Source organism: Monodon monoceros, unplaced genomic scaffold, assembly GCF_005190385.1.
Source record: "Monodon monoceros isolate NGI ecotype Baffin Bay Population unplaced genomic scaffold, NGI_Narwhal_1 Super_Scaffold_18, whole genome shotgun sequence".
Taxonomy (NCBI): domain Eukaryota; kingdom Metazoa; phylum Chordata; class Mammalia; order Artiodactyla; family Monodontidae; genus Monodon; species Monodon monoceros.
Window position 1 is genome coordinate 170566926 of NW_021703774.1, and position 72089 is coordinate 170639014.

Consider the following 72089-nt stretch of genomic DNA (forward strand, 5'->3'; position numbering starts at 1 on the left):
CTGCAGCTCAGGACAGGGATGCTCCAGGAGTTTTCAGTGGAGCCCAGGAAGGAAGGTGCTAATATCTGGAGTTGGCACCCAGCTCTCCACTGTCCCATTTCCATGACCCAATTCCTATCCGCTGATGTGCTAAAGTTACTGGCAATGGTGAAAGATACATTGAGCTGAAGCCTTTTGCTCAGACCTAGTCTCCTCTTGCTCTCTCCCAAATTCAGTCTGCCAAGGTCATCTGCCCCAGGTGCTGTTCCTTAAACACACAGGACGCTCCTCCTTAGGTCCTTTGCCCTGATTGTTCCCTTTGCCTGAAGCTCTCTTCCTCTAGATATCCATATGGCTAACTCCTTCCCTCCTCTGGCACATCACTGGAGAGTTAACTTCTCAATGACATCTACTATTAAAAACTTATCCAATGACACTCATTAAAGGCACAGTAAGGAAGACTTTATTCAAGGGGGGTAGGATATTGCAATAGGTATAGGGACCAGTGCAATGGGGTCTTGCAGTGGGGGAGAGAGATTGGGCTCAATTCCAAATATAACAAGGGAGGACTTCCCTGGTGGCACAGTGGTTAAGAATCTGCCTGCCAATGCAGGGGACACGGGTTCAAGCCCTGGTCCAGGAAGATCCCACGTGCTGCGGATAAACTAAGCCTGTGCACTGCAACTACTGAGCCTGTGCTCTAGAACCCATGAGCCACAACTGCTGAAGCCAGCATGCCACAATTACTGAAGCCCGCATGCCTAGAGCCTGTGCTCTGCAACAAGAGAAGCCACCGCAATGAGAAGCCCACGCACCACAACAAAGAGTAGTCCCCGCCCGCCGCAACTAGAGAAAGCCCGCGTGCAGCAATGAAGACCCAATGCAGGCAAAAAAGAATTAAAAAAAAAAAAATGTATATATACATATAAAGGGAAAGCAGGAATTTATAGCCAAGAAACAGGTGTGGAGGTCAATGACTGGAAAATTACTGAGAGGAAACATCAGGGATAAGAGAGTATTCTAGCTAAACTGATCTACCAGGATTCTTGCTGAAGGCAGGCCAGAGCGGTCAGACATCTCGTGGGGGATGGTGAAGGATGAGGAACACGATGAGATATCAAGGATGGGGGTTTCTAGTTAAACTGACTTAGCAGGATTCTTACTAAAATCAGACAATGCAGAGATGAACATGGAAGTCCAAAAGTCGAAGCCTGGTTGGAAAAGAGCTCAGGAGAGCTGGACTTGAGTTTGGTCAAGGAGAGAAACTTTGTCACTGCGCTCACCCTCCTACTTAAAATCACAGCTGCACCTCCCCCATCCTGACTGGGTATTCCATATTCCCCTCCCCTGCTGTTTTCCCCATATCCCTTAGTACCTTCTATATACTATGTAACATCTATTTATCATGCTCAGAGTGTACTGCCTGTCTCCCATCAACAGAGGTAAGTTCCATGAGGGTAGACATTTTTGTCACTGAGTGTCTTAAGTGCCTTAAACAGAGCCTGGCATATAGTAGATGCCCAAAAAGTACCGTTAAATGAGTGAATAAATGGAGGGGTGGGTGGGTGGATGGACAGATGGATGTATGAATGGACTGATGGATGGATGGATGAATGGATATGCAAAAAGACAGGCAGAATTGTTCTACTTTCTTCCCCAAGGTCATACCAAGGTGGGACCTCCCTTGCAGGCTTCTCCCTAGAGGTCACATGGAATAGATACCAGATTCTCAAGCCCCTCATGAAGCTGGTCCCACAGATAGTCAGTTTCTTGCCCCAGAACTCAAAGCCCTCTGGGTCTACACACATGCCATGGCACACACACACACACACACACACACACACACACACACACAGTGAATCCTCAAGCTTTCAGTCGAACACGAGTCCATTAGCAAGCAGTCTAAACAAACTCACTGGTGCAGAAACACTATTTCATTTGGCCTAAGTCTGCAGAACATGGACACAAATGAAAAAAACAACTCAGGCAGTATGGCCGGGAGACCTAAGAGACTCAATTGAACCCCATTACTGCACAATGTGGGTGGCTTGTTTCTGGCAAGGCTGCCACCATGCTAAATTCACCATGACAAGCTGTTGGCTGCGCTGTGCTGTGGTTCTTAGAAACAGCTGGAGGAGTGGAATGGACATGTCTAAATCAAAGATTCTGTCTCCCTACAAGCTGCAGAAGCCACACGTCACAGGACTTGGGGTTCTAAATTTGGTCCCTATTCCTCCACTGACCAACAAGGGGAGTGAAGACAGAACAAATGGCAAAGGAAGAAGAGCTTCAGACCAGAGGCATGCTGCTTTATATGAAAGCGTCAGAAACAGTGTTTCTACCCCAGTGGGGATGGCTTTAGCTGGACTTAGAGAATAAGGAGATGCAAGCACATTGAATGAGGGTAGAGGGATGTGGTGGCCTATCGTGCAAACTGAGTATCTAACAATCAGCAGCTGGAAAAATAAATGACAGTGCATGTTGTCAAGGGATTACCATGTACTCATTAAAACTAGTATCGTGGAACTACATGAATTGGCATGGAGAGAGGTTTATGATGGGTTCAGTGGGAAAAGCAGATTATAAAATGATCCGGGGGGACCTTCAAGATGGCAGAGGAATAAGACGTGGAGCTCACCTTTCTCCCCACAAATACATCAAAAATACATCTACATGTGGAACAACTCCTACAGAACACCTATTGAATGCTGGCAGAAGACCTCAGACTTCCCAAAAGGCAAGAAACTCCCCACATACCTGGGTAGGGCAAAAGAAAAAAGGAAAAACAGAGACAAAAGAATAGGGACAGGACCTGCACCTCTGGAAGGGAGCTGTGAAGGAGGGAAAGTTTCCACACACTAGGAAGCCCCTTCACTGGTGGAGATGGGGGGTGGGCGGGGGGAAGCTTCAGAGCCATGGAGGAGAGGGCAGCAACAAGGGTGCAAGGGCAAAGTGGAGACATTGCTGCACAGAGGATCAGTGCCCACCAGCACTCACCAGCCGGAGAGGCTTGTCTGCTCACCTGCGGGGGCAGGTGGGGGCTGAGAGCTGAGGCTCGGGCTTCAGAGGTCAGACCCCAGGGAGAGGACTGGGGTTGGCTGCGTGAACACAGCCTGAAGGGAGCTAGTGCACCACAGCTAGCCGGGAGGGAGTCCAGGAAAAAGTCTGGAACTGCCTAAGAGGCAAGGGACCATTGTTTCAGGGTGCGCGAGGAGAGGGGATTCAGAGCACCACCTAAACGAGCTCCAGAGATGGGCGCGAGCCGCGGTTACCAGTGTGGACACCAGAGATGGGCATGAGATGCCAATACTGCTGCTGCAGCCACCAAGAAGCCTGTGTGCAAGCACAGGTCACTATCCACACCTCCCTTCCCAGGAGCCTGTGCAGCCGCCACGGCCAGGGTCCCATGATCCAGGGGACAACTTCCCCGGGAGAACACAAGGCGTGCCTCAGGATGGTACAATGTCATGCTGGCATCTGCTGCCACAGGCTTCCCCCGCATTCTGTACCCCTCCCTCCCCCTGTCCTGAGTGAGCGAGACCCCCCAGTCAGCTGCTACTTTAACCCCCTCCTGTCAGGGAGGAACAGATGCCCTCAGGTGACCTACATGCAGAGGTGGGGCCAAATCCAAAGCTGAACCCCAGGAGCTGTGCGAACAAAGAAGAGAAAGGGAAATCTCTCCCCGCAGCCTCAGGAGCAGCAGATTAAATCCCCACAATGAACTTTATGTACCCTGCATCTGTGGAATACCTGAATCAACAATGAATCATCCCAAAACAGGTGGTGGACTTTGGGAACTACTGTAGACTTGGGGTTTCTTTCTGCATCTAGTTTGTTTCTAGCTTTATGTTTATTTTAGTTTAGTATTTAGAGCTTATTATCATTGGTAGATTTGTTTATAGATTTGGTTGCTCTCTTCTTTTTTTATATATATATTTTTTTCCTTTTTCTCCTTTTGTGAGTGTGTATGTGTATGCTTCTCTGTGTGATTTTGTCTGTATAGCTTTGCTTTTACCATTTGTCCTAGGGTTCTGTCTGTCTGTTTTTTTGCTTTTTTTTTTTTTCTGTGTGTAGTTTTTAGCACTTGTTATCATTGGTGGATTTGTTTTTTTGTTTGGTTGCTCTCTTCTTTCTTTGTTTTTATGACTTTTTAATTTTTTTATTTTTAATAACATTATTTTAATTTTAATAACTTTTTTATTTTATTCTTTCTTTGTTTCTTTTTTTCCCTCCCTTTTCTTCTGAGCCAAGTGGCTGACAGGGTCTTGGTGCTCCGACTGGGTGTCAGGCCTGAGCCTCTGAGGTAGGAGAGCCAAGTTCAGGACAGTGGTCCACCAGAGACCTCCTAGCCCCATGTAATATTAAACGGCGAAAGCTCTCCCAGAGATCTCCATCACAATGCTAAGATCCGGCTCCACTCAACAACCAGCAAGCTACAGTGCTGGACACCCTATGCAAAACAACTAGCAAGAGAGGAACACAACCCCACCCATTAGCAGAGAGGCTGCCTAAAGTCACACTAAGTTCACAGACACTCCAAAACACACCACTGGACATGGTCCTGCCCACCAGAAAGACAAGATTCAGCCTCATCCACCAGAACACAGGCACCAGTCTCCCCGCACCAGGACCTACACAATGCAGTGAACCAAACTTACCCACTGGGGGCAGACACCAAAAACAATAGGAACTACAAACCTGCAGCCTGTGAAAAGGGGACCCCAAACACAGTAAGTTAAGCAAAATGAGAAGACACAGAAACACACAGCAGATGAAGGAGCAAGGTAAAAACCCACCAGACCAAACAAATGAAGAGGAAATAGGCAGCCTACCTGAAAAAGAATTCAGAGTAATGATAGTAAAGATGATCCAAGATCTTGGAAATAGAATGGAGAAAATACAAGAAACATTTAACAAGGAACTAGAAGAACTAAAGAGCAAACAAACAATAATGAAAAACACAATAAATGAAATTAAAAATTCTCTAGAAGGAATCAATAGCAGAATAACTGAGGCAAAAAAACGGGTAAGTGACATGGAAGATAAAATAGTGGATGTAACTACTGTAGAGCAGAATAAAGAAAAAACAATGAAAAGAACAGAGGACAGTCTCAGAGACCTCTGGGACAACATTAAACACACCAACATTCACATTATAGGGGTACCAGAAGAAGAGAAAAAGAAAGGGACTGAGAAAATATTTGAAGAGATTATGTTGAAAACTTCTCTAATATGGGAAAGGAAATAGTCAATAAGTCCAGGAACCAGAGAGTCCCATACAGGATAAATCCAAGGAGAAACACACCAAGATACATATTTATCAAAGTATCAGAAATTAAATACAAAGAAAAAAATATTAAAAGCAGCAAGGGAAAAGCAAGAAATAACAGATAAGGGAATTCCCACAAGGTTAACAGCTGATCTTTCAGCAGAAACTTTGCAAGCCAGAAGGGACTGGCAAGACATATATAAAGTGATGAAAGAGAAAAACCTACAGCCAAGATTACTCTACCCAGCAAAGATCTCGATCAGATTTGATGGAGGAATTAAAACCTTTACAGACAAGCAAAAGCTAAGAGAATTCAGCCCCTCCAAAACAGCTTTACAACAAATGCTAAAGGAACTTCTCAAGAAGGAAACACAAGAGAAGGAAAAGACCTACGATAACAAACCCAAAACAATTAAGAAAAGGGTAAAAGGAACATACATATCAATAATTACCTTAAATGTAAATGGATTACATGCTCCAACCAAAAGACACGGAGTGGCTGAATGGATACAAAAACAAGACCCACATATATGCTGTCTACAAGAGACCCACTTCAGACCTAGGGACACATCCAAATACAGACTGAAAGTGGGGGGATGGAAAAAGATATTTCATGCAAATGGAAATCAAAAGAAAGCTGGAGTAGCAATTCTCATATCAGACAAAATAGACTTTAAAATAAACACTATTACAAGAGACAAAGAAGGACACTGCATAATGATCAAGGGATCAATCCAAGAAGAAGATATAACAATTGTAAATATTTATGCACTCAACATAGGAGCACCTCAATACATAAGGCAAATGCTAACAGCCATAAAAGGGGAAATCGACAATAACACAATCATAGTAGGGGACTATAACACCTCACTTTCACCAATGGACAGATCATCCAAAATGAAAATAAATAAGGAAACACAAGCTTGAAATGATACATTAAACAAGATGGACTTAATTGATACTTATAGGACATTCCATCCAAAAATAACAGAATACACTTTCTTCTCAAGTGCTCATGGAACATTCTCCAGGATAGATCGTATCTTAGGTCACAAATCAAGCCTTGGTAAATTTGAGAAAAATTCAAATAATATCAAGTCACTTTTCCACCCACAACATGAAGAGACTAGATATCAATTACAGGAAAAAATCTGTAAAAAATACAAACACATGGAGGCTAAACAATACGCTATTAAATAACCAAGAGATCACTGAAGAAATCAAAGAGGACATCAAAAAATACCCAGAAACAAATGACAATGAAAACACAACGACCCAAAACCTAAGGGATAGAGCAAAAGCAGTTCTAAGAGGGAAGTTTATAGCAATACAATTCTACCTCAAGAAACGAGAAACATCTCAAATAGACAACCTAACCTTACACCTAAAGGAATTAGAGAAAGAAGAAGAAAAAGAAAAGTTAGCAGAAGGAAAGAAATCATAAAGATCAGATCAGAAATAAATGAAAAAGAAATGAAGGAAACAGTAGCAAAGATCAATAAAACTAAAAGCTGGTTCTTTCCGAAGATAAACAAAACTGATAGACCATTAGCCAAACTCATCAAGAAAAAAAGGGAGAAGACTCAAATCAATAGAATTAGAAATGAAAAAGGAGAACTAACAACTGGCACTGCAGAAACACAAAGGATCATGAGAGATCACTACAAGCAACTCTACGCCAATAAAATGGACAACCTGGAAGAAATGGACAAATTCATAGAAAAGCACAAACTTCCAAAATGGAACCAGGAAGAAATAGAAAATACAAACAGACCAATTACAAGCACTGAAATTGAAACTGTGATTAAAAACCTTCTGACAAACAAAAGTCCAGGACCAGATGGCTTCACAGGTGAATTCTATCAAACATTTAGAGAAAAGCTAACACTTATCCTTCTCAAATTTTTCCAAAATATAGCAGAGGGAGAAGCACTCCCAAACTCATTCCACGAAGCCACCACCACCCTGATACCAGAACCAGACAAAGATGTCACAAAAAAAGAAAACTATAGGTCAATATCACTGATGAACATAGATGTAAAAATCCCCAACAAAATACTACCAAACAGAATCCAGCAGCACATTAAAGGTATCATACACCATACACCATGATCAAGTGGGGTTTATCCCATGAATGCAAGGATTCTTCAATATACGCAAATCAATCAATGTGATACACCATATTAACAAGTTGAAGAAGAAAAACCATATGACCATCTCAATAGATGCAGAAAAAGGTTTTGACAAAATTCAACACCTATTTTTCATAAACACCCTCCAGAAAGTAGGCATAGAGGAAACTTACCTCAACATAATAAAGGCCATATATGACAAACCCACAGCCAGCATGCTTCTCGATGGTGAAAACCTGAAACCACTTCCACTAAGATCAGGAACAAGACAAGGTTTCCCACTCTCACCACTATTATTCAACATAATTTTGGAAGTTTTAGCCACAGCAATCAGAGAAGAAAAAGAAGTAAAAGGAATCCAAATCGGAAAAGAAGAAGTAAAACTGTCACTGTTTGCAGGTGACATGATACTATACATAGAGAATCCTAAAGTCGCTACCAGAAAACTACTAGAGCTAATCAATGACTTTTGTAAAGCCAAAAAGTTTTGGCATTTTTCACAGAACTGGAACAAAAAATTTCACAATTTGTATGGAAACACAAAAGGCCCCGAATACCAAAAGCAATCTTGAGAAAGAAAAATGGAGCTGGAGGAATCATACTCCCTGACTTCAGATTATATTACAAAGCTACAGTAATCAAGACAGTATGGTACTGGCACAAAAACAGAAATATAGATAAATGGAATAGGATAGAAAGCCCAGAGATAAACCCACGCACTTATGGTCACCTTATCTTTGATAAAGGAGGCAAGAATATACAATGGAGAAAAGACAGCCTCTTTAATAAGTGGTGCTGGGAAAACTGGACAGCTACACTTAAAAGAATGAAATTAGAACACTCCCTAACACCATACACAAAAATAAACTCAAAATGGATTAAAGACCTAAATGTAAGGCCAGACACTATAAAACTTTTAGAGAAGAAAAACGTCGGCAGAACACTCTATGACATAAATCATAGCAAGATCCTTTTGACCCACCTCCTAGAGAAATGGAAATAAAAATAAACAAATGGGACCTAATGAAACTTCAAAGCTTTTGCACAGCCAAGGAAACCATAAACAAGACAAAAATACAACCCTCAGAATGGCAGAAAATAGTTGCTAATGAAGCAACTGACAAAGGATTAATCTCCAAAATATACAAGCAGCACATGCAACTCAATATCAAAAAACAAACAACCCAATGCAAAAATGGGCAGAAGACCTAAATAGACATTTCTCCAAAGAAGACATACAGATTGCCAACAAACACGTGAAAGGATGTTCAACATCACTAATCATTAGAGAAATGCAAATCAAAACTACAACGAGGTATCACCTCACACCAGTCAGAATGGCCATCATCAAAAAATCTACAAACAATAAATGCTGGAGAGGGTGTGGAAAAAAGGGAACCCTCTTGCACTGTTGGTGGGAATGTAAATCGATACAGCCACTATGGAGAACAGTATGGAGGTTCCTTAAAGAACTAAAAACAGAACTACCATATGACCCAGCAATCCCACCACTGCTCATATACCCTGAGAAAACCATAATTCAAGAAGAGTCATGTATCACAAGGTTCACTGCAGCACTATTTACAACAGCCAGGACATGGAAGCAACCTAAGTGTCCATTGACAGATGCGTGGATAAAGAAGATGTGGCACATATATACAATGGAATATTAGCCATAAAAAGAAACGAAATTGAGTAATTTGCAGCGCGGTGGATGGACCTAGAGACTGTCATACAGAGTGAAGTAAGTCAGAAAGAGAAAAACAAATACCATATGCTAACACATATATATGGAATCTAAAAAAAAAAAAAAATGGTTCTGAAGAACCTAGGATCAGGACAGGAATAAAGACGCAGATGTAGAGAATGGACTTGAGGACACAGGGAGGGGAAGGGTAAGCTGGGACGAAGTGAGAGAGTGGCATAGACATATATACACTACCAAATGTAAAATAGATAGCTAGTGGGAAGCAGCCACATGGCACAGGGAGATCAGCTCGGTGCTTTGTGTCCACCTGGAGGGTTGGGACAGGGAGGATGGGAGGAAGACACAAGAGGGAGGAGAAATGGGAATATATGTATATATATAGCTGATTCACTTTGTTATAAAGCAGAAACTAACACACCGTTGTAAAGCAATTATACTCCAATAAAGATGTTTTAAAAATAAATAAATAAAATAAAATGATCCATACTATGTGATCCTATATTTGTTCAGAAAACATGTGTATATAAACAACAGACCCCCAAAGATTAACAGTAGTTACCTTCAGTTGATGGGGTTATAGGCAATTCACACACCTATTTTACTGTATTTTCTAAATATCCTACCACATGTATAATTTTGTCAAAAAGAGTCCAACATTCAGATATTAGGTTAATACGTGGAATGAAACCTGCCCATGCATGGAACACACGTGGACCAGTGTGCTCAAACATGCAAACCCTCCACTCACTGCAGCACAGCCTGAACCACACTGAGCCTGGAGAGCCACATGCTCTGACCTCTGGAGCTGAGTTAGTACCTCTCAATAAAGGTCTTGCCCTTCCCAGCTTCCTTCCTCCCACCCCAAACTGCTGAAATCTCCATATGCCTTGGACCTGAGGCCACCCATGTTGGGACAGAAACCCCCCTGTCCAGCTCAGCTTCTTCTCCACCATGCCAAACTTCAGTTATCCCAAAGGCATACTTTTGTGCCTCCTCTCCTTTGCATGTGCTGGTTCCCTTGCCAGGGATGCTCCTTCCTTCCAAAGTTTACCTAGAAAACTCCTCTTCTTGCAACAAAACTCAGGTCAAATGATGCCTCCTCTATGAAGCCTTCCCAGATTCTCTCAGAGAAACACTTCCTAAGACCTTTGTAAATATTTATTTCTAGCCAAAGTGGACCTCAGACAGGCTGAAGCCTGAGTTTGCTGAGGGATGCTCCTAGGAAATGGTTTCCCTGCATCTCACAGTAAATATATTGGAGGTTTTTTGTCAGAAGATATTTGCATCTGATGAGTGAGCAGACACATAGCCAGAAACCTAGCTGTGGGGACAGGGGGTGAATAAGAGAGTCCAAAAGTCCCCATAAGAATAGCAGAAGAAACTTCTCACATCTGGCCAAATCCTTGCTTTGGGGCAGGTGATTTATCTTCAGCTACAAGTCCACAGGGGCATTAGGAAGACCTGGGTAGCTGTCTGTCCCTCCATCCAGGAGCACTCTGCGTTATTTCTGAAACCATGGCCTTTGGCATTAAAGAAACTGTACACCCTCAAATGCTGTCTTTGGCAAATTTTTGTCAATCACGACACAATTCCATGGTGGCAACCACGGACGCCGACAGCAGCAGGCTGTTGCTCTATCTGCCCTTCCATCAGGCTAGTACCTCTTGCGAGACCAGAGATGCAGTTACACCTCCCGGTGTCACTGTAGAAGGAGCAAAAGAAGGTGTGTGTTGCGGGCGAAGGGGAATGCCAGGACGTTCTTTATAACTTTGTCAGGGCTCAGCCTGCAGGTATAAGAGGAAGAAACTTAAGATTGCTGTCTCTCTGTCATCTCTCACCTAATGAAAGCTTTAACAGAGCCTTATCACGCCCCCCACCCCCACCGCATGCTGCTCCCTGTAAGTGCTGAGGGCACAGAGCCTTCCCCCATCTTTGTCACCTGCCCAATAGGTGCCATTGGGGATGTCACCACAAGGCCAACTCTGCCTTCAGAACTTAATGCTTCAGACCAGTCCTTACTGGGTGAAGAAAGGGCAGCAAGCCAGGCCTCATCCCTTAATTACACAGAGCAGGCTGATAATCAAGGGGTAAATTGGATTGATGGCACTCTGTATTCTGATCAGGCACTAAATGCAACCAGTGAACGGTGAACTCTCTCTTCTGGCTGTGTTTTAACTCCACCAGTGGTAATCTGTAGCATTACGTATATAATCTAGGGGAAAAAAATAAACGCATCAAAGCCCGTCGACCAACAGCAACGACCACTAGAATGTTCAAACCCAGCACATTTAATTCGGAGTGTAAATGGCAAACGCCTTGTCAGTTGAAAAACAAAGAAGCAAATCGTCCGTGACCCAGCTCTGCACCTTTGAATTATGCCATTTGTTAAGTATACTCTGCATGCATAGAATTAATCCAATTTGGCTCCATGGAAAAGAAATCATTTCCCTTAATGGTGCAATATTAGAATTAACCAATTCGGTCCTTATTTCAGTCTCTCATTGCAGTCAGGCTGGATGAAGTCTCCCAGGAGCTCTCAGAAAGTTTTTGCAAAAGCACCGGGGTGGGGTGGGGCATGGGGGAGAAAAGGTTAGCTAAAAGGAAACACCCACATGGCTCCTGCTACATTTAAATTAGCTCGTGATCATGTACATTTCTTTTCCCTTTTGTGGTGTGAGTCCAGGTCTAGCTTTGCCATTATGTCCAGACACCTGATATAGGTTGTTTGGAAAATCAAGGCAAAAAGGAGCATTTATCTATTAGTCAGACAGGAGATTTATATTTAGATGACATTCTTAGTGGAGCTAATAACTCCATTCAGCAATCAGAGGCACACAATGGAAACACAGCCTTGCTGGGCCCAACGTCACTCCAGGTCAGGTTTTCCATGCTCATCCCCCTAAGTGAATCGCCCTGCCTGGATGGAAGAGAAAATCTGCTAGTTCCAGCTCCAGTGAAGAGTGAGCTGGGTTAACAGAGAACTAAACACTGCTTCCCAGGTTTACTTCCCTTTACAAATTCTGAGTCTCCCTTGCGTGTGTTTGAGGAATGAAGAAGTAATGAGAAACTGCTTTTGCTAGGAGAGGATTTCAATTTCATCTGCTTTCCTTGACTTGGGCTTCTGGAAGCTCTGCCATGGCTGCTGTGATTAGGTATTAATCTAAACTTCCCAGCAGGCTGGGGAGAACTTGTGTGCTTCAAATTGCCTTCCAGTGGCTCTCCGTAGATTACACAATAAAATCGCAAGCTCTTTGGCAAGGCTTTTCACCAGCCTGTTTTAACAGCCTTATCCAGTATCTAACTTGGTACTTGCACAGCCAGGAGAAGGTGACCCCTGTAGCTCAGTCAGTTGGTGGGAAGTAATCAAGTCCTCAGTGTCAACAGAGCTGCCTTACTGTCTCCAGGAATTACACAGCATCCTCCATCCCTGGTTTGTGGAATTCAGAGCCTCTGCCACTTTGATTCCTGACCCCACTGGTCACCTAGCTGTGTATTCCCAGCGTTACCTCTCAGGTTAGAGACAAAATCAGTTGCCCATCTTGGCTCTCAAGTCCTGTCCTCTCCCACCTCTGGTTTTACTCATCCTCCCTCGGTAATCCTCCCCGTCCCTGGTTTCTCTTTTGGCTTTGTCTTGTGTTACTGGGCTTGTTTCCCCCTCTGATACGTTAGTGGCCCCAGTGGATTCTGAACAGTATGACATCTTCTGTGAAGTTCTTCCATTCATTCAACAAACGTCTTCATGTGCCAGGCACAGTGCTAGGCAGTGGGGAGGCTCAGGGTGGAGGTCCAGATGTGAGATAACACACAGCCCCTGGGGAGACTGCAAGTTGCTCGGTACACCCGGGGTGCAGAAAGCAGGGAAAGCAGGACGATGTGGTTAAAAGTCGAGGGCCGGGAGTCACACTGCCCCTGTCTGAAGCCGATCCAGCTCCAATTAGAGTTGTTGAGAGGATCCAACGAGATGATCCCCATAACGCATTTGGCACTTTGCATATGCTCAGTAAATGTCAGTTCTCATCATTATCAAGTTCACGGATATTTTCACTATCATTTCAAGCACGGGGGCAGAACACACAGGAGGCACATACACATTAAGGAGTTAGGGCGACATCAGGGAGACACTGAGAGTCCATTGAAGGCGTCGAGCAGGGGTGGGATGGGGGATAACTATGATGGAAATTCAAAACAATCACTATGGTGGCAGCATGAAGAACAGATTGGAAATGGGCCAGACTGAGAGAGAGGGACAAGTTCAGGAGGCTGGGGCAGTGATTTCAGCAAGAGACAAGGAGAGGGCTTCCCTGGTGGTGCAGTGGTTGGGAGTCCGCCTGCCGATGCAGGGGACACGGGTTCGCGCCCCGGTCTGGGAAGATCCCACATGCCGCGGAGCGGCTGCTCCCGTGAGCCATGGCCGCTGAGCCTGCGCGTCCGGAGCCTGTGCTCGGCAACAGGAGAGGCCCGCGTACCGCAAAAAAAAGAAAAAAGAAAAAGAAGAGACAAGGGGAGTCTGAGCTCATGGTGGGGATGGACAGAGGCTGGTGGACTCTATAGGCACGAAGGAGACAGAATGTGGGCAGTGTAGGCACAGGGGCTAAGAGCACAGGCTCTGGGTTTGAACCCTGACCCTGCCATCCCTATTCTGTGTGAACTTGAGCAAGTAATTTGATCTTCTTATGCCTCCATGTTCCTATCTATGTCCTGAGAAGAATAAGGAATGTTATCAGCCTCACAGGGTTGATGTCAAAGTTAAGTTTGATATTGCATGCAATGCACTTAGGATGGTGTCAAACACTGAGAAAGCGCTCAACAAATGGTGTTTATCATTCTAAAAAATGACAAGGCTTGGTGACCCATTAGACAGGCCAGAGAGGAGGAGTCTAAGAAGACCCCAAGGGAGTAGCAGGTTGGGCAGACCAAGGGAATAGAAGGTATCAATGATCATTAAGGACCACCAGCCATCAGATGTAATATACACGTTCCCAAGTTGGGAAATAATTTTGTTTGGAGAAAAAAGTTCGGCCCAGCAGTTCCCAGAGATGTTAGGTGTACAAAAGCGGTTTTGTTAAATAAGGACACCAAGTTTCTTTAGATTTTTCTCTCAATCTCAGAGACTCAAGAATTCCACTCTGTCAACGACACCCAGGAAGGAAGGCAAGCCTCACACCTGCTCCTTCATCCGACGTCTAAGCTGCCAATCCGCGTGCCCTTGAAGCAGAGTATCGAGAAACTTTCAGCAGTTCTTGAAATAAAAGTAGTGTTGAGAAATCAGCCACAATATCAAAACTACAACACGGGATGCATTGCCATGACAACCCAACTCCGTTATTTTCAAATCCTATAGCAAAAATCTAGCCGGCAACAGAACTGAAAGGAAAGCTCTCTGCCTTTTATTCTCAGGAAGGAAGACTGCATGTCCTAAAATGTATCTTCTCATTTTTCTTGAAAATTAGACAAGGCCAAAGCGGCATCTTCCCCATGCATTTCCAGAACAAAGAAAACCATTCTCTCTGCCTACACGAGATAATGAATTACGTCAGTACTGGTCACCTGCAAAATCCTCACTGAGCATCCTTCATCTGGCCAGAACTAGCCACTCTGCAAGAATCGGCTCATGAAGCCTCATGATGAGGAAGGAAACAAATTATTTGTTCTGGGAATCCTCCCTGTACTACTGATCAATTCTTTCTTTGCATATAATTATATCAACATAGAACCTTATTGAAGTCCACTTACTGATATACACGTGGTATTTGGACATACCTCTTCAGGTGCCTCCAAACCAACCCTATGAAGTAAATGACTAATAATTACAAATAGATTATAAGCAAATAGTATTCAAGCCCTCCAATTAGGAGGGTTACAAGTTGGCACGCCAGGTAGCATGGAAAAGTCCTACAAATGGCTTTTCAACCAATTCCTGACATATCTATGAGGAAGGAAGCTATCACGTCTATTTTGAAGTCAGGAGAAAAAGCAGGCACAAAATAGATTAGAGGCTTGTATAAAGACATAAAGAAACCCGGGACCTTAAAATAAATATTCATTAACTGCCTACGGTGCAGCAGTTGCTGGGTCAAGAGGCAGAGCTGCTGGTTTAGAGGAGATCGTAAATTCAATTTTCCTGCATACATAAAACAGGTAGGTCCCCTTATACTTGTAAAACCTGCAAAGGCATTTTTTAGCATCCTGTCCTTAAATCTTTAGTAACTTGTGGTACCCTCATTCCTGCAATTCTTTACCCTGGTAATAAACACCCATCTGCCCAAGCTGGAGGAGAAGCAGTTACAACTCCAGGAAAATGGATAAACTGAGAGGTGTGTGCATGTGTGTGCACATGCCATGTAGATGTTGTTGGGTTTTTTTTTTTCTTACTTTCTATCCCAAAACAAACCTTTGTAAACTACAGATAGGAGCAACCTTTGACAAAGGAAATATTTGAAGATAAATATATTTGAAGATAAATATTTGAAGAAATATTTGAAGATAAATGTCTTTAGTGACTGTAAAAAGTCAAAAGGGGTCTCCACAAATCAATAGCAGAAATGATAAACCTGTTTTGCTCTTTAACAAAACCCCAATGATAAAGAAGGGGGTCATGTCCCAGCTCTAATCTAGGTGGGCTTTGGGCAAACTCTCCTCTCAATCCCCAGAGCCTAACACAGAGGCAAGCCTGTGCAAGAATGCAGCTGGTCAACATCCAGCTGGCTGGCTGGACGTGCAGGGGGAGGTGATTAGATGGTAGACAAATTGGAGCTCCAGGATCCACCAGGATATAACACATCATATCTAGGGCTACAACGTGAGTAGGTCTCCGGCACACCCAATCTGAAAAGCGCAATACTGGACCACTGGTAGAAGCCTGTGCATAGCCATCAACCTTCCCATAGCTCTACTTCCTGCCAGAATGAAGAAGTGTGAGTGGCATTCACCTATGTGCAGTTTCCCAGACACCAGTTTTTACCATAAATAAAGAGTTGGGCCCCAAAGCTTGGAGAAAGACACCAGTACATGCTAAAAAGCTGTGCAAAGAGAGTTTGGGGAAAGAGAAGCTGCTCCAATGAGATTAGCAAGGCACACACTAAGCTTGGCAGTACCCTTGGCAGTACCCATGCCCCTCCAGGGAGCGCAGATTCTAGGAACATAATCTCATTTGGAGGAACCAGCTTTCCCACCATCTCCACAAAGACAGGAAATAAAGACAGGCAAAAACTGGCTCATTTGGGGTCCAGTGGAACTCACTGGTGCGTTCAACGTTTCTCTGTAAGTACCTCTTGGGAACCATGGTTCCTGGAATGAGAACTCAAAATTGCCTAGTCATCACTAGCCTTAGAGAGAGATGATTGGTATTGGGAAAAAAAAGATTGAAAAAAGGGAGATATTCAACACAATTAGTTGCATTAGCAGCCACTGCTTTTCCTTCTAGTATTTTGGTTACATATTTTAGTTTTAAAAATCCAAATGGTTATAATTATAAGTTAACTATCTGACAAGACAGCTGACTGTAGACTCGTGAAAAGCAATTATTTTGACACTGATTCCTTTCTACATAGGAGCAGAGTATTGTAATTGCAGTTTGCTAGAAGCTATTGCAACCTTCTCTGATGGGCTCCCAATTTGGCTGGAGTTAATTAATGGGTGTTGGGGGGAGGGGAGGGTGAAGCCAGCATGCAGCTTAACATACAAATTAATTGACATGAAGTAAATTAATATGTTTAATTCAAATGTTATTAATTTACCGAACAGAGAGAAACAGGCACAGGGTTTGGGGAGCTACGGCATTAGCATCAGCTACAGAGGGATGTCACCGGGTTACCACGGCAACTGCCTCATTAGGCTTCCACGGGACGCCAGTGCATTGCATGGGGCTGAGGAGCAGTGGGCAGAGGATTCCAAACATCAAACGGGAAATCAGAAATACCAACTAGAACCAAGCAGTGCTTTGAGGATGGGATTCAGGGTAAGCTGTTTATCTGCAGGTGACCTGGGCTCCAGCCTGCAGACAAGAAAAGACAGCATTTGAAACCCAACACGCCATCCTTTAGATACGGTATTTGCCCTGGGAGAAGCAGGTGCACCATAGGATGTCAAGACATCCCCAGATGCCCCATCCTTGCTTGAGCCTCCCATTCTTTGCACATGCTGTTCCTTCTTCCTGGAATGCCCTTCCATTACTTCCTTTATCTACCTCACCTCCTATGCACTTCCTCCGGGAAGTGACAGTTGGCTGTCCCTTCACAAGCCCTACAGCACCTACTGTATCCTATCGGAGTAACTGTCACTCTGCAATGTCACTGTGAACTCCCTCCCCTCCACCCCCTGACTATGAGCTCCCTGACAGCAGGGCTGTGCTGCCCACCCTCCAACTGCTATTCTTGGACCAGTGGCCTTGGCATCTCCAGGAAGCTGGTTAGAAATGCAGGACCTCAGGCCCCACCTTAGACCTACTGAATCAGAATTTGCATTTTGACAAGATCCAAGCACATTAAAGGTGATGAAACACTGCTACATACCACTGCTTCCCTAGAGTGTGGCAAATGGCAGGCATTCAACAAATATTTTAAAATCAAGCCTTCCCTTTATATCTAAACTCTGCTCCTGCCTCAAGTAGCAGAGATGAATCCAGGAGAAGCAGCAGATGGACCATCATTTATTAATGTGGTCAAACAGGCTGGGTATCCATGCATGATGCTGAGAGGGGATTTGGAGCCTCCACTGCAGGGGCTTAAATCCTTGCCCTGTCACTCTATGGCCTCAGGAAAATTACTTAACTGCTTTGTGCCTCAATTTTGTCATCTCTAAAATGGGGATAATAGTTCATCCATTTAACTGTTACTTAAGTATCTGCTGTGCGCCATTCACTGCCCCAAACGCTTGGGAATCAACAGTGGCCAAGAAGACAAAAACCTCTACCTTCTTGCTTTGAGGATTAAGTGAAATTGTGAATATAAAGAACTTAGCCTGGGACGTGGAGAAGGTTTAATACTTTATCATTCTTATTCTCTAAAGCTCTTTAAATATCCTTTTCCTCCATACAAACACTTTTCCTTGCTTGCTCAAATAGAGTTTTATAGTCATAATTGTGGGCTGTCTTGCTGGCATAAGCTGAGGGTGAACTCAGCTGGGGGGAGAGCGTGAGAATGGAGATCACTCCTCCCATAGTATAGCTCCACACTCTTTGCACCCAGGTGAAGAGTATAACTAAAGGGTGATTTGTTTCTTTCATTTCTTCCTTTTTTTGCCTTCTTTCCTTCCTTCCTCCCTTCCTTTCCTTTCCTTTCTTCTTTTTTTGGAAATACAAGTAACCATAATGCAGAGGGTCCATTGGAGAGGTAAGATGAACCCAATTTTTAGAAGGATTTACAGCCATCCAGTATGGTAGCCATTGGTCATATATTAGCCATATGGGATATTTAAATTTAATATGATTAAATTTAAAATTCAGTTCCTCAGTCACACTAGCCACATTTCAAATGCTCGATGGCCATAGGTGGCTAGCAGCTACCATATTGAACAGTACAGATATAGAAATTTCCATCATCGCAGAAAGTTTTATCGGATAGCACTGGTCTATAGCTGTGTTTCTCCAACTTTAATGTGCCTATGAAAATCCCGAGATCCTGTTAACATGCAGATTCTGATTGAGTAGGTTTGCAGGGGAGCCCAGAATTTTGCATTTCTGCTCCTACGTGATTGCTGCACTCTGAATAGACAGGGTGAAGCCAGAGAGTCAGAAAGATCAGGAATTTCCAAATCTTACTGAGACAGGTCTGATCAGGGGTCCCTCACAGACTGTGACTTATTGGGCACTTGACCAGTGATCTTCTGTTGAGAAGTGGCGGAAACCAGGGTCTTCAGAGGAGCAGTAAGAATCTAATGATGACTGCTGAGTGAGATACATAATATTCATTTCTGGACCACCCCAATCTCTCCAAATTTAAATCCAGCCAATCTCTTCCCCTGTGGGCCAACTCACCAGTGGCCTGCTCTGCTCAGAATTCTGGAAGGAACTAAAGAAAATTTAGTGGAAGGACAGGGAAGTTATTCCAAATGATGTTAAACCTAAGACAAAGAAGATACGCTTTGATCTGACTTAATTTTCTTTTACTACGTCACCAAAATTCTCACTTGGGATATTTTCAAAGGTTATTATTTCCCTCTTTGGATCCTTGGCTTCAACCTCAGGTGTATATTTAATTATCTGGAAACACTGTTAAAAATATGCATTCCTCTGGGGGCTTCCCTGGTGGCGCAGTGGTTGACAGTCCGCCTGCCGATGCAGGGGACACGGGTTCGTGCCCCGGTCCGGGAAGATCCCACATGCCGCGGAGAGGCTGGGCCCGTGAGCCATGGCCGCTGAGCCTGCGCGTCCGGAGCCTGTGCTCCGCAACGGGAGAGGCCACAACAGTGAGAGGCCGCATACCGAAAAAAAAAAAAAAAGCATTCCTCTGGATAAAGAAGATGTGGTATATATACAATGGAATACTACTCAGCCATAAAAAAAGAAATAATGCCATTTGCAGCAACATGGATGGTTCTAGAGATTGTCATAACTTATTTACAAAACAGAAACAGGCTCATAGATACAGAAAACAAATTTATGGTTACCAAAGGGGAAGTGGGGGAGGGATAAATTAGGAGTTTGAGATTAGCAGATACAAACTACTATATATAAAATGGATAAACAACACGGTCCTACTGTATAGCACAGGGAACTGTATTCAATACCTTGTAATAAACCACAATGGAAAAGAATATGAAAAAGTATATATATATAAAGAATATGAAAATGTATATATATAAATCAATATATATCTGAATCACTTTGCTGTACACCAGAAACTAATACAACATTGTAAATCAACTATACTTCAATTTAAAAAAAAGTCACGTGCAAAAAAATTTTTTTAATGCTTTCCTTGTTGCCACTCCCAGTGATTGATTTACTTGATCAGGAGGAGAGCCCAGGAATCTGTGTTTTTAAGCACTATCCAGGTTATTCCAATGGGCAGCCAGGGTGGAGATCCCCAACTTTGAATGGCCAGCTTCTTCATACAAATGAACTGCTCCCTCCCCTGGGTATATCCCACACCTTCACTCCATGCTCTGCTACCCTCCACACTGACAGCCTGGGGTCTAACTTGCTTTGAGCTTCATGCCTGCTCCAGGAAAGCCCTCCAGTATTCACCTTCCAGTTCTGTGCACCCTGACACCTGGTGAAAACACCTTCCCCCATCCCTGCCCCTGCCAGGTAATCACTGTCACAGGGAGAAGGACTGAATACATCCCTTGATTTTTCTAAATTAATGAAACAGACATGATACAAACTGGATTATTTTTAAAAGAAATAAATTGTCAATATCTTGACCACAGCCAAGGAATCTGCCGGGTTTTTTTCTGTTTCTTCTTAGTTCTTATGCATGAATACATGGGACCTTTCAAATACTTTTGATATTTTGAAAGTTTTCTATTAGCAATATCTCCCATGATGCTACATAGTTTTCATGGCCACCACTTTAAATGTCTGTGTAAACTTTCACTGAAATGATTTAATCATAATTTATTTCCATGTTGTTGTGTGTTTGGGTTGCCTCTCATTTGTCACTGTCGATAAACAAAGCTGCAGTGAAAGTCTTTCTGCATCGAACTTTTTCTGGGCCATGGGCTTTAAGTTTCTCTCTTGTCAGCCCATGTGAATTTCCAGCTTCAGTCATGCCACGCTTTCTCTCTGTCACCTGATCTATATCTCTAACATGACAAGCCAAAGCAGAATTTCCACTGATGTTTTTCAGTGGGCTGCTCTAGGCATTCGGGTGGAATGATGCTGTACTGTATGAGATTTCCCTATATTCTGTAGGAAGTTTGGCATCCCTGTCTCATCCATGAGGTATCAATCATGTCCCTCAGTTACTATGACAACCCAAAGCCCCCCAGCGGCCTGAGAAGCCAGGGTTTGTTGACCTCTGCACATTGCCCATTGGTTTGTCTTGATTTATCAGACCCTGATCAGAGTCCCTTAGGGGAGAATCTCAACAGAAGAGGCTTTAAGAGTCAGCCACACATACAGGATCAGCTCTAATCCCTACCCAGGCAGGCACCCTCATCCTCAACTCACCTGCCTCTCTTCACAACATCTTTGAGTTTGGCTTCTTGGCCACGCCATTCTACCCATACTTGCTTACTGAGAAGACCCTTTTCTTTTTACCTTTCCTTAATTTTCCCTCCACTAACATCTCCTGCATCTTCTCTTATGAACTCCACATGCAGGACACTTTCCAGCCAGTATTCACACAAGAGACGCAGCACAGCCTGTGGGTTAAGATCACAAACTCAGAGCCAGACCCTTGGGTTTGAATCCCTCCTGGGCCACTTTCTAGTTTGTCACCCTAGGCCAGGAGGGTATTTGAGGCCCAGGGAGACACATTTCCTCATCTGTAAGATGGAATGATGATATTAATAAAAACCTCATGGGATTTGGTTGACGAGTCTTCTGCTTAGAAGTCATCAAGTTACCTCACGGTGGAAATGGGATGTAAACCCTAGGCAATTACAAGCAAAACATCAGTATGTTTCCGCCAAACCAGCCCACCTCTCTTTCAAGAACATCTGGAAAGCTTTATTATTTTACACTGTCATTAACTACCTAAACCATTTGGAAGAAGAACATGCAAGAATGGAAATGGTACAATCTTGGGAAATGTAAAGAGAACAGCTCTATGTTTACACTATCAGTAAGGAGTGCTTGAAGCCTTTGGTCTTTAGCTACAAATACAATAATATAGAAATGCTATATTGCATGACATTTGAAATCCGCAGTGTGTTTGTCTGTTGCTTTAAATAAAAGAAAGAGTGCTATAATCCACTCTGCTATTTTCGAGACCTGTACTCTGCATAGGTCAGAGACTTCTTAATAATCAAGATTGCTATCATTCATTCTGTCCTTGCAATTCTCTTATAATTGTAGCCTTCGGGCTAACATTTATACAAAGCTTACAATGGATTTGCAAAGGTGAAGTTATCGAAAAAGATTTTAAGCCACTCAGATTAGATATAAACACCATGACTGAATTTAATGAACTGGAGAAAAAGAAAAGTCAATTTTTGTCACGTATAAAGAAAAGGCTAGAAAGAATGTGCTTTCACACAAGACGCACACACACACACACACACCAAGATCCTAGTCATTAAGCAGTCTCACCTACCCCCACCATCACTCAACAAGATACGAAATCAATTGTCATTCTCTCTCTATTTACCAGGTGCAGCATGGGAGGTCTGGCTGACACTGATCCTTATCCAACACAGAACAGACAAGCGCATTGCACCTGAGGAATCTTTACCCAAAAAAAAGCATGTTTATTCACATCCCATTTCCTCTTGGAGAATATCAACCCCAGAGAAAACCATCTCCAGTTTGCATCTCATGCTTGCAAATACTTCTTGAATTTCTATTTGGATTGCAGCCCTTGGAGCGACTGGCTTTCCCCAGAGAATGTGAAGTCTATCTCCACCAAAGCTTGAGATGTGATAAGATGCTGAACATCAGGATACCTTGCTTGGGTCCCTCAACATGATTACTGCATCTAAAATTTCCCCTCCAGAATTTTAAAATAATATCCAGGCACTAACCTCAGCACAGAAGCTGGTTTATTTTCTGATCTTGTGGGTTTTATGGCAATGAGTCTCAAATGTTGGTCAGTATCAGATCACCTGGGGAACCTGGAAAAAAATGCAAAGAGCCAGGCTCTCTCCTACTTCAATGAGCCTGGCATCTGTGTTCTTCATTAGCTGTCAAGGTGATTTTGATATACATAGAAGTTTGAGAACTACCACTTTAACTCATTGAACTACTAAACTCCTCAAACTGTTTTGTGTATACAAATCACCTGGGAATTGCGACAAACTACAGATTGTAGTTTTGATTTGCATTTCTCTAATGATTAGTGATGTTGAGCATCCTTTCATGTGTTTGTTGGCAATCTGTATATCTTCTTTGGAGAAATGTCTATTTAAAAGTGTCTGCACTTTTAATCCTGTTTAAAAGCAACTTTAAAAAGTGGGCCAGGGACTAGCATACATGGTAGTGGTCTAGAAATCTGTGATAATCACTGAAACCCTTCTGCATTGTGTATTTGATGTTGGAGTGAAGAAGTGTACGTCTCCCACGCCACCCCCACTAGCTGTGTACGGACCTTTTTAAAAATGGCTCTTTTTCTGATTCAGTACTGTGACCTCTCCAATACAGTTTAATCTTTGGGGATCTGTAATAAAGGTTTCAAAGGTCTTCTGTCCATTTCTGGATTGGGTTGTTTGTTTTTTGATATTGAACTGTTCGTGCTGCTTGTATATTTTGGAGGTTAATCCTTTGTCAGTTGCTTCGTTTGCAAATATTTTCTCCCATTCTGAGGGTTGTCTTTTCGTCTCGTTTATGGTTTCCTTTGCTGGGCAAAAGCTTTTAAGTTTCATTAGGTCCCATTTGTTTACTTTTGTTTTTATTTCCATTTCTCTAGGAGGTGGGTCAAAAAGGATCTTGCTGTGATTTATGTCATAGAGTGTTCTGCCTCTATTTTCCTCTAAGAGTTTTATAGTGTCTGGCCTTACATTTAGGTCTTTAATCCATTTTGAGTTTATTTTGGGTATGGTGTCAGGGAGTGTTCTAATCTCATTCTTTTACATGTAGCTGTCCAGGTGGATGGACCTAGAATCTGTCATACAAAGTGAAGTAAGTCAGAAAGAGAAAAACAAATACCGTATGCTCACACATATATATGGAATCTAAAAAAAAGAAAATGGTTCTGAAGAACCTAGGGGCAAGACAGGAATAAAGACGCAGAGGTAGAGAATGGACTTGAGGACACGGGGAGGGGGAAGGTAAGCTGGGATGAAGTGAGAAAGTGGCATTGACATATATATACTACCAAATGTAAAATAGATAGCTAGTGGGAAGCAGCCACATAGCACAGGGAGATCAGCTCGGTGCTCTGTGTCCACCTAGAGGGGTGGGATACGGAGGGTGTGAGGGAGATGCGAGAGGGAGGGGATATGGGGATATATGTGTATGTATAGCTGATTCACTTTGTTATACAGCAGAAACTAACACAGCAATGTAAAGCAATTATACTCCAATAAAGATGTTTTAAAAAAATGCAGATTGTGGTCCAGTGGTTCTGCAGTAGGATTCCAGAGTCTGGACTTCTAACCACTCATGGGGGATGCAATGCTGCTGACCCACGGTCCACGGAGTAGCAAGGCTCTGGGACAGTGGCTCTGAGCTGTGGATGATTTTGCCCCCCAGTGGACATTTGGCAATGTTTGGAGACATTTTGGGTTGTCAGAATTGGTGGGGAGACTGGCATCTAGTGGAGACAGTAGGGATGCTGCTAAACATCCTACAATGCACAGGACACACACACCCCAGCCCCCATCCTGCCTAACCAAGAACTATCCAGCCCAAAAGATCAACAGAGTCAAGATTAAGAAACCCTACTGTAGGACACACACATTTAAAAAAAAAAAAAAAAAGATGGTGAGAAACCTGGCTCATATAAGAGCGTTAGAATGGCTTTATTAGAAGAAATGGTAAAATGAACATCCTTCTCTCAGAGCTGCAGCCACAGAAGGATTTGTGATGTACAGAATATAAAAAGAAACCTACATGTTTGCCCCTCAGGTTCTGAAGTCTCAGACACCTAAAGGAAAAGTGGCAAGTGCTGCCAACCACCGGTATTCTTACAAACGTCCTGTTTTCGGATTCCAGATGATCTACATTTTTTACTTTCCACCCAGATACTGCAAAATCATGCACACTCACAGAGGAAACAGTCTCTGGGAAATCAGATTTTGAATGGTCCTGCTGACTCAATTAAGTAAACCCAAAATCTAAGGAAGGATAGGGACATGAAGGTGAATTACCTTGCTGTTCCTGAATTGTCTTAAGAAATAAATTGGACCTTCACGGTGTACATACAGCATAGTATATCCAGACTCCACCGCTAAATTTCACAAAACAGTTGACAAGTCACCTTGACACATTTAGTCTTACGGCAGTTTTAGGGGGTCTGGGCTCCTCAACTGTTTTACAAAGAAATGATACTTTCTGGTCAGCCTGTCCAAGTGTGGAAATGGGCTTTGTCTTATACAGGTCTGGGGTGGCGTAAAGTGAGGTGGGGAGAAAGAGAGTGGATGTCCAGCCAAAGATGTTCCAAGGAGTTCGTGCCCAGGCTGGCAAGGAGCCCAGAGCAAGGGATGGGTATCGACAGCTTTAGGACATAACACTCTGCTCTTGCCCTCACCCTGCTAGAATAATCTGAAGAAAAGATTTCATGGCAGCAGAGAAGACTCTGGAAAATATCTCCTAGTCAAGAGTAACGCAACCTGTCACCAAGGGATCGACCAGAGTGGAGACCACATTCACCTGCTCAGTGGTCCACACAGGTGAAGAGCTCTGAAGGAGAGTTCTCAACTACTGTGTGATGGATACGTGCTTGGCACCACCCATTGGCTGGTGGAGATCATGCTGGATGAAGTCATGGTGATCATGGTGGAAGAAAGGGAACCTTGGCTGAGGTGTGTCTGTAGAAGCTTAGGGGTAAGATAGGTGGATAGTTAATGAAGGGAGAATGGTCAGGAGAAGAAGATATATCACAAGTATCCCCAGATGTGCTGTGCTCAGCCTTCAGGACCTGGTTTGAATGTCTCTACCTCCAAGAAGCCCCTGCTTACTTTCCCAAGAAGAAAGATTGTTTCCTTATTTGTGTTCCCAACAGGTCTTGGTACATGGCTGGATCATAGAGCTTATTGCAAGTACTGAAATTGTGTGTGTGTGTGTGTGTGTGTGTGTGTGTGTGTGTGTGTGTGTGTGTACAGACTGTGAGCTCTGGGTGGGAAAGGCCTGTGCCTTTACTCACCTTTGAACCTACCCTGGCACCCATCTCAATGGCCAATGTCCTACAAATATTTCAACATGATGGATGTCTCAGAGATAGGGGAAGGGGAGGGAACAAAGGTACAGAATCAGTCAGGTAGTGACCCCATGGAGAAGTCATTTGTTTTCCAAGCCCAGCAACTATTCCTTCTTCCCTCTGATAACCCCACTCCTTCCTTAATTTTCTCGAGGAGCACCCAGCTCTCAGTTGATGTGGCCCAGGAGGGGAACTCCTTTCTCTCTATTTCTGAGAAATGGGTACATGATCCAAGCCTGGCCAATCAGGGCATTCTGTCCCCCCAAGGCTCAGGGATTCTTCAAATGTGGACCCGTAATCCAAGTCGATCAGTGAGACTTAAATCTGGGTTTTTTTGGAAGCCCTCTTTCCGCTGGGGTTGCTGTCTATGAGGGTGTCACTATGAGAAGTCTCCTCTAAGGAGAACATGCTCAAAGATGAAGATGAAGCCAGCATGGAGCAGGTCAGAGCCAAGACTGTGGAGAAACCAAGTCCTTAAGGCACTGGTGAGTCTCTGGAAACCACTTGCTCTCTCCAGAGACTTCTACTTACATGAGCCAATAACTTTCCTTTGAGCTACACTTACAATTAATACATCCCTGAGTAATATACTCCAGTTCAATGGGGTGCTTCTAAAGGACCCCAAAACAATGCAAGGCCTGGTTATTCTTCTCTTGCCATTGGCTACAGACTGCCATCAAAACCCTGAGCTAGGGGTTTCCCTGGTGGCGCAGTGGTTGAGAGTCCGCCTGCCGATGCAGGGGACACGGGTTCGTGCCCCGGTCTGGGAAGATCCCACATGCTGCGGAGCGGCTGGGCCCGTGAGCCATGGCCGCTGAGCCTGCGCGTCCGGAGCCTGTGCTCTGCAACGGGAGAGGCCACAACAGTGAGAGGCCCGCGTACCGCAAAAAACAACAACAACAACAAAAAAAAAAACCCTGAGCTACATGCAAATCAGCCAGGGATGTATATAATACAGGCACAGCACATACCCCCACCAAGGCCTCACACTGTCATCTAAGGGTTTAGGAGCAATCGCCACTCCCTGACACACCAAGCCACCGAGTGCAACAGGCTTGACAGTTTTCTCCACTTGGTTACGTACTCAACCTATATCATAAGCAGTGGGTTCAGATAAGAGAAGATCAGAACTACCAGTTCCAACCTACTGGGATTTTCTTTTGCTGATACACTTCATGCTTTTGGCCAAAACAGACACACAAAGGCACAGCTTCTAATATTATTAAAACAACAGGCAGCCATTATCAGGAGAGGTGGCTCTAATTACACCAACACATCCGGAATATGGCAGCTAATAAACTGTTTGGGGGTGTATGGTATTTTTCAAGCATCCAATATAAATTTTAAAACATGTTAAATAAAACAAGTCATTTCTAAGCCATAAGTATGCAAGTGAGAGTTAAGTTTCTCTTGGCCTTTTGTGGGCCAGTGCTAATTAATCCTATATATGAGAAAAAAGCTTTTTAAAGTTAAAATGTCCCATATGCGCAAATTATCGTGACTATCAAATTATAGCTGTTATTGTTAGCGCTATAGTGTTGCCCAGAAGGGCTAAGATCCTCAAGTTTACATTTGAAGATTAATAAGCTCTGTCTTTCTGTCTTTCTTTTGCTTGTCAGTAAGTTTTGCCTAGAAGCAAATATCATTACATCATAACATCAACTCACCCACTGTGTGTTGGGCCATAAGCTATTGAAATAAACTTCACACAGCAGATAGGCACTACAAAAACTGGGAATAAAAGCCTGTAGTACAGCTAGATCAGACACATTAAAAAGCTTTTGTTTTATTCTGATTCAGAGGAGTCTCCCCATCTGCACCAAATCAGAATCCCTCTGTTCCACATTGGAATGAGAGATCATGTGTAAGAGTGTGTGTGTGTGTGGGAGTGTGCAGGGCTTAAGTGATGGAAAGAAAGAAGAGAGAGATTTATTGCCCCAACCTCCTCCACAGGTAGAATTTTGTTCCTTTGTTAATAACCTGGGTAAACTGTTCAAAATTGGGCTTATCTGTTGAAATGAGTCTTCTCATTAATCCTTGGGGAAAATCTTCCTATAAGGCATTCATCTGGGTGATGAAATGAACCCCTCCCAATAACATAGCCTGTTTTGCTGTTAAAGAAAAATCTTGCAAACATAAATGTCCATATATGGTTTAAGCAAGCTCGTTTAGTTTTGTTTAGAGAATTTTTATTAGTGTTTGTTTTTGAGGTACTTTTGCTAATCAGTCAAAATCAACTGACAGGTAAGAAAATACATATGATCAAAAGGGATAGAAACATCTGTTAGGAAAATGCATGGCATTTTCCAAACAAATGCCACAAATCCAAAGGTGTGGCAGCTTGGCCAAGGTTGATGAAGGGAGAAAGAGAAATGGTTGGGAAGAAAGCGGGAAAGGGGAATCAAGTCCGGAAAGTTTCCTAAGAAAAGTGTTTTTTTGTTTCTTGGCCTTTTTGGCAAAAGGGGAACAGCTCCTTCCTCTATATTCTCACTTTCCTTGCCTCGTCTGTAACCTTCCTTTCTACTTTGCACAGTTACTTGCATGAAATTTACCATAATGGAGTGGCATGCTTATTTGTTTTTCTGGTTTTGGGTTTTGGGTTTTTTTTAAATTTTTTATTGGTTTTATTTTTGGCTGTGTTGGGTCTTTGTTCCTGCACACGGGCTTTTCTCTGGTTGCGGCGAGCGGGGGCTACTCTTCGTTGCGGTGCACAGGCTTCTCATTGCGGTGGCTTCTCTTGTTGTGGAACACGGGCTCTAGGCATGCAGGCTTCAGTAGCTGTGGCACGCGGGCTCAGTAGTTGTGGCTCGCGGGCTCTAGAGCGCAGGCTCGGTAGTTGTGGCGCACAGGCTCAGTTGCTCCGTGGCATGTGGGATCTTCCTGGACCAGGGATTGAACCTGCGTCCCCTGCATTGGCAGGCAGATTCTTAACCACTGCACCACCAGGGAAGCCCTGGCAAGCTTATTTGGACAAAAAGTTCCTGGAGAGCTGGGACCATGGCCATGGGAAGTACTCAGTGGATAAGCAATCATGTTCCTCTAGGGAGGAGCCATCTGGTCTCTCTCTCCACCCAAAGCTGATGCTGGTACATTTCCTCCACAGGGTTTCCCATCATTGGAATTATTCATTTGTTCATTCATGCAGACAGCTTGGGCCTACTGAGTGCCAGGCACTGAACTTGGCCCAGACAGTGCCTGTAAAGTCACAATTGTTCCAGATAGAGGCAGCCTTCTTGCCTCCTCCAGATGCCCAGGGACAATAGATCAGTTGAATCAATTGGCCAGGGATCAAACAAAAACATAGAGGTTCTGGAGAACAATCCAAGTCAGCTGGTGAGTGGCTTCTCTCCTGTCTCTGTTCTACATGACTTCATTAATTCCACACTAGTTACGGAACACCAACTATGTCCCAAACCTCCTTCTAGGCAGTGGGGATACAAGAGTGAACAAAACAAAAGCAAACTCCAAAACCCTGCCTTCACAGAGCTTACCTTCTAGAGGGGGAGAGAGAGAGAAATAAGAAAAGTATAGAGCAACTACACATTAGCCAGTGATAAGTGCTAACAACTTCTCTGAGCCTCAGTTTCCTCATCTGCCAAATGGGGATAATAATGTGATCACAGGGATGTTTGAAGGACTAAATGAGTTAACTCACATACAGCGTTTTGATCTGTGCCTGGGGCACATACGCTCAATAGATGTCAGCCATTATTATTGTGATCATTATACTGGCTAGCATTCAGGTGGCGATAGCTTAGCAACATCATGTGGCTTCCGTGGAGTGCTGGCAAGGGTCCTTGGCGCCCACGTACCCAGGCATGACAGCTCTGGGTGAAGATAAATCACTCTTTGTTTGGGCTCGACAAGTGGAAACAGAATACCAACACAGTCTTCTCCCACGCTGGAAAAATTCCACACAGCATGTGCAATGCCCTTTCAAATTAGAGGGGGAAAGGATTATAACACAATGAAGGATTTTAGTCAAGAGCCTCTGAACCCAGGTGAGGCATCAGGGCAAAACAGAACTCACTCTGTGGTCAGATAGGCCTGCTTTACATCTTAGTTTACCACTTACTTGGTAAAGTGACTTAGGCAAGTCATTTTTCCCCTCCAGCCTATACAATGCAGGAGACACGGGTTCTAAGATTCCCTGGCCAGGGAACTAAGATTCCCACATGCCGCAGGGCAACTAAGCCCATGCACCACAACTACTGAACTCATGTGCCTCAACTAGAGCACACGTGATGCAAACTACAGAGCCCACTCACTCTGGAACCCGTGCGCCACAACTACGGAGGAACCCATGTACCCTGGAGCCTGAGTGCCAAAACTAGAGAAGAGAAAACCTGCACACCACAACTAGAGAGAAGCCCACGCACTGCAACCAAAGATCCTGCATGCCTCAATGAAGATCCCGCACGGCACGACTAAGACCCAATGCAGCCAAAAATTAAATAAATAAACAAACAAACAAATAAATAAATAAATAATAGGCTAAGAGAATGCATAGGTTCATAGTGAAAACAAATGCATGTGTCTGGAATACAGAAAGTGCTCAATTAATGTAGGTTGCCTTTCCACCTCTCCTAAGAAGGAGAAATGGTCAGTTTCTACAGTGGAATTGTAAATGTTGTACAAGTTACTGTCTGAACCTAAACTTGAATCAGAAGGTAAATGTTTACAGACACACGTTTGAGGCTATGTAGTCTTCTGTAGAGAAATAAGAATGAAACTAAGGAGTAAAGACATAAAAGCAGGTGCAAGCATCTTAAGGATGGAATTTGCAATGGCAGATTCCCAGGAAACAGCCCAAAAAGGTCCCCAAGCCTTTGCCTCTGATTGGCCAAACATTCTTGAGAGAAAGAAGAGATGTGATCTATTTTTGAAAATATACTACCTACCTCTGAGAAGGAGAAGAGAAGACACATGTTCTACTTGCCTTCTGCCAGACTGACAAGAAACTGACCAGAACTGCTGCCAACTCATCTCAAGAAAACATTTTTTTTGAAGAAACTATAAGAGACAAGCTTGATCAAGCTAAGCTAGTTCCAAAACTCTGCCAAAGCAGCAAAGGCATTTTCATTTATGTTAACTGCCCTAGAATTAACCCAGAAAAGAAAATCCCAAATGCACACATAAAGATTACTGCATTTAGTTTCTAATGCAATAAGAGCAACATGAAGGCAAACTCCAGTTTCTCTGTTTTCTTTCTGGATCCTCAAGGAAACAGTAGGTTTTTGTGAGTTTTGTAAAATACACCCACTCATCGATACGCCAGCTCTGAGAGGCTAATGGGAAATAAAGGCCATTAACACAAGGACAAAGGTCTAGGGGAAGCAAAACCACAATAAAATCTGTTTGGGGAATAGCTGATAGAAGCCCGTAAAAGGAAAGTAGGAAAATTCATGCCAAGGGAGATGTCCTGACAATTCACAGAGGGTCCACAGTGGGACATGTACAACCTCACCAGTGAGCCCCAAACATTGACCTTCTGGGAGTCAGGAAGCCTGAGTTACACATACGCCTTTGATCTCAGTTATGGAACCCCAGGTACATTACTTTAGTTGGCTGCTCCTCAGTTTCCTCACCTGTGAAATGGGTATAATATTTAACCTTGAGGGGCTTACATAGGATATTGTTCATGGAAATGCTCTGTGAGCCAGAGTGCTGTGTGAGTGAGGGTTAGATCACGCACAGGCAGGGAGATGTGCTTACATTTTCCTTACTGTAACATGGAGTATGTGTGAAGGGTTTGATACATACAGCAACGGTTCATCTCAGAGCCCCGAATTATCCTTTTTATTTAACACCAGGCTTTGGCAACACTTCCTGCATTGGGAGAGAAGAGATATGAACACCCCACCCCAAGATGTTCAGAACTGAGATATGCTCTGAGTAGCGTGCCTGGATACCCAGCTAGCCTAGCAACAAGACTCAGAACTGTCACATTCTTAAAGGGACATGGAATGCTCAGGTTTAAGGGCATGCAGCCCTACGTTTCAGGCCTCAACGGTCCCCACACCTCTGGTCACGTGGAGGTACCTTCTGGGGAGGCCCGGTGTCCCAGAGTGGTGGAAAGATCATGGTGCCCTGGAATCAGATAGCAGGGTCTGACCTCTCACCACCTCACATGGCAGCTGCTGGAGCTTGCGGGATGTGTTTCAACTTGATGAGCTTAATTCTCCTCTGTAACATCCCACCATGAATCTCACCTACCTCCCAGGGTTACATAAAATCACAGATGTAATGCACTTGGCCTCATTAAATAATGTAGGACAATAAGGAACTGCTAAAGGGTGTTACCAGCGACACCTAGGCCTGCAGAGTGAATGCAGGTCTTCGTTCCAGGGAGCTTTACAAAGCCCTTCCCAATAGACAGGGCCCTCACCAGGGCATTCCTGGACTCTTTGGCCCTCCCTTTAAGACAAAAGAAGATTAAGGAGAGAGAAAAGTCTTGCAACTCAAAAATGCATTTTTCTCTATCGGCACACACATAATATTGGCCAGCAGTAGTAAAATATAATTATCATAATGCATTTCCTCAAAGGTCGGTTTTTATATCTTCAACTGGGTTAAAAAGTGAACTTTGTCCAAATCAAGAAATAACTTGAGAGGTGTAAAAAAGGGAAAGAGATTATAGTAAAATCGATATTAGCAAGAGTGAAATTGCAAGACTAGAGGCAATAGAAACCTCTCCTAAGCCAAGGAAAGAGATCTCATCGTAAAATTATAATAAATTACTTTCGTTTTATCTCTGGGTAAATTGCTTGAATATTAGTATCACTGAGGCTACATTTCCTTTCAACCAAAGAATGCAGTTCAGCCTTGGCTCCAGTACAAATCAGATTAGGGCAGCATCATCCTGACAATGTTATCTTATTAACTTGTAAGGAGCTCATTATTTTAAACATGGCTCCACTTTCTCGCCTTCTCAGGCTTTCCTCCAAGATATCATTTTTATTTAGATTCTGCATCCTGGTCCTTCCAACCAGACTATTTATGGATATTGATTGTTGAATTTCACATCATTTTCATGTGTTACACAATATTACTCTTCCTTTGATTTTTTTTCCCCAACCATTTAAAAATGTAAAAATCTTTCTTAGCTTGCAGGCTAAAAGAAATAGGCAGTGAGCTGGATTGGACGCACCGGCCAGAGTCTGACTTGCTTTAATTCTTCTGGAATGGTCGCTGCTCTGACCTTGCAGAAGCAACGAGAGCTAAGTGCCCAGGCATCCTTTCCCTGTAACCCTGGGTCCTGGGACAGCTCAGCATCCTCCCACATCTCTGACACTTTGACAGGTGATTCTCTCTTGTCTGACTCAGAATGGTAACACTTCCAAGCTGTTGGTCCCACACCCTTGTCTAGATGACTCTGAGGTTCCTCAGTGTCTCAGGTTGTCCAGAAAATCCCAGATTATGTGGAAAAACTATAGTAGTCACAACATAGCACCCAGCCTTCCTCTGCTGTAAAACGCTACCGTTTCACTGCAGTGTAGTGAAAAGGACGTAGATGGCTGGCTGGCAGGGTAGAGAGTTGTCACGAGAAAGAAATGGAAAAATTACAAAAGGTACGTATGAAATAACCTTTCAAAGTGGAGCTCCCTGGAGCTATTTAATGCAAGGGCAGACAACTCACATTCCTGAGGCCCCAAGGGAGCCCTGCTATCACTGCCTTTGCTGGGTTGCAGGTGCCACATTTGAACCAGAATTCACTGGACCAATCCCAGGTCGGTGAAAGGCCCTGAAAACTCCAAAACCAACATCGTCAAGTTCTAGAGGCTTCCAGCAAATGTGGTGCCTGGTCAAATCAGCATCTTGCCTCTCTGGAGGGGACTCCTCCCAGAGTGAGAGGCCCACACCCGGTGTTGGTCCCTTGGCACAAGCTCACTGAGGGGCTGCCTCTATTTCATCCAAGACAACAGAGGGGTCAGCATGGTTTCTGTTTGATGATGGTGTCAGAAAAGTATGGCAAGGACAGAGACTTGGTACTAAGGGTTCACATTTCCTAGCTTATTTTCCCCCAAAGCCTTCATCTTTGGGGCCTTTCTCTACATCAGCACAAATTCCATGATTTTGGAGTTTCATGTCCTACGGAACATCCTCTGACAAATGATGGTGTAAACCTGGCAGCAAAGTTCCTGGTACTGCCAAGGATAAACAGAGTGACACAACAGAAAACCTCTGTGGGTTGTCTGTCCTGCCCGATGGAACTTCGCACATCGACTACGGCACGTAAGGCCCAGCTCCAGATCCAACTTTGTTTCTGCATATTTGAAAACAATCCTGCATACTTGAAAAATTAGCTCACCAGATTCTGTTTAGTTGGTTTCCTTTTGAAAGTGGCATTTAGAGAAACCAGAATGAACTTGGAGAGGGGCAGCCAGGAGAATGAGGAATCTTGAAACCACATCTTTAGAGAAAGACTTGAAGGAACTGGGGATATATATTCTGGAAAAGTGAAGACACAGAGAGAGGTGAGCAGATGAATGCTGTCACCATCTTCAAATATCTGAAGAGTTGTCACAGGGAAGAGAAATTAGGAAGCTGACCTCAGATTAACTGAGAGGTACCACAGGGCAGGGATGCTCAAGTCTATCAGACTCAAAGTCCTCTTTATAAAACATACAGGCAGACCTCGGAGATACCGCAGGTACAGTTCCAAACCACTGCAGTAAAGTGAGTCGCATGACGTTTTTTGTTTCCCAGTGCATGTAAGTCATGTTTTCACTGTAGTCTAGTCTATTAAGTGTACACTAGCATTACGTCTAAAAGAAATTCCTTATGTATGTTAACGTACATACCTTAATTAAAACATATTTTGTTGCTAAAAAAATGCTAACCATCATCTGAGCCTTCAGTGAGTTACAATCATTTTGCTGGTGGAGGATATTGTGAGAATTGCCAAAATATGACACAGAGACAATGCTAGAATTCCCCTTTTACTACTTTAATTATAAAGGAGGAATAAAGTGAAATAAATAAATGGCAAAAATAATGTATATTTCAAAAAGTAAGTTCTCAGGGGCTTCCCTGGTGGTGCAGTGGTTGAGAATCCGCCTGCCGATGCAGGGGACGCGGGTTCGTGCCCCGGTCCGGGAAGATCCCACATGCTGCAGAGCAGCTGGGCCCGTGAGCCATGGCTGCTGGGCCTGCGTGTCCCGGAGCCTGTACCCCACAATGGGAGAGGCCACAAGGCCCTGCCTTTTAATTATTGATTTGTAAGGGTCTTTATATGTTATGGAAATGAGTCCTTTGGCAAATATATGCATTGCAAACATCTTCTTTCATCTCATGGACTGTGTTTTCACTCCCTGTGTGGTATCTGTTGAAGAACAGAAGCTCTTAATTTTAACATAGTCCAATCTACCAATTTTATTTTCTTGCTGGTTGAAGCTTTGTGTACCCTACTTAAAATGATTTTGCCCATCCCAAAATCATGAAGCTGTTCTCCCACATTTTCTTCTAGGAGAGTTTTGGGTTTTGGGGGTTTTTTGTTTTGTTTTTGCTTGCATTGCCTTTCTTAATTAGGTCTACAATCCACCTGTCATCTTTTTTTTCACGTGAATCATCCAACTGACCCCGCAACATTCATTTTAAAAAATCATTCCACCACCATATTGCAGTGTCACCTATAGGTCAAGTGACTGTATACGTGCGAGTCTAGTTCTGGGTTCTCTGTTTTGTTCCATTGGTCTTTTTTGTCCATCCAGGTGTCAGTACTACACTGTCTTAATTACTATAGGTTTTAATAGGTCTTGGTATGTAGTAGTATAAGCCCTTTACCTATTTTTGCTTCTTCTAGATTGCCTTAACTAATCTTAGCCCTTTCCATTTTCACATAGAGTTTTAGAATCATCTCATCAATTTCTACCCCCAAAAAGGTGACGGGTTTTGACTGAGACTGCATTGAATCTATAGATGTAGGAAAAGTTGACGTCTTTACAGTACTGTATATTCTGATCCACAAACATGATGCATCCATCCACTTGTCTTTTTAAATTTCTCTCATTAATGTTTCACATTTTCAGAAGAACTCCTGTTAGATCTATTCCTAAGTATTCCACTTTTTATGCTATTGTAAATGCATCTTTATTAACTCTTTACTTCCTGTTTTCTTGCTGCTAGCATATAAAAAAACATTTTTTGTAGTATAGTTGATTTACAGTGTTGTGTTAATTCCTGCTGTACAGCAAAGTGACTCAGTTATACTTATATACACATCCTTTTTTATGTGCTTTTCCATTATGGTTTATCTCAGGACATTGAATATAGTTCCCTGTACTATACAGTAAGACCTTGTTGTCCATCCATTCTAAACGTAAGAGTTTGCATCTACTAACATCAAATTCCCACTCCATTCCTCCCCCACACTCCCTCCCCCTTGGCAACAACTAGTCTGCTCTCTATGTCTGTGAGTCTGTTTCTGCTTCATAGATAGGTTCATTTGTGTCATATTTTAGATTCTACATACAAGTGACATCATACAGTATTTGTCTTTCTCTTTCTAACTTACTTCACTTAGTATGATAATCTCTAGGTCCATCCATGTTGCTGCAAATGGCATAATTTCATTCTTTTTTATGGCTGAATAGTATTCCACTGTATATATGTACCACATCTTCTTTGTCCATTCATCTGTCGATGGACATTTAGGTTGCTTCCATGTCTTGGCTATTGTGAATAGTGCTGCCATGAACATAGGGGTGCATGTATCTTTTTCAATTATAGTTTTGTCAGGATATATGCCCAGGGATGGGAATCACTGGATCATATGGTAATTCTATTTTTCGTTTTCTGAGGAACCTCCATACTGTTCTCCATAGTGGCTGCACCAGCCTACATTCCCACTGGCAGTATAGGAGGATTCCCTTTTCTCCACACCCTCTCCAGCATTTTAAAACAAATTTTTCATAGTGCCCTTGTATCCAATAACCTTGCCAAGTTTGTATATTAGTTCTAATAATTCACGGGTAGATTCTTTTGGATTTTCTACCTAGACAATCGTTTTCACCTGCAAATAGTAACAGGTCTTCTTTTTCCTAATCACCATGATTTTTATTTCTTTTTCTATCCTTATGACACTGTCTAGGACTTACAAAAAGTAGTTATGAGGGAAATCCTTGTTTTATTCCTGGTCTCAAAGGGAAAGGCTTTCACTGTTTCACCATGAAGTATGATACCTGCTATAGGTTTCCTGAGGATCTTTACTGTATGCAGCGAGTGCCTTTCTATTACTAGGAAGCATGTTCTTTTCTAAAAGAAAATTCAGTTATGTCACTCCTTCCTTTGAAGTTCTCACTGTGCCCATGACTGAGTCCCTCCCCTTAGAAATGTTGTGTCCCTGGCCCTCGACTCTTCAATCTCAATTACCTTCAATTTCTTGAGCACACCACACTCCCATCACCAGAGTTCCTTTGTAGGTGCTCTGCCCCCTGCCTTGGAGCATCCTCTTTACATGTCCTTCTCCTTGTTAAAACTTACTCCTCTTTCAGACCTCCGCTGGAGGGCCATCTCCTCAGGGAGTTCTTCCCTGGCCACTGCCCCCCCAGACCAGATCAGGCTATTTGGGGATAAGCAGAACTCATAGAACTATCTGTCTTTCCTTCACAGCTCTCACCTCCCCTAGACTCTCCACACTGTAAACTTCCTAGGAACAAAGACTATTTGTTTTGACACAGTCGTGTCCTCTCTTATCATCACAGGGTCCAGCTCAGTGTCCAGCTCCAAGTGACTTGGTGCTCAGTGAGTATTTGTTGAATGAATGAATGAACGAACCAACTCAGACAATTCATATTAATCTCTTTTGGTCTTAGTTCCCACAACTGTAAAATGATGATCTTTGTGTCTTTTAATTTTGACATTTTCTAATTCTCGTTGGAGAGTAGCATGGTTGTAAAAGATATGGGTTAACTTTTGATGGATGTGACCATTCTTCTCTCCTTTTCTGGTTTTGTTAGCTTTGTTGAATTTGAAAACATAAAAGCTAGTTGGTGTGCTTTTGTGACTGTGACCATCAGTACTGTGAGCTCACCTTAGCCTCGTTGGAGGCAGGTGGCAGACTCTGTCCACAGGGGAGCCCTGCTATCAGAAAATGGAATGTCCTGGATCAGAGCTTCATAGAACACGTGGGTCTCACGTTCTGGAAACAAATTAAAGTTAAGTGGGGCTTCCCTGGTGGCACAGTGGTTGAGAGTCCGTCTGCCGATGCAGGGGACACGGGTTTGTGCCCCGGTCCGGGAGGATCCCACATGCCGTGGAGTGGCTGGGCCCGCGAGCCATGGCTGCTGAGCCTGCGTGTCCGGGGAAAAAAAAAAAAAAAAAAAATTAAAGTTAACTGCCCTGCCACGGGGTTTCCCCGGTTACTTCAGAAACCAAGTCCTTCCCAATGCCATCCAGGAAGAGCTCTCTTCGACCTGGAATGGAGTCACTTTTTTATATAGATTTATTTTTTTTAATTTATTTATCTATCTATCTATCTGTCTATTTCTTTATGTATTTATGGCTGCTGCCCATTGCTGTGCATGGACTTTCTCTAGTTGCAGCAAGGGGTGGGGGGCTACTCTTCATTGCGGTGCGTGGGCTTCTCATTACGGTGGCTTCTCCTGTTGCGGATCATGGGCTCTAGGTGTGTGGGCTCAGTAGTTGTGGTGCATGGGCTTAGTTGCTCCGCGGCATGTGGGATCCTCCCGGACCAGGGATCAAACCCGTGTCCCCTGCACCGGCAGGCAGATTCTTAACCACTGCGCCACCAGGGAAGTCCCTGGAATGGAGTCATTTTATGGATAAGATTCAGACTGAACTTCAGACAAATTGGGTGAATGTTTACAACACAAAAAGAATCATTTGTAAAATAAAATGGTTCTCAGCTTTAAATTCTCCCCTTCTTATGGTAAAGGGATTTATGTAAAACTGTGACTCCATTAAAAAGAAAAAAAAGTCATTTGTACCTATCAGTTCAATTTCTCTGTAGTGTAAAGAGAGATACATCCACATGATGAACCCAAATGTTCTCGAGTGGCCCCATGCCCTTCCCTTGCCCTCACAGTTACTCCCTATTACTTTATTCTGCTTTACTGCTCTCGTAATCTAATCACTTTCAAAAATCACCATGTTTATATTTGGTCCTTTATTTTGTTTTTACTTGCCTAACCCAACAAAAGTGAAGGCTCTATGAGGACCAGGACTTGTCTGTTCTGTCCAGCACCTAACACAGTGTTTGGATGAGAGTAGACACTTGATACACACTCATTCAAAGAATGACCAGATCGGGAATTCCCTGACAGTCCAGCGCTTAGAACTCTGTGCTTCCACTGCAGGGGGCAGAGGTTTGAACCCTGGCCAGGGAACTAAGATCCCACAAGCTATAAAATAGATAACTAATAAGGACCTACTGTATAGCCCAGGGAACTCTAGTCAATACCGTATAATGGCCTATATGAGAAAGGAATCTAAAAAAGAGTAAAGATATATATATAGATAGATAGATAGATAGATATATGTATAACTGGTTCATTTTGCTGTACACCTGAAACTAATACTACATTGTAAATCAACTATACTCCAATAAAATTTTTTTAAAAAAAGATCCCACAAGCTGTGCGGAGCGACCAAAAAAAAAAGAAATGACCACATCACCACACCAACTATTAATCAACTTACCTTTAGAAACAGAAAAGATAATGCCAGGTTAGAGCTAATTCATCAAGTGGAAATGTTTATTTATTATATAATAATTAATCTATCTCTAAACTAAACACTGAATAAGTTAATGTTGACTAAAGCTTTTTTTTTTTTAAGTTCCTTCCCTTCCTTTCTTTAGGAAATCTGGTAATCTGGAAATTCCTTTAACTGACTCTGTGTATCAATCAGCCTAAGATAGGATTTGCTGCAGTAACAAACAACCCCCACATCACGGGCACTTACAAGCATAAGGATATCATTCTCATTTATGTCACATGTCACCCCTAGCTCAACAACAGCTCCATCCCACGCTGCCTTCAATCTGAGACCCAGGCTGATGGCACAGCCTTCATTTGGGACACTGGCCCCTAAACCTTGGGCTCTGACGTGGCACAAGTTACTTCTACTCACGTTGCCTTGACCAAAGCAAATCACACGGTCAGGCCTGACATCACTGGAGCAGAGGAGCACCTCAGGAAGGGAACTATAATATTTGGTAGGCCTGTTACAGACCCTATCACACTGTGGTTTCAGCTTTGGGAGCTCAGGAGAGAGAGAATGATGGAGAATTCCAGGTCCAAACTCAAAAAGAAAAATAAATAAAAACCATCCTCATTTGACCCTTGAAAACCACCTGAGGACCACACGCTGCCAGTTCTGAACTTATACAGAAGTACAGAGGAGATGAGCTGATTTTTCTCCTCCCACATGCTCAGGAGAAGGCCTCTGATGACCATTTTGCCCACCTCCAATCAGGAGGCAGCTTCAGCAAACTAACTGCTCATCACTTCCCTGTTCTTCACCTTCCCCAAGAGCTCAGAGTCCTTCCTGGAGGTTTTCCTTTTACCTATTTGGACAATTTGTCTCTAATAGAGAGGCATAATTCTGGAAACTGCAATCTTTTAATTCCCAGCGACGTTATCTTAAGGCAGGTTGATTTGGCTAACAGCAGCCAGCTTTCAGGAATAACCTTTCAGTGAAAGGTGTGCTTCTGAGCCACCACTTTCAGGAAATTATCTCTCCCCTCCTATGTCTCACTACTGAAGGGAAGAGAATTTCTTTTCAGAGACTAAGAATTGATACCCAAAGAAGAGAGTAAAGATAGGAGATTTTTGAGACTCCCAATTTCAGGCTGTGTAAATTGGAATGGCAGAGGCAACTTGGGAAGAGAATAACCTTGGTGAGAAAAAAATATTCTCAAATTCGGCAGTATTTATGGATCTCCTACTGTGTACAGTGACATGCTGTACTATGCCCTAGAAACAATTATAAAGGACACAACCCAAGTATTTGGGGGTGTCTACAGTCTACTAGAGAGACAACAAATATTTTCCATGGAGTGTAGAAAGTGGGCTTGTTCTGAAACAAAAGTCCAGGCTGGGACAATTGGGAAGTTATCCTATAGGTGCTAAATTCATAGGTAAGAATGAATAGAAGTTGGCTGGGGAGAGTAGGAGTTAGCTGGTTGGTAGTAGGGAGGGTGGATATAATGGAAAAAAGGCATCCAGGAAGAGAGGACAGCCTGAGTAAGGCACAGAGGGGTGGGAATGAGATACACTGCTATCCGTGCCCATGGCTCACGTTGGTTGGGGCTGAGAGTACACACAGGAAAAAAAAAACCGGAAAGAGAAACAAGTCAACCATGGTATTTGCTGAAGGAAATTGGGGGAGGGGAGTTCCAGAAGAGAAAGTATCCCCACTGTCCCAGGTGTAAGCAATTAGCCATCACCTTTTCTCAGCCAAACCCCAAGAACAACTAGAGTAAGAAACAGGGCTTCCCTGGTGCCGCAGTGGTTGAGAGTCTGCCTGCCGATGCAGGGGGCGCGGGTTCGTGCCCCGGTCCGGGGGCGTTACATTTGCCGCGGAGCGGCTGCGCCCGTGGGCCATGGCCGCTGAACCTGCGCGTCCGGAGCCTGCGCTCTGCGGCGGGAGGGGCCACAGTGGTGAGAGACCCGCGTACCGAAAAAAAAAAAAAAGGAACAGCTGACCTCTCAGAAAGTACAGGGGGAAAGAATATTTGCTCCACATTAAACACAACAAAATTCATCTCCCTGAGATGCCCAGTTGTATCCTGCTACTAGCAGGATCAGATGGTCCATTCCAAAATAAAACGTGGTACCACTATGGTTTTCCACCTTTCCAGGTACATGCTGTCAAGAGGTTGAAGAAACTCCTGTTCTGTGACATCATGAAAACACAATTTCCTGCCATGGTTTGCTGGAGCCTGCTCTTACCAGATTGTAATTATTACATGTCCAAGAATTCTGTGAGTCCATAGTTAAACATAATGATATAAACTTGCAGTTTAAGAAATTACATCAAAACAAAGGTAATACATGCTCAAAATGTATTACTTCCTAACTATTTTACTACATGTTACTGTTATCTTTGTTCTCGAGGTTATTTATCAATACATTTATTTTATCTGCGTGGTAAAAATGCAATTTCCCGGGCTTCCCTGGTGGCACAGTGGTTGAGAGTCCGCCTGCAGATGCAGGGGACACGGGTTCGTGCCCCAGTCTGGGAAGATGCCACATGCCGCGGAGCGGCTAGGCCGCTGAGCCATGGCCGCTGAGCCTGCACGTCCAGAGCCTATACTCCGCAACGGGAGAGGCCACAACAGTCAGAGGCCCGCATACCGTAAAAAAAAAAAAAAAAAAATGCAATTTCCTGACCCCATGTTCAGCAACATCACACTGGTAGCATAAAATCCATCACAGTGAGAGTATTTACAGCATGGAAATTGGCAAATGTTACCATTCAGGCCCTCCTCCTTCCCTACCCCCACCACTTCTCCCACCAAGAGTTGGTTGTTAACATTTACCAGCACACCAGTGATTTCATAGGATGCGTTAAATAAGCACGTTAACTAGTCTTCCCTGTTCTTGCTTCTTTACTCCCTCCCCTCCCGCATATACCATGAACACATGTATAGACACAAACCACATCTACCTGAGTCTCCCTTGTTCACTGGCACAACTTTACTCTGGAACACACTCTGCTCTTCCCCCTTTCTTCATGAATAAACTCCAGGATGTACAATTCAAACCCTATGTTGCTGAGCTTCCAGTAGTAACTGTGCTTCAGTTTTCCCATCTGTAAAATGGGAGGGTTAGATAGGAAAATCTCAAAGGTACTATAAAGCATTGGAAACCCTTCGTTTTAATATACTACCCCCCAAAACACTTCATAGCATCAAAGTAGTTAAAATCTTCTTTTATTGAGAATAAGGCAGATGCCAACTTTGCCCTCACTGCCCAACTCTACCACGCCTACGGAATCTTGGGTGAGCTACCCGGCCATTCTCTGCCTCAGTTTCCACCCTGGTGAATCCATCACTGTCATTGCCATTACACTGTCCTCAGTACAGTCCACTGACTCACCTCAATTTTGAAGTTAACAGTATTACTCATTTTAAAGACTTCAAAATGAAAGGGTCAGAAGAGCAGCAAAAATATACACGAAATGCTAATTAAATGGGTGGTAATTATTTCTGAAATGTGATTTACCTTAAATGCAATAAAATCAACATTAAACAGATTAACAGAAATTGTAAATAACGATTTAGCAGAATGGGCGTTAACTCTTTGAAAGAACTTGCTACCCTTAAAGGGCACATACAAGCAAAACTGTACATTCACTCAAGCTGAAAAATATACATATGGACCTACGGTTCAAAGGCTGAAGCAAGCAGGTACCTCTGAGCCATCCCCTGGATTAAGGTAACCCCACTTCTGAAGACAGTTCCATGAGTAGAGGTACTATATACTTATTGTCCAAACCATGACACTGGGGAGGGAAATAACACGCTCACACTGGAATAAGTATAAACCAGCACAGTCCCAGGCAAACCTGAAGGTAAGGTCCGAGCACCTCTAAGCTATCCTCCAGTGCTTTGGTCTGAAACCAAAACTTATTCTAAGCCATGAGCCTGGAATAAAGCACTAGTAATTCAAACAGGAAAATTCACTACCTGAAGAAAGGAAATGCCCCCAATGAGGCAACCCAACTAGAAAAGGCATGAATTGTGTCTGATTGTGATGCTGTTAACATACTCTGATATAAGCCATAGACCTAGGGCAGAGAATGTATAGCTGACCTATAGCAAAGATAAATAAAATTATATTTTACTCTTATTCAGAGAAGAATCCAAGTTTGTGTTGTGTGAACCATATATAATTTGGAGGCCTTTGAAGGAAAAAGAATTTAAAATTACAAATTCAAATGAGATTAACAGTAAATATTTGTTTAGAACGAAAAAAGAAACCATAATAATTACAAACATTCTCAAAAGCTGGCAAATAACACAAATGTCACAAAGTCAGAAAAATCTGAAAAATGACATGATAATACTGTTATCAACTAACTTCCTAACATACCTCCATAATCATCTCATCCTATAGAGTGTGACTACGTTCTCTTTGACTAACTCCACATTTGATAGTAGTCTTATACTATCTTCATAATGAGAACACAAAAATAACACACTCTGTCCTACAAAAGAGCTGGTCCAAAAAATGTTGGTAGATTCAAGATGGCTGTGAATTTTTGTCACTCCTCCCGTTGGGTGGACTCTATTTTCCCTCCCCTTGAGTCAGGATGCAGCAAAAATTTACACTGTTTTCCAATCCAGGCCTCCTTCCTCCAGGGACTTCCCACTTGGAACCCATACTGTGAGGAAGGTCAGGTAGCCAGTTGGAGAGGCCCACGTGGGGAGAACCAAGGCTGAGCTCCCATCTGATGGCCAGCCCCAATATCAGATAAATGAGACTATCCTGGACCTTCCAGCCATCTCAATAACCCAGCCAACACCTCATGAAGCAGTATAGCCATCCGATCAAACCACAGAACTGTGAGGAGTAATCATCGTTTTAAGTCACCAAGTCTCTGAATGGTTTATTATTTAGCAATAATAGTTTTCTTTCCAAAATTTTATTATGAAAATATTCAAACATACAAGTTGAAAGGACTGTAAACACTCATATACCCACCTCTTTGATTCCAGAATTAACATTTTACTATACTTGCTTCATCACATATCTATCTGTTTGTCCATCCATCTCCCTATTTTTTACACACTTCAAAGTTGCAGACATCAGTACACTTTACTCCCAACACTTCAGTATGCATGTCGTTAACTTGAGTTAAGGCCTTGTTTTTTTCTTTTGAGGTAAAATGTACATAAAATGAAATACACAAATCTTAAGTTTACCATCCTGAGTTTTGACAAATGCACACATCTGTGAAACCCAAACCCCTAAAAGATATAGAACATTACCGACTCAGAAAGTTCTCTCCAGTCCCTTCTCATCAATCCCTGCCCCCACTTCTCCAGATTTGTGCCCCCACAACTCTTTGAACTTTTTTTCTACCACAGATGAGCTTCACCAGTCCAGAGCGCGATAAACAGCAAATCATACAGTACATTTTCCTTTGCATCTGGCTTTTTTTCACTCAGAATGTTTATGAGATTTATTCACATTGTTGTCTGCATCAGGGATGTGTTTCCTCTCAGTACTGAGAAGCATTCCTTTGTATAAATACACCACAATTTGTTTATCCATTCTCTTGTTGATGGACACCTGAGCTGTTTCCAATTTGTGGCTGTTATGAAAAAAGCTTCCATAAACATTCTTACTCAAGTCTTTTTTGTAGACACATGTTTTCATTTTACTTGAGTGGATACCTAAGAGTGGAATTTCTGGGTCAAAGAGTAGATGCATGCTTAGTTTTATAAGAAACTTCCAAGGCCTTCATCTGAAGTGAACTTTTATTTTTATTTTTATTTTTGATGATAGTTTTTTATTAATGATAGTTTAGAAAAGTTCCTTTCAGCTTCACATCTCATTATTGGCAATGTCATATCTGTAATGCCCTCTCTGTAGTTTCTCATTTGAGTGGTTTTTCTTACCAGGGAAAAGCCTCAGATGGTTCCAGTCATTTGATCTGGCTAGGCATGCCCTGCTTAGGGCTGGCCCAGCTCTGCCAGGTCCTCTCCAAGGATGGTGGCCAAAGTGGTCATGAAGTCTAGGTCAGTCATACTGGCCTCTAAGCAGGCAGTGTTGCCTTCTAATCCTTCTCCTTGGAATCAAAGATGAGTCTAAATGCTTGATGAGTTCACCAGCGGTCTATGGTTACTGGGTGACTTAAACTTTTATTTCTTTACTAGTATCTCCCCCTGGAGCCCCTGTCTTCCCAACTACAATGTAAGCTTCCCTGAGAACAGAATCTTGCTTCTCCTATTCACTGCTTCATCCTAACCACTTAAAATAGTGCCCAGAATAGAGTAGGAACTGAATAAACAAAGAAATGGATGAGTGAATGAATGGCTGGTCTCATTTCTACTTTGTAACCCAACCCTGAAGAACTGCTTCTATATTGATCTACAGCTATGTACACTGATGCCTGAAGCCTCTGCAGAGCAGTTAGCATACCTGGTCTAGGTGATATGTCTTTCTCTGATTCCACCTGAGGAATGAGAGCCCCTCTAGGTCAGGTACTTCATCTAGTTTAGCAGTATGACCCCACAATACCCAGAAATGTGCTTTGTACATAGTAGGTACTCAAGAAATATCAACTTGATCTCTGCTTACCACATATACTAAGGGCTCTTCACCTGGGGACCCCCAAATTGTAGGAGTAGCCTTAATTCCTGATGTTGTCTGCAAAATGTTTTCATAAGTATACTTTTTAGGGTGGGGAGTTTAACACATTCTCAAAGGGTCTGGTGACCCAAAACACGCTAAGAATCACTGCAGTAGATTTTGACAAAAGCTACTTTTGCTTTCTTTTATGAATAAAGGGCTTCTGGCAGAGCCTGGCTACATGCTTACCAAGCCCATTTCCTTGCCATTTTAGCCACACAGCTGGACTGCATTTCCCAGTCTTCCTTGAAATTAGAGACCATAAGACTAAGTTCTAGCCAATGGAATGTAGGGAGAAGTGAGGTCCCAACTTCCTGACTTGAGCCCTGAAACCTCCTGGGTGATGCTCCATGTGCTTTCTCTTCTTTCACTGTCTGCACATCCAGGGGATCCAGGGAGGTCCTAGAAAGGATTGCCTTGGAGTGAGCAGAGCCATAAGATGAAAGAAGCCCAGGCCCTGCATGACCACTGGGAAAGCTGCCTGTTGAACACCTATTTGGACTCTTGATTTAAGCAAGAAATAAAATCTTCATGTGTTAAAGAACCATGACTTTGGAGCTGTATGTAACAGCAGCTAGCATTACTCACCCTGACTAATACAGCAGCAAAAGGCATTTTTATCTCTAGTATTTCCTGCTGAAATATGAATAATTTGGCAGTCTGGTCTTTCTCTCCCCATACAAGAAACAACAATGTCCTTTCTTGCCAAATGCTTATGACTGTGACATTGCAATCTGGACTACATTGATACAAAAGTCAATGTAATTCTGCCTGCTGAGTGCCCAAGCACCCTTCTGTTGAGAGAAATCCCTCAGGAGATAGGAGGCAGGGGCACACCTAAGGCTGTGGAAGAACACTTCCTTTCTTCTATAGGTCAGCGGGCGATAGTCCTCTCCTGGCTTCCCAGCAGTTGTGGCATGGGTATGTGACCTAAGCTTGGTCAACTGACTGCTCCCAGGGCTGAGGAAAAAACCAAAGGGACATTAATCACAGGGCTGTAGCAGATTCACAAGTCCCATGACATGGCAGCATGAGTCTGCATGGGGAGAAACCCAGTGTCCCAGCAGTGCTGTCCAGATGTGAGGGCCCCAGTGGCCCACACTTTCCTCCTCTGTGGTGTACTGGTTCTACCTTCCTCCTTGGCTCGTTCTCCTCAGCTTGGATCTCCAGCCTTCTGCAAACCAGTCGACAGCCTTCCAGCACATTCCTTCTCTGCTTAACCACAGTTGATTTCTATTGTTCGCAGCCAAGAACCTTGACTGCTGTACACCCCCAACTGAGTCACTGAATCCTCCGGTCAACCAAAAACAGGAGGAGATGAATGCAATTCAATGCAAGCAACCCATCCTTGAGACAGTTTTTCCTCCTCTCTGATACAACTTCCTACTGACCAACACCATTTTGTAAAATATTTTTTCTTATTTTAAAAAAGCAACATTTGTTCATGGCAGCACATTAGAACATGTGACTATTACAATGAAAATTTTAATTACTCCTAATCTCATCAAACCAGAAATAACCTATTATATTTCGTACAAGCTTTCTTTCTAACACAAATTTATAAAAGAAAAAAAAAATACAATTATAGTACCTTTTATAATTTTATATCATGATCAATTTTCCATATTATTGTTTTATTCAACAAATATTTATCGTATGGCAAGGATGTGGAGAAATTGGGAACACTCATACATTGCTGCTGGGAATGTAAGATGGTCCGGCCACTTTGGAAGACAGTTTGGTATTTCCCAAAAGTTGAAACAGAGTTACCGTATAAGCTAAGAATTCCACTCCTAAAAATATATTCCAAGAGAAATAAAAACACATGTCCATACAAAAACTTGTACATGAATGTTCATAGCAGCATCATTCATATTAGCCAAAAAGCAGAAACAATGCGATATTATTTGGCAATAAAAAGGAATGAAATACTGATTTATGGTACCACACAGATGAAGCCTGAACACATTATGCTAACTGAAAGAAGCTAGTCACAAAGGATCACATATTGAATCATCCCACTTATATTAAATGTCCAGGATAGGCAAATCTATAGAGACAAAAAGCAAATTAGTTGCCTAGAACTTGGCAGTTAAAGGGAAATGGGGAGTAACTCTTATTAACGGATATAGGGTTTCATTCTGGAGTGAGGAAAATGTTCTAAAAGTGATTACTGGCTGTAACTATGAATATGCGAAAAACTGTTGTATTCTTTAAACGGGTAAATTGTATGGTGTATGAATTAGATCTCAATGAGACTTTTACCAAAAAAATGTTTATTGTAGGCTTATTCTATGCCATGCATTGTGGTGGTCATTGTGCATAAAAATAAGACAGACTCTATCCCTTGCTAGTATTTCCTCTTATATTTTCACCACAATTATGTAACAAACTCTCCATAGTTGAAAGGTCAGACTGCTTCCACACTGGGATGAACATCCTTGCAAAATTTTATTTATCCACCTCTCTCATTCCTTTCTTAGAAGACATTTCAAGAAGTGGAATTATTTAGGTAAACGATGAATTTATTAATGCTCAAGCTGCTGTGACATGCTTCCGTCCTTGACGTGTGAGAGAAATACTGCCATTTCTGTTGGTGAGTCCAGTAAAGAACAGCCCATTGCCCATTTTCTTGAGGCTTACTGGGCTACCTGATATATATATCAGGCAGCCTAGGACAAGTCATTTCTACCATCACTCCCAAAATTTACTGAGGTTGGACCAAGCTTGAGTTGATAAGTATAATTAGATCCACACTCCCCTTAACGTTTTGTAAAGGAAAGAAAGGGTCCAAAAATGAAAATGTGTTGCTTTTGAAATAAAAAATGAAAAGGCATGAGTTTTGTAAGGGCTGAGACAAAAGATAAATGAGTGTGCCAAGGTGTCAAGAGAAGAAAAGAAGGTACCCATGAGATGGGCAATCCAAAACAGCCTGCCCTTAGTGGAAGCACATGCACAGTCACCTAAGCAGAGCCCAAGGCTCTCTCCCTTAACAGGAGTCAGCCCTGGTTCACTGGAGTCCGCCCTGGTTCACTGGAGTCCCTCCAGGCTTTGGGTCTTTGCACAGTAACAACTGAGGTCAATCAGTTATTAACGATTCCTCTAATTATTCTCCAAGACACGGGAATTCACATTGAAGTGGCAACCTAGCAAAGCAGGGTGACAGCTCTCTGCCTCTGTGTGTGACAACAGCCAAGCTGCTTTCATTCTCAAGGTCATTCTTCTGATTTGTAAAATAAGAATGTCCTACCCAACAATGTTTAAGACAGGGATATTTGGGTCAGCAATAATGATGACACAGTCACAAATGCAACGTGTCACAGCATCTCCCAGTGTCTGTAAAAACCTCCAGAGTTACTGTATCCTTTCACGTGGGCCCACTCTGGACCACAGGGCTAGCAGTGGAGACTCTTAGCTGCCCTGACTCCCTCCTTCTCTGTACATGGGAGGTGAGCATTCTCACTCACGTGCTATAAACAAGACCTCTTGCTTTGTCACAGGTTCAAGTTCACTCTGCCTTTCAACAGATTCCCTCTCCTCATTGCTCTGCTTAGTACAACTTTGCATTTGACAGAGCTCCGTAATTGCAGGAATCTGTAGAATGTCTACTCTGGCTGATTTAAATAGGGCAGCAAATCCTCTGACATTCCTCCCCTTAAGAGATGGAGATCTGTGTCCCTCCCCTTGAATCTGGGCAGGTTTCTGACTGCCGACACCAATAGAGTACAGCTAACATGACACTATGGGACTTTTAAGGCCAGGGCCCTCTTTCTCAACCTTTTTTATTCATTATTTTCCCCCTAGAAAGCCTTTTTAGACATTTTATCCTACTTGCATTTCCAACTCCATAATATTTTAATTCCACAAATATAGTTCTGGTACTGTATGTATATCTGTGTTTTTTTACACAAAAAATAATGTTTTTCACACCTTTTCGTGAATCAACTTTCGACCCCAGAAAACAATATCACCTCTGTTGAAAATGCTTGGACTAGGCCATAAAAGGCCAGGTAGCTTCCCATGGATTCTCTTGGAACTCTACTCTTGGAGCTTTTAGGTGCTATGTATTAAGTGTATATATAGTATGTATATATATATATATAAAGACTACCCAGCAGCTGCCATGCTAGACAGACCATCTGGAAATACAACATATACAGAAAGATGCCCCATAAGCTCAGCTATTCCAACCATCAGTCATGGGAGTCTTCCCAGCCCAGGCTCCAGACATGTGAGTAAAGAATCCTTCAAGAGGACCCCAGCTCCAGCTGCTGTCTGACTGTAATCGCATTAGAGATACCAAGCCAGATTTGCCCAGACTAGCCAATCCCCAGAACCAGAGAGATAATAACACATAATTTGATCACTATGCTCTGACATGGTTTATCACCCAACAGATAGCCAGAACACTTACAATGTACCAAAAGCTATCCTAAGAATTCCACACTTATTAATTCATTTTATCCTCACAATATCCTATGAACTAAGTATATACATTTCACATATGGATTCAATTCTGGCAACTCATCCAAGAAGAACTGTAGGACTGCACTCTGCTTGGGAACTACTGCTCCATGGCTTCTTCTAGCTGTAACGTTTTTTGGTTCTTCTACCCATCATAATACCTGTTTATACATTCTTTTATTCAACAAGCATTTATTAGTCATCACAAGCTAGGTACCATGCTAAGCATTAAGGATAACAAAATTAGTTAAAAGTCATAGCTCCTATACTTATGGAGATTGCAATCTAACAGAGAGATAAAAATGTTATCAATTCAGTTTGATAAAAATTATGATAAGTGTAAGGCCAGAATGCTATGGATACAAGTGGAGACCCAAACCAGAAGAGGGGCAGGGGGAGGACAGGGAAGCCTTTCTTGGAAAGAGTGGCCTTTGGAAAGAGTTTTAAGAGAGAAGAGACACATGAAGGGTCTGAGATGGTAGTATAGGAAAACCCTGAGCTCACCTCTTCCAACGGACACACTGAATCTACACCTACATGTAGAACAATTCCTCCAGAAGAAAACCTGAAGACTGACTGAATAGCTACTGCCTGTAGAAGGACCACATAGAAATGTGTAGGAAAGACAGAGAATGGTATCCACAGGAACCCCACTTCTGACTCAGTGACCTACAGTAAGGAGGGATATTGCTGAGGAGCTAAACTCAGACTCACCCACACTGGGACACTGAGAAAACAGCAGTTTAAAGGGCACCTAGACTAGAGGGGAAATAAATCCATTTACTAACCTTAGAGCTTCTGCCAAATGGGCAAGGAGCCTTCTCCAGGATTGGAGGTACCAGTGAGCACCATTGTTTGAGTCCCTCCAGGACTTCCCTTGGCCCACACCCACTCCAGCTCCAGCCTTCTGCCAAAGTGGCCTCAGGCACAGTGCCCCTAAGGGACTTCCCCTGGCACAGGCCCATTTCGGCCCCAGCCATACTGTCAAAGCCACCAGTTACAAGCAGTCTATACAGGGGACACTTCCTTACAAGGCCACTCCTTCAAGACCAGGAGAGTAGCTTTTTTGCCTAATTTATAGAAACATAAAATGAAGGTCAGACAAAATGAGAGGGCAGAGAAATATGCACTCTACATAGGAGCATCTAGACATAAAAAGTAAATATTATCAGAAATAAAGGGAGAAACTGATAACACAATAATAGTAGGGGACTTTAATACTCCACTTACATCAATGGATAGATTATCCAGACAGAAAATCAAGAAGCAAACACTGGCCTTAAACAATACATTATATTAGATGGACTCCCTCTCTCCCTCTCTCCCTCTCTCCCTCTCTCTCTCTCTATATATATAAAACATTCCATTTAAAAGCTGCAGAATACATGTTCTTTTCAAATGCACATGGAACATTCTCCAGAATAGATCACATGCTAGGCCACAAAACAAGTCACCATAAATTTAAGAAGATTGAAATCTTCTCAAGCACCTCTTCCTATCACAATAGTATGAAGAAGAAAAAAAAAAATTATAGGCCAATGTCCCTGATGAATATAGATGCAAAAATTCTCATCAAAATATTTGCAAACCAAATTCAACAATACATTAAAAGGATCATATGTCATGATCAAGTGGGATTCATTCAAGAGATGCAAGAATGTTTTGACATCCATAAATAAATGTGATACACCACATTAACAAAACAAAGGATAACAATCATATGATCACCCCAATAGATGCAGAAAAGGGATTTGACAAATTTCAACATCCATTTATGATTTAAAAAAACTTTCAACAAGCAGGTATATAGAGAACACAACTGAACCTAATAAAGGCCATATATGACAAACCCACAACTAATATAATAGTCAATGCTGAAAAGCTGAAAGCTTTTCCTCTAAGATCAGGAACAAGAAGACAAGGATGCCCACTCTCACCACTTTTATTAAACCTAGTATTGGAAGTCCTAGCCACAGCAATTAGGTATGAAAAAGAAATAAAAGGCATACAAATTGGAAAGGAAGAAGTAAAACTGTCACTATTTGCAGAAGATGTGATACTACATATAGAAAACCCCAAAGGTTTTACAAAAAACAATGAACTATCAGAAAGAGAAATTAAGAAAACAACCCCAGTCTTACCCCCCACTGCCCATGAGCTTGGGGATGGAGTCCTGGAGTAACTCGGGCTCAGGAGCAGAGGGCCTGTGGCGACAGGACTCCCAGGAGCCATGTTGTCAGAAGTCCGCTAGTGTCTGCTCCAGGGAAAGTCATCCTTCATGGAGAGCATGCCGTGGTCCATGGCAAGGTAGCACTGGCTGTGGCCTTGAACTTGAGAACATTCCTCTGGCTTCAGCCCCACAGCAATGGGAAAGTGGGCCTCAACTTACCCAACATTGGCAGCAAGTGGGCCTGAGATGTGGCCAAGCTTCAGATGCTGGACACCAGCTTTCTGAATCAAGGTGATGTCCCAGCACTCACCCCGGAGCAAGTGGAGAAGCTGAAGGAGATGGCGGGCTTCCCCAAGGACTGTGCCGACCATGAGCACCTGGCTGTGCTGTCCTTCCTTTACTTGTACCTGTCCATCTGCCAGAGTCAGAGAGCCCTGCCCAGCCTGGATGTCACCGTGTGGTCGCAGCTGCCCACCGGGGCCAGCCTCGGCTCCAGTGCCACCTACTCCATGTGTTTGGCGGCTGCCCTCCTGACAGCATGCAAGGAGATCCCAAACCCGCTGAAGGATGGCGAGGCCGCCAGCAGGTGGACCGAGGAGAACTTGGAACTAATTAACAAGTGGGCCTTCCAGCGGGGGAGGGTGATTCATGGGAACCCCTCCGGAGTGGACAACACTGGGGAGGAGTGCTCCGATACCAGCAAGGGAAGGAGTGCTCCGATACCAGCAAGGGAAGATTTCATCCTTAAAGAGGCCGCCAGCTCTGAAGATCCTGCTGATCAACACCAGAGTCCCTCAGAGCACCAAGGCCCTGGTGGCCGGCATCAGGAGCAGGCTGCTGAAGTTCCCAGAGATCATGGCTCCCTTCCTGACCTCCATAGACGCCATTTCCCTGGAATGCTAGCGGGTGCTGGGGGAGATGGCAGTGGCCCCGGCCCCAGAGCACTACCTCGTGCTGGAGGAGCTCATTGACATGAACCAGCACCATCTGAATGCCCTCGGTGTGGGCCATGCCTCGCTGGACCGGCTGTGCCAGGTGACCATGGCCCACGGACTGCACGGCAAGCTCACTGGCGCAGGTGGCAGGGGCTGTGGCATCACGCTTCTCAGGCCATATCTGGAGCATCCAGAGGTGGAGGCCATGAAGCAGGTGCTGACCAGCTGTGGGTTTGACTGCTGGGAAAACAGCATCAGTGCCCCTGGTGTCTCCATCCACATGGCCGCCTCCCTGGATGCCCCTGTCTGGCAAGCCCTGGATGGCCTCTGAGATGAAACCACCCCACCACGAAGCCCCTTCTCAGATTATTCTGGGCACTGGAGTTGGCCTCTGTGCCGGCCAGTGGGCACCCAGCTCCTGATGTTGACTGGGAGGCCCCCAGCCCCTCTGTGATGCCCCTCCCACTGGCCATGCCCCCAGTCCCTGGAGTGAGTCAGGCGGCCCAGAAGCTATGTCTGTGTTCTACAACATTCTCTTGAGCCAGCGGGCAGTGGGGCCATGTGGAGTCCTCTGAGACTCAAGGGCCTCTTTCTTGTCCTCCCTGAAGTGCCCACAGACCCACAAATTCCCTGGCAGAGCTGCTTGGATCCCAGATGCAGGGGTCTGGTTCCCAGAGCAGCAGACCTTCTCCCTCCCTCCACCTCTGCTCACCTCCCCCAGGAAGCCTTCCCAGGCTGTTCTCTCCAGCTAGACTGTGGGTACCCCTAGGGGGTGTCTGGGTGGTGGTCTTTGTCTTCTACCCTGCAGCCCAAGGGTTGGCCTACATCTAGAAGGGTGGATGTGCAGTTTCTTCTGGTCTGAACCCAAGGGGTTTGCAGAAAAGATGGCAAAGGGGGAATAAAAATATCTTGAGTTAAAAAAAAGATAAGAAAAGAAAAGAAAACAACCCCATTTACAATTGCATCAAAAATAATAAAATACCTAGGTATAAATCTAACCATGTACTCTGAAAACTGTAAGACACTGGGGAAATAAATAGAAAACAACACAAATAAATGAAAAGATGCACTGTGCTCAAGGATTTAAATAATCAGTATTGTTAAAATGTCCATTGTATCCAAAGCAATCTACAGATTCAAGAAATCCCTATCAAAATACCAATGGCATTTTTCACAGAGCTACAAAAAATAATTCTAAAATTGGTATAGAACCATGAAAGACCCTGAATAGCCAAAGCAATCTTGAAAAGGAACAAAGCTGGAGATATCATGCTCCCAGACATAAAATTATACTACAAAGTTAAAGTAATCAAAACAGTATGGTACTGACACTAAAATAGACACATAGATGGAACTTCCATCGAACAGAGAGTCCAGAAATAAACCTATGTTCATATGGTCAATTAATCAATGACAAAGGAAGCAAGAATACACAATGAGGAAAAGACAGTCTATTCAATAAATGCTGTTGGGAAAATTAGACAACTATATGCAAAAGAATGAAACTAGACCACCTTCTTATGCCATATACAAAACTAAATTCAAAATGGATTAAAGACTTAAATGTAAGGCCTGAAACCGTAAAACTCCTTGAAGAAAACAAGTAACCTTGTAAAACAGGGTTTTGTTTTGACATCAGTCTTAGCAATACTTTTGTGGATATGTCTCCTCAGGAAAGGACAACAAAAGCAAAATAAACAAGGGGGACTACATTAAACTAGAAAGCTTTTTCACAGTGGGAAAAAAACACCAACCAAATGAAAAGGCAACATACCAAATGGGAGAAGATACAAACTATATCTGCAAACTGTACATCCACTAAGGGATTGATATGCAAAATATATAAAGAATTCATACAACTCAATAGCAAAAACCCCCAAACAATCCAATTAAAAAGTGGGCAGAAGATCTGAATAGGCATTTTCCCAAAGAAGACATACAGAGGTCCAAAAGTTATGTAAAAAGTTGCTCAACATCACTAATCATCAGGGAAATACAAGTCAAAGCCACAGTGAGATATCACCTCACACCTGTTAGAATGGCTATTATCAAAAAGACAAGAAGCAACAAGTGTTGGTGAGGATGTGGAGAAAAGGGAACCCTCATGGCTGGTTGGTGGGAATGTAAATTGGTGCAGCCACTATGGAAAATATTATAGAGGTTCTTCAAGAAATTAAAACTAGAACTACAATATAATCCAGCAATTTCACCTCTGGGTATTTATCCAAAGAAAACAAAAACACTAATTCAAAAAGATATTTGTACCCCTATGATCATTGCAGCACTATTTTCAATAACCACGATATGGAAGCAACATACATGTCCATCAATAGATGAATAGATAAAGAAGATATGGTGTATACATGCAATGGAATACTATTCAGCTATAAAAAGAATGAAATCTTCTCACTTACACTAACAGGGATGGTCCTGGAGTGTATTACGCTAAGCAAAATAAGTCAGACAGAGAAAAATAAATACCACTGGATTTCATTTATATGTGGAATCTAAAAAAGAAAACAAAACAGAAACAGTCTCACAGATACAGAGAACAAATTGGTGGTTGCTGGGGTGGGTGGGGGAGGGAACAGATGAAATAGGCAAAGGGGACTAAGAGATACAAATTTCTAGCTATAAAATAATGTACACATAGAAAATATAAATAATATTGTAACAACTTTATATGGTGACGGACTTCATAATATATAAAAATACCAAATTACTACTTATACCTGAAACTAATATAATTTATATGTTAATTATAACTCAATAATTCAATAAATAAATGCGAAAAAGAAGACTTAGCCAAGAAAAAAGACAGCGGCTGATATTCCAACAGAATTACAGTTGTGCAAAGTCAGGAGACAGTAAAGTATATTCAGGAAATTGTCAGTGACTTTCAGGAATTTGGGCATGAGTGAAGGGAGAAGACGGTGCAAGGTGAGCAACTCATCTGGTTTGCCTGAGACTTTCAGAATTTTAAAACTGAAAGCCTCACATCCTGTGAAGTCCCTCAGTCCTAAGAAACCAGGACAGTTGCTTTCCCCAGGCAGGCCAGAAGGGAGCACCGAATGGTATTAGTGAAGTAGAAATTGCTGAGTGGAGGCTACACAGTCGTGAACCATGTAAGCCATTCTTGGGCAGTTTTGACTTTATCCCCAGGACAAATACGGAGTCAATGAAGGATCTTAGGCAGGGCTAGAGATTTGATTATTTAACAGCAAACTGGGGTTGAGCCAGAGCTGAAATGAGAACTAACTCCATGTGCTTGGGGCACAACAGTCTCTTCGCTTCTCTACCAGTGTTCAGAGAAGCTTTTCGACATCATGAGATGTTTGCAGACATGGAACTAGACGCCTACTTGCATTTCCAGCTGACACAGAGCCCAGAACCCTGGGGAAGAAACCATGAATCTAATCTACAACTCCCTCTCTACTACATACTGACACACTCCTATATTTTAAAAAAAGGAAGAGGAGAGAACCCAGCAAAGACCATCCTTGACCCAATGTCCCCTCCAGCCACTATCCTATTTATCTACTCTCTTTTATGGAAAAACTGCTCTGAGAGTTGTTCATTCCTGTTCTCTCCAAATCCTCACCTTCCATTCTCTTTTGAATGTATGAGAATCAGTCTTTTACCCTGAAACTAACCTGTTACATTAAAAATGTTCATCCCAAGGTCACCACAAGTTCCACACTGTCAAACCCAATGGTTAACAATCCACATTTCACTCAACTCTCAACATCACTTAATACAGTTGAGGACTTCCTCCTTTTACAATTTTCTCCATAAAGTTTTATGGTTTTCCATGTAGATGTCTTATAATATCTTTGGTTATATTTATTCCTAGGTGTTGAATAGTTTATGCTACTTTAAAGGCACACTTTAAAGGAATTTTAAATTTTTATCTTATATTTGTTTCCAGTGTGTAAAAATAAAATTAATTTTTATATATTTAATTGTATCCAGCAAGCCAGCTAAATTCACTTATTAATTCTAATAGAGTACGTGTGGATTCTTTCGGTTTATCCACTTATACAATTATGTCTGCAAATTATAACCATTTTATTTATTTTTCTTACCCTACTTCATAGGCTAAAACTATCAGTAGAACATTTAATAGAAGTGGTGATAGTAGATATATTTGTTTTATTCCTGCCCTCAAAGGGAACACTTTCAGTATCTCCTCATTAAGTCAGATTCTTGCTATTGGTTTCAACAGATGTTCATTATCATATTAGGAACTTGCCTTCTAGTCCTAGTTTGCTGAGAGCTTTATTATGATTGAATGTTGAATCTTATAAAATGTCTTTTCTCCATCTATTTAAAGAATCGTATAGTTTTTAATAATGTAATAAATTCATTGATTGATTTTAAAATGCTAAACCAACTTTTCATTTATGAGATAAACTTTACTTGGTCAGGATGTATTACCCTTTTTATATAGCACTCGATTCAGTTTGCTAATATTTTAAGTTTTTCTTTTTTTCTTGATTACCCTTGCTGGGGGATTACCAATTACATTAATCTTTTTAAATAATCAATTTTGGGCTCTATAAATGTTTCTATTGTACATTTGCTTTCTATTTTACTGATTCGATTCTTTATTTTTATTATTTCCCTTCTCCAGTGTTTCTTGAGCTTAATATGCTGTTCTTTTTAGAGCTTCTTGAGATGAAGACTTGAGTTTTTCAACTTTTCTTCTTTTTCTAACATATGCATTCTGTGTTGTAAATTTCCTTCAAGCATTGTTTTAGTTGTATTTTAACAGCTTGAGTGTCATGATTTCATTATCATTCAGTTTAAAATATTTTAGTTTTCATTATAATGTTTTCTCTGATTCATGGGTTATTTTGTAGTATATTGCTTAACTCTTAAACATTTGGGAATTTCTAGTTACCTTTTCATCACTGATTTCTTACTTAATTCCACTGTGGCCAGAGAATGTATTTTGGATAATTTCAATCCAGTGATATTTACTGATATTTGTCTCATGGACAATTATTTGTCCTATTTTGTAAAGGTTCTGTGTGTTCTTGAATGTATTTTCTGCAGTTGTTAGCTGCAGTATTCTACATGTGTCAATTAGGTCAACTTTATTCATTGTGTTTTTCAAATGTTTTATATCTTTTTTCATTTTTTGTACACTTATTCTATTGATTAATAGAAGTATCTTAAAATCCAGCTGTGATTGTATATTTATCTATTTCCCATTTTAATTATATCTATTTGGGATTTACATATTTCGCGGCTACGTTAGTAGGTGCATACAAATTTAGATTTGTTATACATTCTTGTTGAAAGGACACTTTTATCACTGTAAAATTTTCTCTTCATGTCTAGTAAATTTTTTTGTCTTAAAGTCTACTTTGTCTGGTATTTTTATAACTACACCAAATTTCTCTTGGTTAGGATTCTCATGGTATAACTTTTTCCACCCTCTTACTTTTACCTTTTCAATGTCTTTATATTTAAGGTATATTTCTTATGAGCAGTATACAGTTATTGTCTTTAAATCTAGACTGGAAATATTTGATTTTAATTGAGCATTTGCTCCCTTTACACTTAGTGTAATTCTTGATATACTGGGGTTAAAACTACTTTTTCACTATTTGTTTTATATTTGCTTCCTCTGTTTATTGTTCAATTGTGCTTTCTTGCCTTCTTTCAAATATTCAAGTACTTTTTTATTATTTCACTTTCCTCCTTCCATCAAATTCTCACTTATATATTATTTTATTATTTTAGTGGTTACCCTAGAGATTGCAATATGCATGCTTGGCTTATTAAAATCTACCTAAATTAGGACATTACCATTTTTTGGACAATGCCAGAACCTTCTACACTTTAACTCCATTTGCCCACCTCTTGCCTTTTGTAACTGCTTTAGTTTATATTTTTTTTCTGTGTACATTTTAAGCCCTATAAGGCATTACTACTACTGTTTAAGTTGACAGATTTCAATTAGATTTACCAGATACAGACCCTTTCCAATCCTTCCTGAATCACCATGCTTCCGTTTAGAAGCACTTTCCTTTTGCCTTAAGTATTCCTTTTAGTGCAGTTCAGTTTTTGTTTTCTAAACATTTCTTTATTTTAATTTTTGAAGAATTTTTTGCTGGATATAGATTGTAGGTTAGAATTTATTTCTTTCATTAATTTAAAGAGTTTTCATTGCCACTTGATTTCTATCATTTTTGCTGAGGAATTGGCTATTGGCCTTATTGTTGCTTCTTTGAAGGTAATGTATCTTTTTTCTCTTGATGCCCTTAAGATGTCTTTTGTATTTGGCTGCCAACGTGCTTTCTTATGATGTGCCTAGACTGGTTTTCTTTGTATTTATCCTGAGGTTTTTAGAGTTTCTTGAATTTGGGGATTGATGCTTTTTGTGAGTAAAAAATGTTTTCAGTCATTATTTCTTCAAATATTGCTTCTGCTCCATGTGTTCTCACCTCTATTTCTGGGACTGTATTTACACATATGTCTGACCTTTAAATCATGTCCCACATGTCTTTTAAATTAAACTTTAACATTTGTCCATCCTTTTTTTCTCTCTGCACTTCAATCTGGATATTTTCTATCCACCTATCTTCCAGTTTACTAATCCTCTTTTCTACTGTGTCTAATCTACTGTTAAACCTACCTACTGGATTTTTAATTTCAATTATTTTATCTCTAGGGTACAGTATTTCTGTGTAGTTTTTTTTTAATAGATTCAACTTCTTTGATAAAGTTCTTTTCTTCTATTTTCTTGAACAAATGAACCATAGTCATTTTGAAGTCTGTGTCTAAAAACTCCAGTATTTGGATCACCCATAGGTCTGTCTTTCTTGTTACTTCTAGTCATTTGGTCCTATTTCCTATCATATGCAGGAATTTATTAAAATGCCAGACATTGTGAATATAAAAACTATAGATACTCTATTTAACTGCTAAAACTTCTGCTTAGCACTTTAGTCACCTAGCAGCAGTTTTGTATTTGTTTGTTTTCTGAGTCTTGCCCCCACATATGTATAACTTAAGAACGTTCCAATTGCGTCAGTGTGAAATTGCACATAGACTTTTGGGCTCATTTTTCTGTGATTTCCTCCTTTCTAGGACATTAAGCCCCCCAAGTCCTAACTGTCTTGGCATCAACAAATTCTAACCCTTGCCTCCCCAAGCTATCAAGACTTCTGTAAGCTCCAGGTCATCTCTTTCTGCTCAGCCTTTATTCCCCTTCAGTGTGAATCAGCAAGTGCCTGAGGGAAGACAGCAGAGAGAAATGTGGGGCTCACACGAATGAAAATTTTCTTCTTGCCAGCATTTGGCCTCTCAAGTTCTGGTTACCTTGGTCACTCTCTGATATCTTTGGAGAGCTTTTTTTTCTATTTTTCATGTATTTTGTATGGTTTTATTATTGTTTTCAGAGGGAGGGGAGGGTTAGTCTATCCAAGCCCCAACAGAATCAGAAGTTCTACATCACTTCTTTTAAAACCTCAGACCAATTCTGTGCAATAGGTATAAATCTCCATTTTATAGGTGAGGAACTAGGGCACTGGAGATTTAAATTATTTCACAAGAAAAATCATCAAAATAGAAGAGCTGAGTTTTATTTTAAGTTCCATGTTCTTTCCAATCTACCACTGACACCTCACCACCAACTCTCTTTGGATAACATCTGGAACAAAAGAACTCAGCTGAAAAACAAGGATAAAGAATGATTTCTCTGTCACTTAGCTCTCCTCCCACACAGGCAGGCTATTTCTACCTCCGCTCTGATCCTCACCAACAACAGAGAGCAGACCTGTTGAATAATTCATAAGACAAGGAGGGCTCCTAGCTCAATTCAACCTTGGATGAATTGTCTCCATGGCCCTACTGAAATGAAGAAAAATATTTTCCTTATGCAGTAAATGTGGTTCAAAGAGAGGATTCATTAAGTAAGATGCTATTTAAACGTATACATTTTCCTGACTAGTACCACACTTTTAATGGAAGGTGATGCTTAATAGACTAGAGATGCTTTAATCTCTCTTCATACTGACTTCCTAAATTTACAAAACACACGACATTTCTACTAACATTTTAAGGAAGATAGGTGAATGCTTCCATACACACTTCATTTTAAGTGTCTGCCCTTAAAAAGATATCTGTTATTGACTGTAATAGTGTGAGTCACAACAAAGGCATTTATATTCATGTAGATATAATCTACACTGTAATAGTGTGAGTCACAACAAAGGCATTTATATTCATGTAGATATAATCTACACTTCCACAGGTGTCCAAGTGTAATGTACAGGTGCCTAATGAACCCATAAAATAAAATGTTGCCAACAAGAACTGTTTGCCTTTCCTATAAAGAAAATGAAACTCCATCAGGCTGGCAAGCATGAACTTCAGCATCCTAGATATTTTTAATATGATGGCTTTCTTACTACAATTTCTGCAGAGAATAATATATAGGAAAATAATGTTTCTCCTTTGTGATTACATTACCATATGGGGTAATTTTTCTTGACTGGGAGGTCATTTTAACTGATGAGTTCTTGAACGGTGAAATGGAAGCTTGGTTCTATGACAGCAAAGGACAGACTGACTTATTAAAACTGTTAATTATGGATTTTTACTAGTCCATTTCACGTTTGCCCCCTTGGAAGATCAAAAGCATGAATGCATTTGGAAAGTCCATCAGGAAACATTAAGGATAAAAATTAGACAGAATGGTCATTGTTACAAATGGGAAAATCATCTGGAAACTGAGATTCTAGAGGTAGACTCTAAGAAGTCTCGCAAAGACACAATTTGAAGAGCAGAGCAGATGGGGTATGTGTATTAATGTGGGAACAAGTCTCACAAGATCAAAAGCCAAAGTTTTAGAAAAATCACCCAGACATCTGGATTCAGGGCAGGCTGCAATGGATTGAACAAAATTAATTGTCTTGGACATCTAAAACCCAGAGGAAAAGTGGCCCAAATCTAGGAGAGACTTCCCAAGGACTCTGAGCAAGTTTTAAGTTTTCATCAAAACACCTTTCAAAAGCTGGATTTATTGTGCATGTGCTCATATTTATCCCTTCAGTTCATTCATTCATTCAGCAAGACTGACTGACCTCTCCTGTGCTAGGACCACAAAAATACTATGACATTATTGGTCCTCCCAAGGAGCTCATGGTCGCATGTGGGGACAGATGAATCGATGCCAATTTCCTGATGGTGCAGTAAGTCCTATAAAGAGGGAATGTGTGATTGATTCGTTCATTCATTCACCAATATTTAATGAGTACCCACTATGTGCCAAGCTCTGTACTCAGCACTGGGGACATGAGTAGCTATAATTTTAGTAGGGAAAATTGATAAATAAATTCATAAACAAAGTCGATATTGTGGTTCAAACTTCAAGGAAGCACAGTGAAATTTCCAAATGCAACTCCTTCCTGAAGCCTTTGGTTCTGAGCCCAGAAGAAAGATTGGACCCTCTGAAGCATCACCCCTAAGCCCAATGTCATCTCAATCTCCTTTCCGACTCCAAAGATGCTCTTCAAACAAAGAGACCTTTCTCATGTGCTTGGTCTGGGCTGTGATGAAGTAACCCTGGGTTCTGAATAGTGATCTCGAGGGGCCACACAATCAAAAGTCACTCTGCCTTCTGAGTAATGGCAGGAAGTAGTGACACTGATCAAAATGCACTTGGAGGCAGGGCAGGGCAACTGACTCAGCCACCAGCCTGAAACATGCTGTGATCCATCTTCCTATTATAGCTCCCCACTGGAAAATCTGTAAGGAGAGAATTCCTGTCCATTTTTCTTATCACTGTACACCCAAAATGAGCAGAGTACCTAGAGCACAGAAAGTGATCAATACATATGTGTTAAATGAATGACCAGATTTGACAAAAACATAATTGTGGTAAGAAAAGTGCTATAAAGATTAAAAAAAAATCAGGTGATGGCAAATAGCAATGTGGATAGTGGGGATGTAAAAGAGTTAATGCAAAAAAATTTAAAAAATAAAAAAAATTAAAAAAAGAGTTAACGCAGCAGGTTGAGACGGCTACCCTTAGAAAGGGGGGTTTGCAAGGTTGACTCTTGGCTGGTATATTAGCTTCCTAGGTCTGCCATAACCAATTACCACAAACTGGGAGGCTTAAAACAACAGCAGTCCATTCACTCACAGTTCTGGAAGCCAGAAGTCCCAAATCCAGCAGGGCTGCACTCCCTCTGCGAACGCTATGGGAGAATCTGCCCCTGGGCTCGTAAGCTTCTGGTGGCTCCAGGCATTCCTTGCCTTATAGCCGCATCCTTCCGATCTCTGCTTCCATGCCCACGCTACCTCCTCTCCTTCTGTCAAATCTTCTCTGTGTGTCTCTTATAAAGACACTTGTCATTGGATTTAGGGCCCACCCAGATCATCCAGGATGATAGTTTCATCTCAAGATCTTTAACTTAATTGCACCTGCAAAGACCCTTTTTCCAAATAAGGTCATATTCACAGGTTCTAGGAATTAGATGTGGACAGATCTGTAAAGAGGACCTCACTCAACCCACTATAGCTGCTATCTGCAAACTGGAATTGTAAACAGTTCCCTGTGCTGCTATAAAGCTTTCCCTAAATGGTAAGAGCAGCTCACTGTGCCTAGGCTATTTGTACAAAAAAAAATATGGTTTATTCTGAACACGTGCCTTCCTTCTGGGAGCCTGGAATTTTGATACGTGCGAGGCAGAGAATACCTACATAACCATCCCCCAATAAAACCCTGAGTCTCTGATGGGCTTCCCTGCTAGAAAACATTTCACACGTCACAATTCAGTGCCGGGGGAGTTAAACACACCCTGTGTGACTCCGCCAGGAGGGACTCTTGGAAGTGTGTGCCTGGTTTTCCAACAGACACCACTCCATGCGCCTTTTCCCTGTGCTGATTTTGCCTTGGATCATTTAACTGTAAAAAGTCACAGGCATGAAACCTCCTAGTGAATCATCAAACCTGTGGGTGGTCTTGGGGACACCTGACACAGGAGCCTACTTAGGGCCCCCAGGGAAGGCTTCCCTGAAGATGTGCTATTTGAGCTGAGACCTAGGATGAAGATCACACAGCTCATGAGTGTCGGGGCCAGGACAGAAGCTGTTTTCGTACCTGCAAGACGGGGACGGGGGTATATCAGTCAAAGCCTGCAGGAAACCCATGGCACACTCCAACTGGGTTATTGGGGAAAGTTTTAAAAAGGGATTATACACAAAGGCATGGTCGGGATTTAAGGAAACCAACCAAGGAAAATACAGTACCCTTGGGCTAGCAACAGTGGGAAAGTGAACCACGCATAGGCCTGAAAGGCTAGTGGGAGGGAGTGGTTATCAGCACCCAGAGAAGGTAGCTATATGGAGGGACTGACCAGAGCCAGAGTCCGTGGTAAGCTAGTAAGAAGGGAGCCAGGTAAACAAATACTCTGACCTCACTCTCCTCTGATCCTCTGATCTTCTTTCAGTGTCTCTGTTGGCCGAACCCAACTGCAAGCCTGAGATTAGGGACACCAGTTGATAAGGTCCACAGGGTTGAGCCTCCTAGGCCATAAAGCAGGTTGGAAAAGGGTGGACAGTGAGTCTGGGGGCGGGGCAAAGGGAAAGCACCCCAGCACAGTGGCAATACTAGTCCCCACCACCACGAGGTTATCATGATAATTAAGCAAGATGGTACATGTGAAGGGAGAACTCAGCACATTGTCTGGTATGATGGAAATGCCTAATCACTATTTTATCGATGGTGATGAAGGTGATGAAGGTGAAGAAGAGGAAGAGAAAAAGGAGGAGGAAGAGAAAGAAAAAAATATCCCTTTGAGAAAGGAGCTCCTTGACAACAAGAATTTCCTTATTACTGTCCTATCCGACATTGGTAGATACTAAGGAAATACATTAAATTAATGAATCAAGGGTTCTTACACTCAGATTCTAAACCCTGATTCAACACACAGGGACTTGACCTTAGAGACACAGAACAAGAGAACCTTAATTTTATAGGTGATAACTAGAGCCCAGAGAAGGAAAATGACTTTCCCAAAGACACACAGTAAGTCAATGAAAGAGATGAGAGCAGTATCCAGATGTTCTGATTCCAGTCCAGTTTCTTCACATAAAACCAGGCTGCTTCTGGTGATGGCATCTGAGAACCCCACAAGGTATCTGACTTTGAGGATGAGAGAGGATGGTCCTCTCCTATCTTCAGGACAGTCTATCAGAGTGAAAGGCTCAGGATTTGCCTTCTGCGCACTCTAGCTGGTTAATCTTACTGTTTTTGCAAAGATCACGGGCCCCACAGTGGATCAGGGAACCTCCCGATGGTGTGGATTGTACCTGCCTGCACTCAACCTTGACTGTTGGTCTAACAGCAGTTGACAGCTGAACTCCTTTTAATTAAACAAAAGTACTTGGGAGCATCCCCACATCTCTGTACATTTCAAAAGTAGGGTGGTGTTTTGCACAGGGATGTAAATTTTTAATTTATTGGAGGCTTCTTCAGTGGTTGCTGTCTTTTACTTCTCAATTTGTACTGTTCTCAATTTGTACTGTTTACTGAAATATTCTATTTCCCCTTTGCACATGCCTCATCCACTCTGATTTAACCCAAGACAACTCTCTGTGATGCCATATCTTTGGAAGCCATGCTCTGAAATTCTTCCCAGATAAGTCAAAATGAAATTCACAAGATATTCAAGTGGATGTGTGCTCCCTGAATCAGGGAAACAGGATGTGTCTTGGTCTGGCAACCAAGGTATATGAAAATGACCGGGAGGGTCATTCAAGCCCATGTTGAGAATGCATTCATGTGTAGCCATGAAATGTGGTAGACTGATTGTATTAGTGACCCCAATTATTGGACCCAATGAATCCATGCCCTCTGAGCTATACCTGTGGTCCCCGCCTCATACACACACAGTCTGATTCTAATTCTGCATTCAGCCCTATGACCTGCTGTGGCTTAAGCGGTGTTAGCAGATGAAGAAAGCAGAGACTTCAAAATCACATGCATGCTTCCGCTTGCTCTCTGTCACAATTAAGTTTGCTCACTATTACATCTCTGTTGGGCTGTGAGGACATGCCCAGTTGGCCTGGTGGAGGGGTGTGAGAATCAGTGGAGGAGACCTGAGTTGTCGTTCCAGCCGAGCCATCCTAGATCAGACACCAGCCAGCCAGCTCCCAGACATGTGGGTAGTCTAACAGAGGGCAGAAGAACCTCCCCACTGAGCCCGCCTAAGTTGCCCACCCAGAGTGAGCTGAGCAAACACTTATTGTTTCAAGGCAGTTTGGGGCTGGTTTGTGGCAATAGATAAATGATACACAGAATACATCCGTCTTCACTTTTACCCAAATCTATAATGAGATTTGAGTCAACACTGCCATCTCCAGTTCTCATTACAGTCATCACAACCAGAAAATCGGGATGCCGGAAGTTCTTTTCTTCATGACTGACTACTGTGATTGGCTTAGACAGAAGCCACAACCCCGTAAGGGAGCCGGGATGGCCTATTTTAGATAAAAAATTAGAAGAAGCAGGCGTGGAGGCCATGCCAGTAAGTCAGAGTAGAAGAACCAGGCAAAGTGCCACGCCTTTTGTCTCTCAAAGAAACGCATTAAGAATGGGCGTTGGTTCTGGAACAAAAGACATCTTGACGTTTTGGTCAAGGAAAATGGAACTCCCTTGAGAGAGAGTCATCTTAAGAGGTCATGTCACCCATCCCCCTGCCTCTGAGCAGATCCACACCTCATTCACTGCAGACAGTTAGTAACAGGTGCTCACGGTGGCCCAGAACCCACCTGCTTCATTATCAGTGAGTTAACTCTTGGGGGTCAGATGCTCTGGATTTAAGCCCCTGCTATACCACATCCAAGCTGCATGAGCACAGGTGTGCAACTTCACTTCTGAGCCTAAGTCTCCTCACCTGTAAAGTGAGAATCATATCAGCATGTCCTTCCAGAGCTGTCATAAGATTAGGTGAGGTGTAGATGGGCAGAGCACATGGCCAGGCTCCTGGGACACCCTTGAAATATACGAGCTATTATCAGCCCTTGTCAGTGCTCTTTGCTAATATTTAATGCCTTAGTCATTCACTCACAGATATTATTTTCTCCATCAGAAGAGAGATCAGGACAGATGGTATTTGGAATATTCCTTCTGCTTAAAAAACCAAGAATAAAATTATTTGACATTTTAGCCTTCATTATTCTAGACTAAATATTCCTGTAGTCTAGGACATGAGTGACAATTGAATAGGAACATTAATCCACTTAGCAAAGTGGAATTTTCCTTGGCATCAAATAAACCAAGGTTTACATCCATTTTTGGCATTTATCAGCTGTGTACCTTTAGGCAAGCTACTTAACCACTCTGGGCCTTGGTTTCCTCTTCTATAAAATGGGTTCTGCCTACATCCCAGGATCATATTAAGAATAATTATTAGCTATTATTGGTCATTGTATTTTAATCCAAAAGACAACGCAGTGCAAAGTTCTCAAATCACAGATGGAGTCCACCTGAAATTATTTATCTGGTGATGTGTAGCACAGGGCACCTGTCCTAGTCATCTGTCCTCCAAGTAAAGATTGACATCATATGAAACCTCAGCCTGGAGAACTGACCAGGTAGCAGGTGAGCCTAGGTTTGAATGATGCAAAGGATTAAGCATCATGAAGCGCTGGGGAGATGTTCCAAGGACAGGGAATAGTGCAGGGAACTGGAGGGACGAGCCAACTTGGCATGTTCACTGCCTGGCACGTCGGCCGAGGGGGCTGGAGCAGAGGGGGTGGGGAGAAGAGTGACGGGTGATGCACTCAGAGGGGGGGCCAGGTAAGACCTGGCTGTTGCTCAGAGGGAGATGGGAAGGCTTCAGGGCTGGCGAGCAGAGGAGAGACATGATCTGACGTACCTTTAGTCAGGTTCACTCTGGTCGCTGCGTGGAGAATAGACTTGTGGGTGTGCCTGTGAAAGAACGGAAGCCAGGAGACAAGTGATGAGGCTTCTATAATAATCCAAGCAAAAGATGAGCATGGCTTAGAAAGGTGCTATCAGTGGAAGGAGCTGAATATTGGATCTATTTTGAACATAAGGCCAACGAGATTCACTGTTGGGCTGGATGTGGGCTATGAAGGAAGAAGAAGGAGCTACGATGCCTCCTGGGATTTTGGCTTGAGCCTAACTACACCTTCCCACCTTAGGGTGTTTGAACTTGCTCTTCCTTCTTACTTGAATATTCCTCTTGTGAATACTCACATGGCTCACTCCCTTTCCTCCTGCAGGTCCATGCTCCAGCATCACTCCATCAAGGAGGCTTTCTCTGACCACCAACTATAAAATAACCACCACTCCCCCCGACCCCAGGGCTTCCCAACTCCCTTGAAGTGCTTTGTTTTTCTCCATAACATATACCCCTGTTTGACATCCTGGATATTTACACTTGTTTGTATTGTTTGTCTCCCCTGTATGAGTTTGCCTGGGCTACTGTAACAAAGATCCACAAAATGAGTGGAAATCTATTGCCTCACAGCTCTGGAGACTGGAAGTTCGAGATCAAGGTATCAAGAGGGTTGCTTCCTTCTGAGGGTTGTGAGAGGGAATCTATTCCTTGCCAGGGGAGACCCTGGCTCTTGGTGGTTTCCTGGCAATCGTTGGTGTTCCTTGGCTTGTAGAAACAGCACCCTGGTCTCTGCCTTCATTTTCACGTTGTATTCCCCCTCCATGCTTATCTGTGTCCAAATCTCCTCTTTTTATAAGGACACCAATCCTCCTGGATCGGGAGCCCACGTTACTCCAGTAGGACCTCATTTTGACTTAACTAATTAGATCTGCAAACCTATTTCCAAATAAGTTCACATTCTGAGGTACTGGGGATTAGGACTTCCATATACGAATTTTTCAGGGACATAGTTCAAACCATAACATCCCCCCCAACTAGAATATGAACCCCATGAGGGCAGGAACTTGTTTTTTGCTTACTGCCATATCTCAGGTACCTAGAAGACTCCCTAGTACATAGCATACGCTGAAGAAATACTTGTTGAATAAATGAATCACTAGAGAAGATTGGGGAGGAGAATTTTCACGGGTACAAGTCAAGTATCTCACTTTAGACTTGCTGTTTGAGATGCTTATTAGAAATCAAAGTAGAGATGTCAACCGTGTAATTGAATATGGAATCTTAGCAGGCAGGCTGTGGCTGCACTTGTAGATTTGGGAGTCATCAGCAAGTGCACAGCACTTAAAGCCATGAGACTGGATGAGATTAACTGGGGAGAGAGTATCCACAGAGTAGAAATCGAGAAACAGGAAATCTGGGTGGTCCAACCCTCAAAGTTCAAATGCAAGAGGAGGAACCAGAAAAGAAGACTGGGAAGAAGTGGTGAGGGTGGTGAGGAAAATAAAACAGAACAGTCTGGTGTCTCATAAGCCAGGAAAAGAAAGCATTTCAAGGAGGACATGATCACATGCTGATATGAGGTCACATGGAAGGACCAACCATGGACCTCGGCAAAATAAAGGTTATCAATGTCCTTGACGGTGGGGACAAGACCCATCTGGAAGGGGCTGGAGAGCAGACAATGAGGAAGTAGAGGCAAGGAGTACAGGGAAATCTCTTGAGGAGTTTGGCTGTGACGGACGAAGGGAAGGCAGAGCAGACTGCATCAAAGGCAGACTTTTGGCAGCTAGGATTAGAAAGGGGGAAGCAGGAGACTTCCCTGGTGGTCCAGTGGTAAAGAATCTGCCTTCCAATGCAGGGGATGTGGGTTCTATCACTGGTCGGGGAACTAAGATCCCACATGCCACGGGGCAACAAAGCCTGCGCACCACAACTACTGAGCCCACGTGCTGCAAACTACAGAGCCCACGCGCCACAGCTACAGAGCCCATGCACTCTGGAGCCTGTGCGTCACAACTAGAGAGAGAAAACAACCCTGCATTCCACAACTAGAGAGAAGCTCGTGCCGCAACAAAAGATCCCGCATGCCGCAATGAAGATCCCGTGTGCTGCAACTAAGGCCTGACGCAGGCAGAAAAAAAAAAAATGTTTTTAAATAAATAAGTGAATAGATATACTTAGGGGAAAAAAAAAGAAAGGGGGAAGGGGGTGGCTCTTCACGGCTTCTCACCCATTTTATATCTCAGGGATCCATGGTACAAGTTCCAAAGACCTGATTCTTCCCAGACCATCTCCCAAGCCTAGCAAGTCTGCCCCCCAGTTCAGGAAAAGTCAGAGGCCACTTGCTGGAAACCACCCTGGCTTAAATCATCCTTTCAGATGATCTCAGTTCCCTCGGCAATGGCCTTGCAGGTATCCTAAGAAGTGAATGTGAAGTCCCAGGATGCCCTAAAAGATGACACTTTCTCAGCTGCCTACACTGAATACGTGCAGGGCAGCGGGCTCCCCAGTGCCTGGAACCACCACTTAGCAGTTTAGAACTGAGCTCTCAAACGAGTCATTTTCTCCACAAGAAACCACAGTGGGAAATGAATGCCCGGGGATAATGTTGCTTGAGGCAGGAGGAGGCCCCCAGGGACCTGCAAGTGCGGCAGCCCTTGGAGGATTGCGGCTCAGAGGTCGAGGGAGAGGAGCCTCCTGCCCTGTCTCCATGGTTTCCATGGTTTCCTTCCTTGCTGCCTTGGGGACCAGCGATGCCCTGCTCCTTCGCAGGAGAGCACAGGCAGGCCACGGTGCTCCCCAGCACGCCTGATTTCCTGCAGCTGCCAAGAGACACGTGCTTCAATGCCAACGTCACTGGCCCATCTGTGTTGGAGGCCATGTGGGGAAAAGCAGTGCCAGCCTTGGCAGGTGCAGGGTACTAGCTGTATCTGTTCTTGGCAACGGACAGCAGACCCGTCCCTGCAGAGTAAAGACCCTTCTCTGGTCTTAGGAAAGCAGGAACTGGAGGTCTGAACTGGGAACTCAGGGTCTGGCTGGCTGGGAAAGCCGGTACTCACTCCCCCACCACCATCCCCACCCGTGGAGTGGGTATGACACCCCTCTGCCTGCACTGTCTCAGTTCATCCAAATCGCCAGCCAGGAGGTAAAGCAGGGTCACTGGCTCCATTGAGAGGTAGGGAGAGTGAGGCCTGGGGAGTGAAGTGCAGTGGTCACCAGTCACAAGTGGTAAAGGCAGGCAGGACTGGACTCGGGCAGC

At 42.8% G+C, this 72089-nt stretch overlaps 1 pseudogene; it reads left to right on the forward strand.

The window, feature by feature from the left end:
* The first annotated feature begins 10603 nt into the window (after positions 1–10603).
* Positions 10604–54273, forward strand: LOC114898040 (annotated as a pseudogene).
* Positions 54274–72089: the final 17816 nt, after the last annotated feature.